The sequence below is a fragment of the Artemia sp. Qi Xiang Cuo genome, chromosome 10 (assembly GCF_049724085.1).
Source record: "Artemia sp. Qi Xiang Cuo chromosome 10, ASM4972408v1, whole genome shotgun sequence".
Lineage (NCBI taxonomy): Eukaryota > Metazoa > Arthropoda > Branchiopoda > Anostraca > Artemiidae > Artemia > Artemia sp. Qi Xiang Cuo.
Genome location: NC_142803.1, coordinates 76,737,894 through 76,802,735, shown reverse-complemented (window position 1 = coordinate 76,802,735; position 64,842 = coordinate 76,737,894). Strand labels below are relative to the sequence as shown.

At 34.6% G+C, this 64,842-nt stretch overlaps 1 protein-coding gene across 1 annotated transcript; it reads right to left on the bottom strand.

Moving 5' to 3' along the window:
• Positions 1–4,633: 4,633 nt before the first annotated feature.
• Positions 4,634–27,643, bottom strand: LOC148948190 (uncharacterized). Its single transcript, XM_089096128.1, is given in 3 exon segments — positions 4,634–4,880; positions 7,867–8,026; positions 26,299–27,643. Coding segments are annotated over 3 exon segments (1,752 nt in total).
• Between the last annotated feature and the right edge of the window lie 37,199 nt (positions 27,644–64,842).

Sequence of the window (64,842 nt, the reverse complement as noted above, 5' to 3'; positions counted from 1 at the left end):
TTAATAATCACGTTCTAAGGGAATTGAAAATTCAAAGCTAATGAAACTCGAGAAATTTAAAAAGTATTTCAAGAAAGATAATTGTTAAGTATTCCAAAATCCACAAAAATGTAACCACATTAATATAGAAGGATTTTTAGAAATCATTCAATTGTTTAGGTTAAATATGTAAGATAATATTTCAGGGATCCACATATGAAAAGGGATCAATATGCCTTAAACTCCTCTTTTTTTCATTTAAATGCTGATTCAGCATCTATTCCAATGTTATTATTAAACGAATATTACCTTTTTACCATAACTCTTTAATTACACTTTAAAACAATATACTGATGTAAAAAACAACAGAAAATATCCTTATTTAATATATTTTCTATGTACCATGGTTGCAGTGACAGCTGAAACCTAAGACGGAGTGCATAAATATTGAAAGTGCCTAAACAGTGCCTATTGACAGTTCCTGCTATATTTACCATGGTGGTACAGAAATCACAAGATTATTTGTCATTTTTGACTTATCGACCCTCTACTGCTGCTTGACAACATCACTAAGGACCTGAAGACCAATACTCCCAGGAAGATAGGTGCCAGTGACCCCCTCGTTTATATTTTTCCAGATTAGAGATTTATAAATATTATTATGTTATTTATTTTTTGTTTTCTTATTATTTCCGTGTTGATAATATTATTTTGTCTTTTATTTTTTACTCCGCATTTATTTATATTTCGGGTTGTAAATAAACTTACTTACTTAAAACCCCTTAAAATGGCGTCAATTTGAAACAAAAATTCACCAGAAATTAGCCATCCAAGATTTTTAATGGCACCCTTCTAAGATTTTTAACAACCTACCAAATATAAACCAAACTACACTGTCACCAAATATTTAGAAACACATTTCGAAAAAAAATGTCCTGCAGTGTAATAAAATTTTAGAGTTTTAAAAATTTGTTAATAGCCTGGAAAAAGATTCCCGTGAGTAACCTAATATTTATGAGCACATTTTAAAACCATACATCATATTTATCTCAGTAGTGGTCTTATCATTTTTAGTGTTTTTAATGCAGGCAAAATTACACAAGAGCCATAGATAAGTATAAAATACAACGTATTATGGGTCTTTTTGCAAAAGGTATTTTATACAGTTTCATAATATTTAGAAGAGAAATGAATAACCTAGACCATGAAGAACATAGCAATCTACTATTATTATACTTGAAAAAATGAAAATTACAAGTCAAAATTGAAATTTTAAAAAAATATAAGGTTAAAATATAAATAACAACATGTACTATAAGCGACAGCAAGAATCTGTGCTGGTCAAAAATATTTTGGAAAATTGGTATCCCAGGATTTTTTGGCCTGCAAAAACGATATCAATGGATCAAGAGCGTGTGGAAATTTTTTTTGCTCTAATCCCAAAAATAAACAGAGAATTGCTGCTACATTGTAGGATGGCTGATGTACACTACAACTCTTCCATTTTCCAACTTTCTCATAATTTGCTTTAAATGTATGTACACCATGATAGCTTTCAGCCCTTTTTCATTCTTTCATTTAAGAAATAAACAGTTTTGAGAGAATTTGGCCTTTTTGTGCATGGTTTCGACAATAAAACTTTCAGCGAGTGTTGAAGGGCATGTTAAAGAAACCATAGGTCTTATGGACATACTGCTACTAATGCTGCTACAACTATTGTTACTGCCTGAACTAAGGATATTGAGGTGAACTTTTAAAGAAATATTAAGGCGGATGTAGAACTAAATAAAAAAAAAACCTTGAGCATGTTGACTTTCAAAAAGGTGACTATGAAATGTCTGAAAAACAAAAATATTCTTAATATAGACCGTTAAAGGTAAGTTATGGGGGATTTTGAATGTGCAAGAAGGCACTATATGTATATTTTAATACTGCCATTACAATTAATATAAATCAGGACGGTAAGGGTATTAGGATGAAATTTATGTATTCAGGTTTTCAAATTGGGCATATAAGGAATATAATAGACAGCACCACTCTATGATAGCTAGAAATATCATTGAAACTTTTCAAAAAGTTATTTCAATTCAAAATTAAAAGTTCTAGTGTCCTTTTGATGAGTAAAACAGATTGGAGGGCAAGCAGCCCTTCTGTCAGGCTCACTCCTTTTCAAAACGCATCAAGTCAAAATATTGAGGCAGTTATTTTGTTCTGACTAGTAAGGTTGTCCAGTAGCTATGTCTTTAGGTATTTTTGGTCTTTTAACCCCCCCCCCCCCCCCGATGCAATCGGTCTCGTATGCTTTAAAACTAAATGTAACTGTGAAATAAATCAAAAGGTATTGGGTTTATGCTTACCAATAAGAAAAATCAGTAATATACCGAGAATATGTAGAAGTATGAAATTGAAACTCTTTGGGATAGTATGATTACTACATCTGCTATTACACTTTAAATGAAAACAAAATCAGTATAAGTGTAGTATCCAGGATATCAGGAAGCCTAGAATAAATCTTCTGGGAATGATTTTAAGTTTTGTTTTTCCTCTCAAATTAAAAATATAAAAAATACAAAAACATTGTTTATATAAGGATTAAAAATTGCTGAAAAAATTTCTCCAGCATAATAAAAGTAGACCATGCTATGGATTCCTATAGAAAAAAAACGGAAAAGATAAAAAACTTGATTTTTTAGATTAAAAAAAATAAGCCAATAAAAACGAAGATGAATAAATTTTTAGAGGCTTTTTCCACAAAACAAGTTTTTCAAAGAAAAGTAAAGAGCTCTATTCCAAAAATGAGCAAAAACTAAGTCAAATAATCTTCCGAGCGTAAAACTGCCACAAATCACTATCAATAAATAAGTGAAACTCAAAACCAACCGAAATTACAATAATTAGCCGAATCAAACTCAAAAGGAGCAACAATTAACATGAGTAGGGCTAATAACCACCATGATTCCTCAAGACCAGAACAAAATTTGCGATTTACTGAAAACAAAATACGTTTAAAATGTTTCCACTTTTATTATTTTCATAAATAAAAAAATTTCAAAATTTTAAGGAATTATCAGTATAAGTCAATGAAACCGACAATTCGTGTTTATTGATTTTTTATTGTTGTTTTTTTTTCAATAAAGCGGAAACTTTGGGGGAGAATTTTCTCAAATAAATTATTTTCTGAAACGTTCAGCTGTGATGAACAAAATTGTTATCTCCAAATTTTGATTGGAGGTGATAAGGGAAATGATAAGCATTAGGGGAAAGGGGAGGGGGGGGGGCTGGCTGCTCTGAAATCACTTTGACTCATAAAAAGGGCACCATAACTTTAAAATCAAATTCTATCTGAATTCGATACGACCACTCATTTCATAAAAACCTTATATGACCCCAGAATATGACTTAAAACCCTATCCCCACGGCACTGGGGGAGGATCGCTGTCTCAAAATTTTGATGAGATTCGTTTGGAGAAGACGGATAGTCTGGAGGGGTAGGGGGGACTAGCTGCCCTCATCACTTTTGAGTCTTAAAAGATAACTAGAAATTTTAATTTTGAACCAAATGAGTCTCCTTTAAGGTTTATACAACCATATCTTCGATGAAAAGCTTTAATACCCCCTGGGCATAATTTACAGCCCTTGCCCCTAGACTTTAGGGCGTGTTTCAACCCCAATAGCCTTGTTATATGATATTTCGACTATTATGAATAAAATGGCTATCTCAAAATTTCTATTATAAATATCTATTATTTCTATTTCTATTATTAATATCGGGTCAATATGTCGTGCGTGTGTGTGTGGGGGGGTGGGGGGGGAATAACTCCCCTGTGATAAATTTGACTTTTAAAAAGAGCACTAGAGCTGCTAATTACGAATGCATTTAGCCGCTTCCAAAATTTATGTGACTACGCTTTCTATTAAATAATATATACACCAAGGGCGTAATCTACAAACCTTGCCCTGAGAGCTGGGGGATTTTTATCGTCAAAGACATAATTTCTGGACCTTTCAAATACGTTGAACAGAATAGCTTACTCAAAATTTTAATTGGAAGTGCTTAGGGAAATGATGGGTGTGTGTGTGGGGGGAAAGGGGGGGGGGTTCATTAGCCCTCTGATAGCTTTCAAATAATAAAAAGGTTACCAGTACTCTCAATTTCCATTCGAATAAGCCCTTTTGAAAGTTTTTACGACAACACTTTCTATAAAAGCCTTATAAGCCCCACGGAAATGATTTACAACCCTTATCCTGAAGGCTGTGGGCCGTAGGGGGGGAATTGTAATCCTCAAAGACATAATTTCCAGTCCTATTAACTACATCGAAAAAAAGAGATGGATAAAAATGTTGATCGGAAATGTTTGAGAAAATGATGGCCGTGGAGGGGGGACATTCACCCTTTGATCACTTTCAACTATTAAAAAAAAAACAGCCCTCTCAATTTCTTATTGAATGATCCCATTTTGAAGTTTCTACGACAAGGTTTTCTATAAAAACTTTATGTGCCCCCAGGACATAGCTTACAACTTTTGCCCTGGGGGCTGTGGGGGAGGGGTTTTCATCCTCAAAGACATTATTTCTGGACCTTTTAACTGCGTTGAACAAAATGTTACTTACTTACTTACTTAATCCTTATGTCGGGTTGTTGTTTAGAGCCTCGTTAGCCTTCTTCACGTGGGGCAGTCTGCAGCAAGGGCCTCTGTATGAGACAGCGAAATTCAAGGTTGTTCCAGGATATTCCCAATGCTAACACTCCACTAGAACTTGGATCTTCCTCATGGACACTTGCAGCCACGACTAGTTGCTTCAAAGTCGTAAAGAATCCCAGCCAGAGTTTTGGTGGGCAGTCATAAAATATATCGAAACCAACGAAGTGTCCACTCGGGAACCAAGTGTGACAAGGGTGACTGGAAAGTCATACTACGTAGGCGGTTGTTGCTGACAAAGTCAGTCCATCTGATTCCCTCAAGTATTCGAAGCCCCTTAGATTGAATAGGGTTGAGACGGTGCTATACAGCTGCAGTTGTGGGCAAAGTTTCATCTCTGTATAGCAGGAGCGATTAGAGTGACCATCCAAGGATCTTCATTTTGGTGTATCATTTGATCATTGGCTTCTTCCAAATTTGGCTCAATCGAGCAAAGACGGCAGAGGCCTTGGTTGAATGGGCAGCAGCTTTAAGGTTGATGCAGCCATCCGATCATATAATGGAACCAAGATAAGTGAAGCGTGATAACCTGGATTTTTATGTCCCCTCCTCCTTTTTGCAAACGAAAAAATCAATATGCAAACAAAAGCCAAGTTTACAAAGTTGGGCCGACCCAGCTGTTACCAATAAGATTCCACACTCGAAAACTCCATTGTTTAGGAAGTGCTACGGTTACAATTCCTTTCTTATTAAATACCCCTCGTTAAATACCTCCTTATCCGAAACACAGCAATATGTCCCAGGTATCTTCTCCTCGAAAGACACCCCTCCAACCCAGAAATTTACTCACGACCAATCAAGTCACCATCGCACACATTACTGCATCCAAAACGTCCCACAATCCCCTTTTACTCATATCCCTTTCAGTCGCAAGCCCCTTTGCATACCCAATGCACCCAAAATGTTGTTGACTGGCTCAGGTCTCCATCCGTCATTTACTAAAGTAAATCCGAGCCATAGGTACCCAACCAATGGCACTCTGGTTCGACAGTTCATACATGTAAAACTTATCCGTTAATAAATAGTCTGCCCCAAAAATTCCCAGCACCATCCCACAGTCAAAATTTAAAACCAACCCCAAGAATTACTTAAACTCAACGACAGTCACGTTTTCCCAGTGGATTTAAATATCCAAAACTATTAAACACTAACGCCGAAAGCATTAATTTTGACAAACTTAATGAACTCAATGTGCTATCAGAATTAAGTCAAATTGACTTTATAGCTGTTATAGAAGAACAATCTCATGACCAAAGTTCTCTTCGTTTGTCAGATTATTCAGAATTTATTAAGCTTGGTCCTTTGATCACTAACTTGGAAAAAAAGGAGGTGGTGTCATGTTTTTTTACTAGATGAAATCCTTTCCCAAAAATTATTCCTGTTCCTAATTTATCTGAGCACAGTAAGATCCTTTGACTAAGCATTAGAACCAAAGTACTCCCCCGTCCCTAAAATATTGCAATCACTGCCTTCTTTTACTCGCCACCCCAAAATATCGCTGCAAGACGCAATTTTCTCCAGTAGTTACAGACCAGCTCTGACTTCGTTAACTCTAAGTACCCAAATGCATGACTTTTTCTGGTTGGTGACGCCTGACTTCAACCTACCTGAATCCCCGGAAGTTACAGCAAATAATCTTAACCAGTTCCTTGCTTCCATCGGCCAGGGCCTTCCATCATATTCTTATCAATTACCTGCTGATGTTCTCCCACCTGTTTTCCCCTCCATATTTCCGTCTGAGATCAAAAGACGAATTCGCAAACTATGAAAAACAAGTGTCTACCCTTTAGATATCCTGTTTCCTCTTATTAGTACTTTCAGTGACTTTCTCTCAAAGTCTTTGTCAGTTATTTTCAATGAGATTGTTTGGTCTGGCAAATATCCACAAATTTGAAAACAGGGTTTCATAACCCCCTTGAAAAAGAAAGACAGAAAACCTTGTTTTGAAGTTGCTAGTTCTATTTCACTCACTCCTATTTCTCTAAGCTATATGACGGATTTCTCGCAGATTGGCTAAAGGAGAAAATCCTACCTCTTACTGACCTGAGACAATTTTGGAGCATCAAATCCACCTCTACTTCCCATTACCTTATTTTTCTTATTGACTCATTTGGGAAAATTCTTGAAAAACCTAATTGCTGGCTAAATTTAATTTCCATTGACCTTAAAAAAGTATTTGACCTTGTTAACCACAATAGTTTAGTTGAGAAACTTGTAACGGATTTCAATATTAATAATTTCCTGGTTGCCTCCTTTTTATCAAATAGACCAAAGGCAGTCAAATATCAGAATCATAATTCCAGTCCCCTCCCTGTACATAATGAAGTACCCCAAGGTACTCTCCTAGTTCTCCTCCTTTTTTCTGTCATGATAAATAGCACGGCTAACCAATGTCCTAACAGATTAAAATTTGTGGATAACCTAACGGTGGTTGAAACCTGCTACCAAATCTGAGTAAGTAGCCCTATGAGTATTCTCAGTGATATGGCAGATGACGCGGCGAAGTTGGACATGAGATTAAACCCCTCTAAGTCTACAATAATGCTAATTCGTTTCCTTAAAACCTCACTCCTATCCCCCCCGATATTTACGTGTCTTTGGGCAGACGGAACTCGTTCGCAATCTCAAGGATTTTTCTTAGAGAGAGTATCTGTTCTATCATTGATCGGCTAGGCATAAAACCAGTATTCTCTACTCTACGCTTTCGTCGGAGGTGAGCAAAACATCGCAGCAAAAAAACCATAGAAAAAAGCTTGCCTGGTACAGAGAGAAACATTATCCCTCTATAGTTCATGCAATCTCTCCTACAAACTTTTAGATTCCCAAGTGGTTTGAATACTCCCATACGCGAGAGTTTTGGCATTTTCTTTGTGTCTTGTATTGCATTGAGCATCACTTGGAGCTATAAAAGGATAGTGCCACCGTCGTTTTTAAGCAGATCCACCGAGATTCCACAGATGCCAGAAGTTTTGCGGTTTTTCAAATCGTTCACAAAATTTTTAATTTATAACACAGAGCTTGATTTTAAAAAAAACTACCAACAGCTTAATGTCAACATTAACGAGGTTATTATAAATTAAAGCATGGGAAATGACAGGAGTAACTACAGATAGAGAGAGAGGGGACGTATTAAGCAGAGATGATAAGTGTTCGTTCACCATGAAAGCTTGGACACTAAAAAGCTCACTTTGAAACCTTTGGCATGCCGTTCACAGGTTGTAAGTTTTCTTTTTGTTGAGCACACTCAGCTACGAGCTCAGGTAAGTGTTTGTACACAGCTCCAACGTCCTTCCTTGTTGCAACTTCTTGTAGCTCATCAGCTTTGGCGTCAACGAAAGACTTGAGATCTATATGTGTCGGTTTATTTTCAACGCAATTCAGATGTCAATATGTCTTCATATCCCCAGCAGTCTAACCAGCCTTCGTATTGTAATAACATCCACCGCCTCCTGTGAAAACCAGGTCTTTTTACCTAAACTTGGAAGCAAAGGTTTTTTATATATGCGTTGGTGGCTTTAGTTTCACACGACTACCATATGGCTTCAACATCCGAAAGTTCGGACAGCTTTCCAAAAAGATTTTGAATCTCAAGTGCGCACCACTCTTTGATCGCAGAAGTATCAAGACTGCGGAGATTTAGCGTTGTAACGCGCTTGTTAACCTCCTGAATTTTCAACTTAAGATGAATTGTTGTACCTACAAGTCAGTGATCAGTTTATAAAAGTAACTATATCTGAGAATAAAAGCTATTACTGTTGGTTTAAATATTCTAATTTTATTTCGAAGCCCAAATCGGTTGTTTCTCATAGTGTTAATAATTACAGAGTGACAGCATTTTCTTCGGATTACAGGTTTACTGGGTGCAACTTATAGTTTCCAAATAAATAAAACAAGATTTATAAGGATTTATTGGAGCTTGAGTAATTTCACGTCTTTAGCCTAATGGAGTCATTCTAAATAAACAAAGTTTAGAATTAATTGGTAACTTCTCATAATTGGTACCAGCAGAATTTCCACCCCCACTCTCTCCCACTAATTGAGATGCTACGGTTGTTTCTAAAAATATTGCTTTATAGGATTTTCTTAGACTGGCATCAAAATTAACTGCATCGTAATAACTTGAGATAAGAGGAGAGCAGCCTCTTAAATCCAGGCAAATTTCATAGGATCTGAATAGTTAGCAACTAGACTTCATAAAAACAAACAAAAGGCTCGCCTCAGTTTTTTCCACATTGACTTCCTCTTCAAACAAGATTCACGAGCAATGCATAAAATTTAAAAGCCAATTTTAGACACAAATCTTTTATTCTTTTAGGTCTTCGTGACAAAAAAAACCCCAGAGGATCCTTTCAAACAGCTCAGAATGCTGATTTTGGTCAATATTCTAGGGGGGACAAGGATACCCTAAAGTAGGGGTTCCCAACCTTTTTTTTTACTCTAGAGCACATTCTAAAATATCGGTAGGGTGGCGGGCATCACCTATTTTAAATCAACAAACTCCTTCCATAACTTGTTATTTTCCCATAATTTATTTTCTTATAGTCATAATGTATTAATAAACAATAAACAAAATGTTTCAAAATAAAAAAATTATTTGGCATTTTTTTCAAATTGCATACACAGAGAGAAATGTATTTACAAGATGTAAAGAAAGTAAACAAAACACCAATTCAAAGAAAACATTTAAATAAAAAATATAATAAAGTCAATTTGATCTATGGCATTTCGTTTTATTGGCCAAAGCTTCATAATTAAAAGTGTATGGCAATAATCCAGTTAGCAGACAATCATAAAGATGCTCATCGGTGAGTTGAGATCTATATCTTAATTTTATTATGTTCATGCTTGAAAACAATGATTTGCATAAATATGTTGTACCAAAAATATTTCAATTTTAAATGCTTCTTTATCTTAACAATTAGAACTTTTCTCTATTCAGTACATTCCAAAAGTCCTCTAATATTAACGATTTTAGCAAAATATCATTCTTAAGGTCCAAAATTTCTAACTCTAGTTCTTCTGTCTTACCTTGAATAAAATCTGCAATACATGCAGCTATTTCTATAACATTTATCTGACAAGTAAAAGAACTGATACAGAAGGGAACTATTGGTTCAATTTGTTTAAACTGCTAAAATCTCTCTCGAAACTGTTTTTTTTAACTCTTGAAGATGCTTAATAAATAGTGTCCCATCAGTTTATTGTCACCTAGCATTTTCTTCGGGTGTGGGACATGCATGAGAGAATTTATCTGCAGATATGATATCAACAAATCCAATTTAGCTTTGAATGACTCTACAGTAGTTATCATTTCAGCTATGCTTTTGTCTTTACCCTACAATTCCAAGTTTAAAGAATTAAATTTTTCCATGATGTCTGTGAGAAATCCCAAATCAGTCATACAGCCAGAGTCAGCTAGTTCATCATAATATTCCTTTCTATTGTTTATAAATATTTTTATTTCTTCAATTAAACTCAGAAATCTTGTAAGAACCTTTCCTTGGCTGAGCCAACTTCAGGATGCAACATAAGATCACGTTCTTTATCTTCAGTATCTTCCAACAGGTCCTGGAAAAGTCAGTGTTGCAAAGGAGCTTTAATAGAATTGATTATTTTTGTAACTATTTTCATGACGTTTTCAAATGGCATAATTTTATAACACAGAGCTTCTTGGTGGATAATACAATGGTAGGACAAGAAGTTTGAAAATGAATCATCCTTCATGCAGAGGGTAATAAATCCTATGTTTTTACCCATCATTGCTGTTGCCCCATCAGTGGTTATTGCAGACAGCGTGTGCAAAGACATTGACTAGACATATGTTTTATTATCACACAACAAACAAACACATTTATTTTTCAAATTAATAAAACAGCATTATTCCTCCCAGTCAGTGTTAAAATTTTAAGTTTGTTGTTTTTTATTTGGTCCACTCATTTTGGCGTTAAAATAAATAATAATTGAAGTACTATATAATATCAATTTTATAGCACAAGTCTGTTCTGCATTATATGCATAATTATATTATAGAAAGAACTGTAACTATCTCATTAACGAAATAGTTGATTCAAGATCATGGCTTATGAATACAATAAATAACGCACCTAGCTTTTAGTCAGTTAATTCTTTTTTTTATAGAAAGCTCCTAATCCGTGTTTTGTCTGACGAACAAGTCTCTTATCTTACTTTGTCAACCCGAACAGGGCTGCACCGCAACGATTACAATGACAATAACGGGATTCCAGGCGGGGAATTCCTTTTGCACATCGCTCCATGTACACACAGAAAACCCGAAGTGAGCCAATGATCATCGAAGTAATGAAAGTAATCTGCCATGTGAATTAGCGCCTTCGGCGTTTATTAGATGAGTTTGTGGCGTTCCTTCCATTCGTTCATTTCGGGTTTTCTGCCTGCACAGAGGGTGATGTGCAAATGGCACTAGACTTTCAAGGCTAGCGTAAATAGTGCAGTATGGCTTGCCGCTAGATAAGTTAGGACATGTATCGAATGTATTTAATAAACCTAGGCAGTAAAAAAAAACTCTAACCATTGAATAAAAATAAATCTTTTTTTAAAATAATATTTATGAAAAAAAAATATTTTCATGTTAAACAGAGAGAGGCAGGCACAAACAAATCATTCCACAGGTGCCAGGGCACCCGCGGGAACAGGGTTGGGAACCTCTGCCCTCGAGCATCTCCAGTAAAGGAACTTGCAACAGTAAGTATCGGTTAAATCAGCTTTTGGACTGTTCACCAAACAAATGACAACTGACATTAAACAAATAACAGATAACAACAGCTCATTTAATGCTTTTTTCAGTACATAAGAGCCCTCTTACAGAGCAAATTTATCGGTATAAGTTCAGAACATATAACTTCTAAGGTTTTGTCATTTGGGTTCCTCCTCCAATGCCAATTAAATCAAATATGGGTTCTAGTTTGAATCTAGTCTTGAGGGCAGCACCAACACAAATAGTCGGAAAAAGAGACAAGTCTTTAAGTTTTTTAAAATTCCAGTTACCTTGATCAAGGGTTGTGAGTTACCGTAACTTCAATCATTTTCAGGCCCTCTCCCTTTCAAATAAATCTTATGGTCTACTTAGGCAAGTAAACAAAATCGTAATTCATCAATTCTGAAAATTTTAAACTAATTCAGAAAGTAAAATTTTTAACACAGGTTAATCTCAGAACGCATTGAAATATTGTATAGTAGATAATAATTTTTTTTATTTTTCAATAAACAAAACATTTCTCAGGAACTGAAAAATATATTTTCCCAGCAATTCAAAAACGAAACTTTTGGGTCTTTTCGAAGATTATATACTGACAAAACAATGCTTTTAGGGAGACACATAATTCTGCCCAATACAAAACAAAATGGTATACATGTGGCAGAAATTTATCTTAGGGTTCTTTTATTTTCTTCTTTTAATCGAAACCAAAGTAATTCAGTGATTATCATTTATAACGAAGAAAAGAGACACATGAGCCACAAATCTGTTATTGAAAATTGATCCATGGTTCCCAATTCTTTGGCCTTGATTATTTTCATCCTTTTTGGAACTAAATTAAACAATTGACAACTAAGTAAATCTTACTTTCTGGTTTAAGCTTTTGGCTGCTTAAAAATGCAAATTATTATGCATTTTAGTTTTGAAAAATATAAACTTCTGTTTCTTTTGAGATTATTTTTAGGAAAATAGGGATTTGCCTTTTTCGGCTCGTATGGCTCCACATTGGTCATTGGATGAAAAGAGAAGCTTAGCTTGCCCGAAAAAATACAGAAAACTATATAAATATCCAAAGTGCAAATTTAAATGTGAGAGTTATCAAACGTGGAAAAGCTTTAATTCTTCATCAGGTTTTCATTTTTAAATAAATATCTATATTCTTCCAAAAGTCTTGTTGCAGTTTATGCACCAAGAGGCTTTTTATAGAATATGTTTTTAGATACTAGTTCAGCGCTGACATAAATGAAAATACCCTTTTGCAAAAGTCACATTTAAATGTTGTCAGGTGTATAAACTTTTGAGCGTGTTCAAATAGTCCAGCCACAGTAAAACTTTCCTGCATAAATAATCTTTTAAACAGTTTCTGACCTGTGTAACATCTATGGATACCATTCAAAAACCTTGATGTAAACGAACATTTCTTACAATCAGTACACTGGTAACTATCGAAAAAGTTCGTGTTACTTAAGAAACTAAAATTACTAAATAAAGTATACACATACAACAACATCGAAAAAAACTAATTTGATGTAATAATTGGATATGAGAATAAATAACAGGAACCACTGAGTACACAACAATCTTCCTATACCTCTTTATACACTTTTTAATTCCAAGAAAATCACTTAATTCAGAAAAGTTTCTTCTACACACATCACACAGGAAAAAGTTTCTCACCTGTAGGTAATCTTTGATATGTACTCAAACCGTATTTGATATGTAATGGCAAACTTGCAAAAAACACTCCTTAAATATATAACAGGTGACAGTCTACTCACTCATATGCCCTCTTCTGTGTATGGTCAAATTTCTTGCTCAAAAAAAAGGTTTGATATTACATTTACACAGTTTCTCAGCCGTATGCATTCTTTGATGGGTGTTTAAATTTTGTGCTAAAGAAAAGGTTTTGTCACAAACAGTACACTTAAACGGTTTCTCACACGTCTGCACTTTTTTTGGGTGTTCAAATGTCCTGCTTGAGAAAAGCTTTTATCACAAACGTCACACTTAAGCGGCTTCTCACCCGTGTGTATTCTTTGGTGTCAGTTCAAATCACCCATTATAGAAAAGGCCATGTCACATATTTCACACTTATGTCTTTTTATTTCTATTAATTGTTTGTTCTCTTTGCAATTTTTATACCTTTTTACTTTGAAGGCAACTTTTCAAACCGGTTCTCTACTATTCTAAGCTCTTACCTTCTGATTCTGGTGCACATGAAATTAAGAAACTGCTTGTGGATGGATTCTTTCAAATAACTAGAGACGTATTTTCCTGTAAGTGAATTTCAGACACGTGTGGTGAAAAGTTACCTAAAAGTTAAAAAGTATATAGACTAAACCAACTAACACAAAAAATTAAAATTCTTAACACCGAAAACAAAGACAACTCTTTCAAAATATTTTGAAATTCTTATATTAGTATAATATTAAATCATTTAAAATTAAATCATTTTAATAGACAATCAAAAACAAAATAACAAATTGCGGAGATTTTGGTCGCACATAGTGGCACTGCCCTCAGCAATTGAGCTCTTTTAAATAGTTTGAAAAAATTCTTTGCAACAAACAGTCAGGCTGGAGTACCTTGCAAGTAGATTTCTTTGCTGTACTATACTTTTTTTTATAGAGATATACACTTATATCAGGTTCAAAATTTCTATCGCACTGTAAAGAATAAATACATTGTTCTAGTTCACTATTAAGCGCCTATAAGCGAATTGTTCAATAAAACACTATTTAGTCTGTGACTGATAAATGTTCACAGGCGACTGATCACTGGCGATTGAAAGCGGAACTTTTAAGAGTTCATCATCGTGTATTTATTTACATGCAAAAAACACATTTAATTTGTATATAATTTCACTAGGTTCTGATTTTTTAATTCGATTTTTTTTTTCATCGTTTTTGACTCTGTATGAAAAGGGGTCATCGCTCTTAGTAAATAATACTTTCGTTTATTTAACCCAGTTAGAATCTCTATGTTCTTAACTCTTAATTTTTAAAACAAAATAAAACAACCAACTAGAAAACTCCGAGACAAAAAACTCCATGAATGTCACAAACCCCCTAATTTTCCTAAAGACAAAAAAAACGGTTGACTCCATCTCCACAATATGAATTCAGTACTTTCATTTGAATCCAATGTTTCAGTGAATTACTGATCTACACTAACAAATTATGGTTGGGAATTCAGATAATATCAGCCAATTTCTTGCTTCTTTTGATTCTAAGATTCTTTTTCTTGTCATTGTTTTTAAATACTTATTAAATTTATTTGTCCCTCTTATACAAACTAGACTTTCGTTTTTTTAATCCGATGTGAATCGGTATGTTCTCATGGCTATATATTAAAAACAACAGACAAAAGAACTAAAAAACCTAAACAAACTTAAAAGAAAACAACTCTCTGTGAAGAAAAATATATTTTTACTTCATATGCAAAAAATTAATTAAGTATTTTTGTTTGAATCTAGTTTTTTCATTAAACTGATATTATAAGCTAAGAATTTACCTAGGAATCAAATTAATGGACAAATTTATTTCTTTGTCTCTCGATTTGAAAAGAAATATACAATATATATATGGTCTACAAAATTTAAACAGTTTTATAGTTTTTAAGGCTTATTATCAAGCCTTACGGAAATAACAAAACCTGCAAAACTACTTCTAAGCGAAAATTTAAAAATAATCATAAAAGACACCGAAAGCGGTTTGGCAAACACCTGTAAATTTGAAAAAGATAAAACTAACGGTCCATCTTAAGGTTAAGTCTCTTTGTCCTGTTTTTAGTCAATAAAAAATATCCAATACATTTCAATCAACAAAAATACAATGTTTCCGATATACGTTCATTGTTAGAACATTTGGGTTGCAATTCCTGGGTTTTGTCTTCAAATTTACATGATCCTGAAATGCTCGGTATATTTAAGGAGCATCTTCACGTTTTGGTGACAAAGGATGGTTCGGAAAATGAAAGGATTTGTCAAGCTCACATGGTAAAGCGAATTCAAATTTTAAAACAAATTCTAAATTAAACAGATACATAAAAATTTTAACAGTAAAGATTACTAAACAAATGCAACTGCCTATTCTTTTTAGTTACGTGTAAAAATGTAAATTTACAGATATTATATAAATACATAAAATTAAATATATACATTCATTCAACAAAATTAATTAACATAGAACAAACAAAAACCTGAAATTCTATTAAAAAAAAGTACATAACATAGAACTGAAAGCTTGATAAGTATAAATTTAGGATATTTTGGCCAATAAAAAAAATTGATAAAATATATAAGCAAAAAATAAAGATTCTACAACTTAACAGTCAAAAAGAATCCCAACCAATCAATTGGAGGGTTTCTGCATTAGTTGCAGAACTATTACTAACTACTAACAACTCAACGCAGCATCAAGCCGCCTGAGGCCAACACAGCTACGCACGCTCCTCCTCCACCCCGATCTATTCAAAGCCTCCCTTTATACACCCACCCACGAACTTCCCAGTTCCTTTAAATCTTTCTTTATGACGTCCTCCCACCCCAGACGGGGACGACCTGCTTTCTGTTTAGCCCTAGATGGTTGGTCGAAAAGAACAATCTTCGGCAATCTGTCATCCTTCATCCGCAAAACGTGCCCTAACCACCTATACCTTTCTTTCATTATAGTCCTAAAGAGCGGTATTGAACCACATTTTTCGTATTGCCTATTGTTTGAAATACGGTCAGTCAGCCGGGTACCCAGAACAATCCTTAAGCAATTTTTTTGGAAAACATCTAGCAAATCTTCATCCGCTTTTAGGAGCGTCCACGCTTCAGAGCCATATTTGACCACTGTCATCACTGTAGCTTCTAATATTCTAATCTTGGTTTGCAGACTTATCTTCCTATTCTTCCAGAATTTTTTTTAACTGTGAAAAAACACCCTGAGCCTTGACTATTCTATTTTTAACGTCTTCACTGCTCCCACCATCTTTACTAATAATACTACCAAGGTAAATGAAACTGCCCACTTATTTCTAGCCTCAGTGACTTAGTCTTCCTAACATTAATTTTCAAACCAATTCTAGAACCTTGAACTCGCAAAACCTCTAAAACGTCATTCATTTTGCTCACACTTTCATCTAGGATGCTTAAATCATCAGCATAATCCAAGTCCAGAAGATTTTTTCCTCCCCATTTGATTGTGTGGTCTCCCATTGCCCTTCCTGTGCTCCTTAAAATAAAGTCCATCAAAATAATCCACATAAAGGGGGATAGAACACAACCCTGGTTAACTCCTGATTTATTACAAAACCAGCTGCTAACCTCATTTCCTTCCTGAACAGCAGCAGTGTTATTCTCGTACATGGCACTAATCGCTTTAATGTATTTGTCTGGTATACCATACAAGGATAAAACCTTTACCAAAGCTCTTGAAAACCAAAGCTCTTGGACCAAAGGTGTTTGAAAACTCAGGCACTTCTCAATTATCAGCCTAAGAGTGAAAATTTGGTCGACACATCCTCTACCTTTTCTAAAACCGCACTGCTCTTCTCTTAAAACTTTGTCTACGGCATCTCTCAGTCTAAAAAATATCATATTACTAAGTAATTTACTACCTACAGAAACCAGACTAATGCCTCGATGATTACCACACTCACTTTTATCACCTTTCTTATAAAGTGGCTTAATTAATGTTTTCCTAAAATCGTTAGGTACTTCCCCTTTTTCAAAAATCATATTCATAATCTTCAGTAACTTATTTCTAACCTCAGAGCCACCATATTTAAGAAACTCATTTACCACCCTATCAGCACCTGGAGCCTTATTATTCTTTAATCCTGTTAGTAATTTTGCTAATCCCCCCTCATAAAACAAATCTTCCTTCACATCCAAGGTATCACAAAAGTTTTTCATTTTCCTCTATATTTTTTCCTGCAACTCTATCACGGTTAAGAAAATTCTCAAAATGTTCGGCCCATCTCTCTTTAGTTTTTTCCTTATCGCTAATTGCAACCCCATTCCTATCTTTAACTGGGCCAAGTCCCGATTGACTACTCCCTCTCAATTTGTTAACGTGCCAGTACATTATTTGACTATTATGTCGTGTAGCTGCATCTTCCAGATCCTCGGCAATTTTATCCATGGTCTCCACTTCACACCTCTTTAGCTCATATTTTAATGCGTTTTCCACTTTCTTTACATTTCTTTTGTTTTCAAACGATCTATCACTCAGATAATTCTTGCACAAGTCTTTTCTCCTTTCTATTAAACATAAAGCCTTTTCACTAATATTCTTAGCTGCAGTACTAGCTTTCTTCCCTAATACACCTTCAGCAATTTCAAAAATTATTTTTCTAAAATTATTCCAACCATCTTCCACATTATCAAATTTAAAACTCTGAAGTTTAGTATTCAACTGTTCCTGGAAAGTTTCTCTCACATTCTCATCCTTGAGCCTACCAACATCATAACTTCCCGGGAGGTAGTTACTCTTCCGATATTTAAGCTTTAAATTAACCCTTGACACTACTAGATGGTGATCTTTACTTTTAACATCAATAACAACACTCCTAAACACTCTAATATCTCGTATTGATCCTTCCATCCTTCAGTTTATTATACCATAATCAATAAGGTTTGTGGTCTTACCATCGCGTGAAAACAATGTTAACTTATGAGCCATTTTATGACCAAACACCGTATTGGTTATAACTAGATTGTTATACCTACAAAATTGCAAAAGTCTGTATCTATTACTATTTTCTTTTCCTACACCAAATTTACCTCGGCTGGCATACAATCTATCCCTATTTTTACCAACCTGGGCGTTGAAATCTCCGAGTAATAACATCATATTTCTACCTGGGACCCTGTCTATTTGCTCCTGTAACTGTAAGTAAAATTCATCTGAGTCACTAGTATCTCTGTCAGTCGGTTCTACGGGGGCATATACTACTATAGCTGATACCCTGAACTTTCTAGTCATGAAATGAGCAATTAGTATTCTATTATTAATACAATCGCAGCCTAATCAAGACTTAGAAGCTTCCTTATTCATAATGAGCCCTATTCCTTGTCTATGTGCCCCATCCTTCCTGTCTGAGTAAACAAATTCTATATCACCTAATATCATGCTTCCTACCCCTGGAATATGAATTTCTGAATTTTCTAATAAATCCAGTTCGAATCGTCTGAATTCGTCGGTCAAAATTTCGATACGATAGTCATTTTTTAATGTCGTTACATTCCAAGTTCCAATTTTCATGTTTTTTAAATCATTGAAATAATTTTTTGTCTCGGGAAAAGCAATGATCCCGGATACCAGTGCAGGACAGGGATCACATATCTTCTCAAGTCTACACAGATGTTTTTAAGCCGGCTTATAACCGGACAGCAAAAAGTCCCTGGGACCTCCATGAATGGAGGCTTTGTGCAGTCCTGGGCCCATATTGGTCACAACATGGTGTTCAGCACTTGGCGATGCTCTTCTATCAACAAGAGTCGAAACCCTGCACAGACAGTCTCAAGCCTATTACCTCCGAATCATTATATATTCATGCTTACAAATATTATGCTACTACGGGGAGGCAACCCATAATAGATAAATTAGCTAGGATGAGGTTTTTCAGCCCAAAGACGCACGTCAAAACATTCCAAGCCCAGAAAAATTGTCCATCAGTCAGAATCCCGTGCGAATGTTGTGTCGTTTACTTGGCTATAATTTCCTCAAGGGACGGCACTCCTCAAGTGGGAATAGAGTTGACCGCAAGGTCCCCAGTCTTGCAGCTACCCCGAAAAGGTCGAGGCAGCCCTTTGCAGAGGCCGTTGTCCATAGATCTGGATCTAGGATAGAGGATCCTCCCGCAATGGTGTTCTGCATCACCACGCAATTTAACCCATTACTGGGAGAAGGTTTGCAACTCATTGGACTTGTGGAAAAATCATTGGGCCCTTTTGACCGTACATTTGCGGGGCCTTTTTCCCCCTCCGCCTGTATATATAAACCTGGGCGAAGGTGCCCCAGTTTCTATTATGGACCACAGAGACAAGGTCCCCCCTTGGTCCGTGCCTCCTATGGAGGTACCCTACATATCTGGAAAGCGTTCCCCTATCGCCACCTCGGGACATGCTGAATGGCCTGGGGGAGGCCAATCATTTTAAGGCTAACTTAAAATGATAAGAAATTGACTTCAAAATGAACTATATAAAAAAAACTATAAATAATGTGTAATAATAGTATATTACATATATCGGAATATTACACTATATTATAATTGTATTATATTGTAATGCTACATTATATATAACTTATAAAATAAGGTATAAGACATCTATACTAAAACATAGAACATAAGCAATTTACAGAGCTCCTTACCAACATAAACATGGACAGCAATGAAAAGGCTGATGGTAAATTCAGGTTTTGCAAAACGTGAACATCCAAAACATTTAGCACAGTATATTCTACACTACTGGTTATAAGCAATGGAAGGACCTAAGTGTTGTTAATTCAATGCATATATTGTAAATATATATTACAGATATACCACGTTTTCATGTTGTAATTTTAGCCCTAGATCCATTCCTAAAAGTTTTGTTTGCCTAGATTTATTTTGTTTGGGCTCTACAAGCACTGCTTTGCTTGTACTCTTTTACTGGGCATAACACATTCATGCCTGAAATTTCTTTACAGATTAATTTAATTTGACTACAAAGCTGGTCTGTATTCCAACCTATTATCAGGGTATATTATCTATATATAGCACCATTAAATTTGATGTAAACACTGAAATATACCAAAAATTGCATAAAAAATATATAATTATTAAATATATTAATCAAACACAAATAACTAATTTAATATCTTAAAATGTTTCCCCTTAACCCCTCCTCTACTGTGCAGTTGAGGATATGAAATTAGATTTTTACTTCGTACTTAAAACCTTCTCACAGTAATAGCTGAAAAGCCAAACAAAAGACAATCTGTAACCCTTCAATGCCCTAGATCTCCTTCCCAACACAAATAAAGTCAGATAAAAATTGATAGACAGTCATTCTAATCAATACAGTAGAAAGGCCCATAAATGCAAAGGAAGCCAACATTATATGACGAAAATGTATCATTTAAGTACCAGGTAAAAACTATAAGTAAAATACTGTCGTGGAACTTAGAGATTATCCGTAAATTAAAACATGATTTTCCTTCATATGTTTTCAGACAGAAAAAGCAACCAGCTGGAGCAAAATTTTTTAGTTTTTACTGGTTTTTAATTTAACAATGGAATACGAGAAAGACAATCATCAGGATTGCCCCCTTGGGGGCAGCCTAGTGAAAAACGAAAACAGACACATAACAACCAAAAAGCTAAACGCAATTTAATTTAATACTTGAATCTGATACCTTTGCATCCTTCAACATTCCTAGGGCACAAGTGATTGGAGAATTATGACTTATTAATTATATTATATTATATATATATTATATTATACTATATATATTTTATTATATTATATTATACTTAATATAGTTACTTCCAATGCATTCCCCATAAGAAGACATCTGCTCATGAGCAACAAGAAAAAGGTGAATTTTTTGCGTGAATATTTAAGACCAATGCCAACCCGTACCCAATGGCTTTGGGTGGACATAGGCTCGAGCCTTATATGGGATAGAGATCCGGAAGATTTGTCCTAGGAGGAGGAAGTGGCCAAAACAAGCCAATTAAACATCTTTAGCCCACTACTTTTGACTTTTCCAGGAATACATATAAGTGAAGGGAAGAGGGATGCAGGTATTTTCAGGAGGTAAGGGGGTCATTAATAGTCACCCAAAATTTAACAGCTGAATTCAACTAACTTTATTCCTCTCTTACACGCCTTATAACTTGATAGTCCATTCTGAAGCCCCAGGAATACCCCTGCTTTGATAGTAATATATCGTTCATTATACCTGCACAGGGAAAAGATTAACAGAAAAATTCTCTACAGGGTGATTACTTGACTCACCAAAATTAAAAATAAAGGAGAAAAAAAGAAAAAATTGTTTTCTAGTGTAAAGTAGGTTTTCTTTTATGCTGTAATAGGAGTTTTAAATGTATAGAATAACTTGGTCTCCCAGGGCATAACTTACAATGTCTGCCCCCAGGCCCTGGGGGGTTGTGACGACACCTGAGTTTAGTTATCTGACTTTTGAGAAATTTTTAACTTAATGCCTATCTCAAGATTTTTTTAGATGCATTTGGGGAAAAATGGACATGGGAAACTAGTTGCCCTCCAATCTCCTTTGACTCGAAAAAACGTAACTAAAACTTTCAATTTCCAATCAAATGCCAGCTGTCTCTTAATTTTTTACGAGCATCCTTTCAATGAGAACCATATATTCCCCTAGGGTATTACTTACAAAACCTGCCCTTAGGACCTGGGAGGCTGTTCTGACCCCCAAGTTTTCATTATATGGTCTTTGAACTATTTTGAAAAAAGCTATCTCAAAGTTCTTATCGGATAGGTTTGAGGAAAAAGGGCGTGGTGGAAGGGGGGGGGGCTAGATGTCCTCCAATCTTTTTTGACAATTAAAAAGTGAACTACAACTTTCAGTTTCCAATCAAATGATCCATCTTTGAAGTTCATACAAGCATCGCTTCCATAAGACCCATATATGCCCCCGGGGCATAACTTACGACGCCTGCCCAGGGCCCTGGTGGGCTGTGTCAACGCCGGAATTTTCGTTATATGATCTTTTAACTATTTTTAACAAAATAGCTATTTTAAAATTTTTATTGAATGCATTTTGAAAAAAAGGATTTTGGGAGACCTTGTTACCCTCCAATATATTTTGACGCTTAAAAAGTGAACTAGAGCTATCAATTTACAATCAAATGAGCCCTCTCTGAAGTTTATCCGAACATTCCTTCCATAAGAACCATATATGCCCCCAGGGCATAACTTATAACCTCTAATGGGGGGGTTTTTCTTATAAGATTCAAAGGCTGAACTTGGTTAGTTAAAACCAATTCTATGGGGGGTTTCTCTTAAAAAATATGGTTGTGGGGGTTTCTTTTAAAAGTATAATTGTACTTATATCTCCTGATGTTTCCTAATGCGGAGATTCCAGTTAATTAATTCAATGGGGGAATATCCACGCCCTTGGCTGACGGTTCGCGTGTGGCCTTCCTGAGTGGAGGCGGGGTTTCTAGAGTGGGGAGCTTAATCTAGGAGTACATGTAGGGAGCTTATATTAACGGCTATACTGAGTCAAAATCAGACTGATAAGTTTCAGTTTCCCTTAGGAGCGAGTGGAGCCATAAGGACTAACAAACACGAGAAATATTAACATAGAGAGAATAAAATAAGAAAGTAATGTATTTATTGTTACTCACATAGTTGTCACAGAGCTTCGGTATATCAGTACACTTGTAGTAAAAGACACTAATACAAGATTATCATCTGGGATAATGCGACACAAAAGTTAATTCACAGATAATAAGTTTCCTCAAAAGTCTATCAGAAATTCATAGCAGTCTCGGGTAAGATTGAAAAAGACTGCTACAAGACTCAAACAAAACTGAAAAAAGACTGGCGCAAAAACTGCTAAGTTCTAGCTATCTACTTTTCCCAATTTCGCCGGAGGTTACGTTCGGGCGTTACTAACAAGTATATTTTACAGTCCCTATTGGCTGCACTATTTGTCCTACATCACTATTGGGCAGTGCTGTACCAATCAGCTATTTGATTTTAAGTAGATTTTGATACGATTTATTACTCTCTAAGACTTCACTTTGGAATTTTTTTTAGCTGAACAAAGTTTGTACTCTATAATTAAAGCAAGCTACAAAGTCTTACATTGTATTTCAAGAAAATGTTTTTAAAGCTTTACCTTATAATTATAGCGGAATATTTAATTTTACTTTTGTATCTCGAGAAAATGTTTTTAAAGCTTATACCTTTTAATTATAGCGGAATATTTAGTTTTATTTCTTATCTCAAGAGACCATCTGTCGATCGTTTGGAATTTCCATCTCAAGATTTAGATTACATGGTTGTTGCATATCAAGTAAAATTGGTTATTCTGCATATTTATTGCTGTTATCTTCTTTTGTGGGAACGATTTTTTTCGTAGTTACAATTGTAACACAATGTTTCGCTACTTTTTAAATTTGACAATTAATTGTTACTTAAATTGTTTGGGTTTATGTTCTTGGCATTTTTACTTGGAAAATTTCGGAGTCTTGGAAATTGATCCCATTACATATCATCATTCCCATTTTTAACGATGTCCTAATTGTTGTTTTAAGCTACTCTCTCTGTACTTTCAAATTTTGATTTTTTTTTTTTTAATAACTTGTATTATTGCTAATTAATTTAATTTGTTATGATATGGAAAAATTTATATATTTATTTACTATTTTCGATTGCTCTATTAGGCTATATATATGACAAAGTTAATTTAAGTTCCATCACCCACTCACTCTATTTGGCGAAAGAGCCAAAGAGTCACTATTGACTAACATATAAGATTATATGATTAAATCATAATTATTATTCCTCCACCTAATATTAAAATTCCTCCACCTGATATGATTATCTTATCTCAGTAAATTGTACATATTTGCCCCTCTTTTTTTTTTTTTTACGCTTGACTATACTTCTACCTGACGTTATATAGGTACGATTATATTATTATTCCTTCACCTAATATTAGAATTCCTTCACCTGATGTGCTAATACTTATACATGGCTTCAATTAGTTAAGTTCCGCTTTTTTAATTACTTCATTATTTAACGTGGTACATATTCGCTACTTCTAATGCTATTTATACTTCCACCTGACATTATATTGGTACGATAGTTATTTGACATCAAAAACATCTAACTACATCTAAAACATCTAACAATAATACACTGATATGTATGAATTAAAAATAGTTTGGAGGAGAAAAAAAAATTCACACGTTAACATTCTTAACTTAATGTTTGATGGCAACACTGGGATAAGGTAGCTTGCACTGATTTTCATCTGTTTTATGATAAGTTTAACAATATTCATAAAGTTACTAGTTCGATACATAAGACTTCACACTTACTTCATCATTCTACGTGTCTATAATACTCACATACGTTATCACTCTTACTTTGGGCTTCCATTCGATTAATTACTAGGTTGGCTAATTGTTTATGGTTTGTCTTCTTGGTGTTTCGCTTTTTGTCACTTGTTGCTTGGGATGAGGGTTTGCATTGTTCATAAGTATGACTATTGCATAAAATTGTCCGTGCATGGTTGGTCTTGTGAAATACGCGGGTTTGATCTCACAGGGATGTTGGAATGTCTATTGGGTACATATTCCTTGGGGAATTGATTACATGAAATGGGTATCTTGATCGCTGGCTTGGTAGTTCTTCTTGGACACTTTTTTTTTTGGGAAAATCTAATACTCGTACAGTCTGTGTTTCCCGTAAATTGCTCACATTTAGTCCATATCTTGGACTATGGGCTGTGTTACAACATTTAACGTTAACTATGGCAGGATCAAAACTTGATCTTATGTCCTTGGCTCGACGCATTGTCTTTGACTTCTGGTTAAATGATACACAATTATTGAGGGCTTAATATGGAGATTAAAACAATAATAACTGGTTGGTTCTCTTCTTTGAACACTTCGTTTTGGGAAAAATTTAAGCACGTACAGTTTATATTTCCCATTAAATTGATTATGTTTGGTTCTTCTTCTCATAGAGGATGGTTTGGTTTTGCGACATCTAATAATGATTGGATAGAGTCAAAACTTTAGACCTTTGATGGTTAACATATTGTCTCTAATATGGGGCTTAAGATATATAGTCTTTGTGGGTCTGACTCTAGGGTTACTCTTGGTGTTTCAAACATTAAATCTTAAGGCCGCTGCCGTCTAAGGATAGTGATCGACGGTCTCTACGTAGTTTTACGACGTTGCGGTCGAGGTGGTTCTATAGGTAATTATTAATTCAGATATATACGTATATGTGGGGTTCTTGGTTTGCCAATATTGTTTGAGATAATGTTACCTGGTACTAGGCTTGGGTGACTTGGAATGTCATCAGAATATTTTCTTCAGGGACTTTCTTGGTGAGTAGTTATCGGTGGTTGACGAATGATGAGAGTAGATGCTACTGGGTTGTATCCGTGTTGCTTGCTGGTAAACCAATAATTAATTTGCACTGTTTACTCTGCTTCCTAGAATATAAATATCTGTGCAGAATCATATGCTCTTTACAATTACACAAGTTACAAAACATACAGTAATACTATACAACTTACATAATACCATGCGGGGACTATTTTATAAATAATAGTCGTGATTAGACGTATGAATAATATCAATTTTAGTATGGGTACGATTAAACTCGACGATAGAGCAATTAAGGGCAACTCTCGTGCTTTTACATGTATGTTGCAGCAATCACTAGATTACTGTGATATAAGCAAAGTTATTATAGGACAAATGATTATGTTTACAAAAAATAACACTACAAGATTTTCAAGATTTGGTGACTATATGTATACATGTACACATGTGCATTTGGCACATGTTCTATATTCAATGCATTTTAAATGTTATTCAACACTCATCTACCTTAGCATTTAATTTCCTATTCTGCCACTACTTGCGAGATGGATTACATGGTTTTTATTAGAGGTCTCGATTTACTATAAATTTTTCAAATCTTTACTGTTTATGCGCGTCCACGCTGCCCAAGAAATATATCTTTGCAGCTGCATGGGCTTGCACAAAAAAATCAAGTGAGAATTTGGGAATGGACATGGCACGAATGAGGACCTCTACTCTCATTCGCTCGATTATGTCCTCCCTTATTTTTTTCTTAAGGGTTATCAGGGAGTTCTGAGTTTAGGTTTTGCATCTCACTCGGCTCGATGTGATCTGACTTTGCTTTTTTTCTACATGTCATTCTCAACACTCTTCCGTAATTTAGGTTTAATAGCATTCTTACAGTTAGAGAGATCATGAACACGAGTCCTACCGTTAGGAGGATATTCCACCAAAAATTTGTTGAGAATAGTCCATATCTACTTTCTACATATGTCAATCTTTGGTTTTCATTGGTGAAGAGGGGAATCTGAGAGTCTAAGGCTTCTCTTATTTTTGTTAGTGGTAAGGTTCCTTTGACATTCTCCATTTTTGACCATATTCTGGTTTTTACTTCTTCATTTTCAATGTTAGGAATTGTATATGATAAATTCACTGCTTTAAAATTGACCACTTTGGGGCTTATTATATTCGTGCTGGTGGTTATCAGAGGTGTTTGTACTGTGGCTTCTTTAGTTACCAGTCAGCATCCTTGCTTTATGGTTATCGTACCTACATCTTGTAGTAGTAATTCGGTTCTGTAGCTTGGATCGATTCTTTCTGTGTTATTATAACAAGAGATAGTCCCGACTGTTTCTATTGGAACAGAAAATAGCCATAGATCATTTCTAAGATGAATAAATATTTCTCGTTTAGTACTACCTATTAGTGCTTCGCATGAATTTGGAATTTCCTCTTGTTGAGTCTCTTTTAAGAATATATCCAACATACATGATCCGGGTTTTACATTATAAATGGGCAGTGTTAGTTGACATACTAGGTTTTTGAATGCTACACATTCCTTGAGGTCCTGTGGATTTGCTAAGGCATATTTCCTCCTATCTTGATCGACTAGCAGGAAATCCGCTTCGGGGGTAATAGTCATGAACGAATTAGTTCTACCTATGTTGGCTGGAAACGTAGAAATCTTATATAAGTCATATATTGATTGTTGATTTATTAACGGGATTGTTATTACTGCAAATAATTGTTCATTTATTTCTGTGATGTGAACCTTCAGCTTGGTGTAATAGTGGAATACGTTTGCTACTTCCGGTTCTGTTGGTAGATGTAGTCCGAACGTTAAATGCGTTTTTATTTCCTCCAAGATACTTTTTAGGTTCGAAGGATCCACTAGGTCATACGACAAGGTTCCTCCGGTAAGGGCAAATAATGCAAATTCAAATTTGCTAACATCAGTTACCAGGTTAAGTAAAGACATTGTCACTATGTCCAGTGATACCATGGTGATGCTTGAATCGGTAATCACACGATCTACTTCATTTTTTAAATAATTCATTATGTTTACTGTCTTTGATATTTTCTTCGAGATTGCCTCAATTTTGTCTCTTTGGTAATTGGCTATATTGGCTTGTATTTTTTGGACATGTAAGGTCACGTTCATGGCGTTATTTAGTTTTCCTACGTTTTCCCTTAGGATATTTAGGTCTTCTTCAGTCGAAAGCCCAAACAAGCATGAGGCTAATTCTCCCACGATAGGTATTAGACCATATTATCTGCTGTGTTTGTTTATTAGAAAAAATTACTTAAAGATTACCCTTTTACTTTCTTTTAATTTTAGTATTTATGTATTTAAAAATAAGTACTATGCTTGCAGTAGCTGCATCTAAGAGACTAGAAAGGACTGTTGTCTTGATACTTTTAGGGCGTTTTTCTCGTTTAGTCCAGGTAATGATTCGATATTTTCCTTTGCTGACTCATCGGCCATTGATAATCTAGCACACGTACGTTTACCGTCTATTGTTTAACATTTTTTGTGTGGGTAATCGTCTTCTTCTTCTTTCTTAGTTTTATTTTTCCTTTCCCCTGGTTGAATCGCTTGTACTTTTATCGTTTGTTTTTCGGTTTGCCTTGCCGGGTGTCTTGCTACAAAGCATATATTAAATACTCAAATCGACTGGGTGCTGTAATGCATGGGTCCTGTTGACCATGTCTATTTTGTAAGTATCGTTGGTCTTAGATAAGTTAATGTGGTCAAATATCTAGGTGCTTTCTTGCTAAGTGCGCTCATTTCGGTGATTGTGCCCGTCGTAGATTCTGACATTGAAGATTGTATATCTCTCACTGGGGTCTCATATGTAGGCGCGGTTGTCTTGGTGTCTTTTCCTTTTCTTTCTGTAGGATTTTACTCTTATCATCTCGTTGTGTGTTTGAGAATTTTAATTCCTTTAGGTTAATAATTTGTCTGTAGTCTTTTTCCTTCGTGAGTTTTGATAATATTTGTTTTGTAATATTCTGTTCGGCATGATTTTGCCATAATTCCTTGAGGAAGGTCCATAGGCTCGGTAATTCATTTAGCATAGCGTAATTCCCATCATAGAGTTTTTTTTTCTTAGAAGTTGCCAAGAGGGAATCGGTAGTATATTTTGCTGTGGTATATTCGTCTATAGATCGGTCCATACTGCTTAATTCTCTTTTTCTCCTGTTTCCTATATTGTTAGTTCCCAGAGCTTTGTCGATTTCTGCCATTTTCTTGTCAAAATCGTCCACTATGAATTTTGACTTTAGTTTGGGAAGAATGGGAGGTAAATTTCCTGTATTTTCCTTGTGGTGCATATCCTTCGTGGCCTGCAAGCTTTTATCCGATTTTAAGAATTGGAATATGAAATCCTTTAATTCATTGGTGTTTTTCTCCAGTCTCATTACTTGTTGAAAGAGAGTTTCAAACGGTTTGGGATCTAGTTTCAAAAATATTTCCTAAGCAGTGGGGCTTGCTAGTAGTGAATTCTCATGTTTCACGACTAGCAAATGTTTTAAGACATCCTGTGTTATAGTTTTAGACACGAAGATTGTTATGACATTTGTTATCAACATAATGTTTGCTTTTTCTGGAATTAATACTTCATTAGACATAATATAGAAAGACTTCTTATAATAGATAATTGAACGAGAATTTATATTCTTATTATTTGTCCTCTTTCTTTTTCATTAGAGATGAAGACAAGGTACTAATGATATTGTATTTATGTTTTTTTTTTTTAATAATTTTCGTCGTCCAACGGAAACAATATGAGATTTAGGTTCATGGTCGTACAATTCGTCACTACAAATTGTATGGTTATCATACTGTTGATTCTTAGGCTGGGGGGGATAGGTATTTTCATTACTTTCACGTAAGAATTTGATTGTTTTCACATAAGAGTGATTGGGTTAACTTTAATTATTTTGATTGTTTAAGCTGTTTTGTTTTCTTGGTTACTTTTGATTTTTATTGAGAAGTTTTAATTCGTTTGAACACAATTTCATTTATTCTCGCTCTATATAGTACACACTTTGGATTATATAGGTACTGTTTGTAATATTTTATTTCTTGTAGGGGGTCATCTTTTCCTTGATATTTTACACAGTTTGGATTTCCTTCAATTTTGTAAACTAATTTTTGCTTTTTACATTTGTCGAGGAGTAGTAAATCTGTCTGACAAGGACCTTTAACATACCAGTACCGGATTTTATATTGTTTTTGTAATTTCCTAATTTCATGTTGAATAAAATGGAGGTATTTTCCCTTTCTACCATTATATTTGATTCCTAATTTGCCTCTCGCTGGCCGATATTTTGGGGTGTTTGCGAGATTTAGACCGAACTCATAAGATTTTACGTCAAATTTTCTTAAATCATACTTAACGTCCCATTTTTTCGCGAAGACTTCCTCCCCTGACTTATTCACGACAATCATTGCAGCCGAGTATATGACGTTTTCTTTGGCATGTTTGATACATATGTACTCTGTATCGATAATTGCTTTGGCCATTCCTTTATTTTGTCCTTTCAGAACATTTCAGAATAATAACCAAAAGGAGGTAGTTTCTATTTATTTTTGTCTAATTAACTTTTTCCAGATTGTTTATAGTTATGCTACACTCTCGTTTGAAGTCAAACTACTTTTTCACAGGCATTTCTTCAATACATCGGATACTTATTCGTTCGACCGTAATTCGAGTCATCTGAAGCTTCATATTAACCAATTTTGAGTGAAAAACAAGGTAACTTCAGGTTGAGGTTGAACTACTTTTTCACCGGTGCCTCCTTGCACCTGGCTATTTGTGTGTTCGAACATAATTACTTCCCTAAAGTTCCGTACTCTAGTTTAACGACTTTGCGGTCGCGTTATAGTCTTAAAAGTATAGAGACTTTTAAGAAACTACCTTCTTGCCAATATACTGATAATGTATTTAGACTTTGTGATATTTACTCTAATTCATAGTTCCCTAAATATTAATACAATACTGTTTTATAATACATTTTTTTTTAATTATGATAATAATCGATTTTCATAGTTATAACACTTCAGGTAATATTATGGGGTTCTTTCGTCCTTCATTTCAACGAGATTATTTATATATACAGTTTCTCCCACTGAGGTTGGGTTTTAATTTCAATATGGGTGCATCATTCGGCAGTGCCGCCTTTGAATTTGGAGATGCAAGCATATCCAGAAGTCGATAATTTTCCCATGATGAAACATTTGGGCTGAGAAATTGGAGTTCAAAAATTATATCATTTTTACCGTTTTCAGGTATATTTAGGTACATTAAATACACTAAAAGTTGGTTTGGAAGGTGCAGGCCTTCCGCAGGGGTGGTTCTATCCTTTTGCTGCATATTGTGTCCAATGACTTTCCGTTAAGACTGAGACAATTATTCGAGGTCAGGTATTACATTGACCACGGAAAAACCTAAGTTTATGTGTGATTGTCAACAACATAGTTCCTCACTTATGATAACTTATAATACAGGGACACTTTTCCTTCCAAGGTTTTCATATTCTTGGAAGAAATTCAGGGTTATTTTCTTTATGTCTTTATATTCTCTTGGGGTAACTTGAAAAATTGCGGCTCCCATTGAAGGGTTTATCGGATTCAGATACGTGTTATTTACACAATTGACGTATAGGATCTTAAGAAAGCTTTCACCTTTTAACATATGTCCTTGGTCTATTAATATGGAGAGAAATTTAATGGGCCAAATTGTAGTTATGTTATTATCATCTTGATCGTACCACATATTATTGGCGATATATTCAGACAACGAGCTATACATTGTTGATGGGATATATTGTACTAAAGTTCGGAAGGCCAGATTGGCACTTCGTCTAGTGTGCTCTAGTGTTTTTGTCATCTCACGTGCACTAAAATTATAAAACACTAGGCTTGCCGTTAATCTAAGGACCACTCTTTGTTCCAACCTTGTCTTTCGAGTTTTCAGAAGACAATATAATCTTGGACAATCAAGATTTTCTACTGCTTTAATAAGTTCCTCTTCTTCCATTAAATTGTCAACAAGTCCCCATTCCCTTAGCGGAGCATTGATATTGTCTACGCTATGTCTTATCATAAGATTCCAAAGGATTGCATTTTCTCGTCTAAGATTATTTAATTGTTGATTGCTTGGGTGTCTCATCATGTTTACGTTTTTTTTTGATTATTTACTAGATTTTATGCTGATATAAGCAACATACCGTATGGTTGCTTCTTTCGACGTTTCCCTTAGACAGAGGTTGAAGGTCTTCACGTACAGTTTTGTAAACGTGCTCGTATATAAAATTTATCAATAAGTGAGCGATTACTTAGTAGTAATTTATTTTCAAAATGGTTATAGTATTTTAAGGTATAATAATGATTATGAAATAATTAAGATAATTAAAATTAGGCTACACGGCGCGTCGCTTAGCGCTATCAATTTGATGGTTAGTTGTAATGTGTGCTGTTTACTTGGCCTTTTTAATCTCATGTTATTTAATTTTCACTAGTGCTTTTGCATTCCCCTTGGTACAAGTTGTTCTTCGCAGAGGAAATTACTGCTCCAAGAATAGATCCTAAGAGTAACAAGATGTCAGGACTGAAAGTAATTTCTGAAGATTATTTCCGGAGCCAGTCCTCCAGGACCAACTCCAGAACTAAGCTTCAAAAACTAATTCTAAAATCATCCACTCTCCGGACACAACTTCTCATGTATGAGGCTTGTTTGCTTGTTTTCTTCGTAGATTCTTTTACGTGGTTACTTTTGTTATAGTAAATGTTCTAGTAGTAAAATCAATGAAGGGTAATTCTTGAGGAACCCATTTTATAGAAAGATTAGTTGATTTTCCTCATGAGAGTCCCATAGCCAAGTGTCATGACCAATGGAATAAAACACACCACAGGTCACAACAGTTGACCAACGGGTCCCCATATTTCAGGGTAGTTTTGTCCAACTTCAAAACCGTAGTTTCTTATTATGTGATGATCACTTTTTGTAACTGCATGGTGGTTCCTCATAAGAGAACTAACAACTTCCATAGTTGTTAATCATAGAGAGCTAGGACCAAATGGGAATGGCAACGGAAAGACAATGACACCATTGCCATTCCCCTGTGGCCACCGCTACCTATGACTGAAGGTCTATCTGTTTAAGGAGTTTGGTGGCTAGGCCGTTGTAGTGCTCGCCAAGCAACGTCTTATTGTGCAATCAAGTCTCGTATCTCCGTAACCTTTCCTCAACGGAGGGTGAAAGTCACACACCATGCTCATCCCCGGCTCTAACCTCCTATGCCTGGGGGTCCATCCGTTTTCACTATTATACGTCGTGTGGATATTTGAGTCATTTTTCCTCTATTATTTTAAGGTATTTTATGGTGTTGTCCGCTGACGGTTATTTTATTTTGTTTTTTTGAATTAGAATTGCCATGTATACTGTGCTTTTATTAATTCTTGAGGGAAGAAAAAAATTTTATTGTCACCTTGGAAGCGTATAAGGTATTAGTACTGACTTTTAGCTGAAAGTATCCTTTACCTGGTTAAAGTGGGGTTTTGGGCTTAAGTAGTTATGTAAAGCGTCGTATTATATTGTTCGTTAGTATGTTCTAGTTAATGCTATATATCGAGTTGAGGGAAACTTTGTAGTTTTCTGTTATAACCTTAATGTGGCATCCAATTTCCATACTTATTGAATCCTTATTTGCAACAAAAAAAATTTCCTAAGTAATCTATAGTTAACTAGGCAAATTTTTCTTTTTAAACAAACTTTTTTTTAAAATATCCACAGTTTCAATCAATTTCGTCAAGGCCTTTTTTTGAAAATAGTCTTATTTTTTTTTAATGCGTTCAAAATTCAGCTACTAGGCTGTAATGTTTTTTCTTTTCATTTATTTTGATATTTCATTTAGCCGTGACGCGACTAAAGTATTACTTTCATCGGCTTTGTATAAATGGGAGTTAAGTGAGTTGAAGTGTAACTTTACTTTCAAGGTGTCAAATCATCCTTCTCCTGTGGCGGAGTTAACGCCACGTGGTAGAGATATTTATTATCCAGCGCGGTATTACTTAAAAGTCTCATAGCTAATCATAAGCCATATGAATTTAATTCTTTTATATTTCCCAAATGAAAATTAAAATATATTCGTTGATGCCACTAAGCTGCATCACGACTCAGGGGGGGGGGTCATAAGTTTGATTAGAACATTATTTATAGTATCTGTAATTCTTTTTTTTTGTATTTTATAGCTATAATATTTAGTAGGTTTTCCTTCTGTAAGAGCTTGATTAAGGGAGAAAGTTTTATAATTTATCCTTGTTAATTTGGGGTCTTCGAAACGTATGTCCGACAAAGGGCTAAATTACCTTTCGGGTGTTGTAATCTATTTTATGGCTTCTGCTTTCACTTGATTGCATTAGAAATTACCCTTCAGTTATTCGTGCTTCGTATAAATGTTCGTTTTGTTCTATCAATTTTAGTTAAGTATATGCTCGCTAGTGAGTGTACATTCTTTGAACTCTTAAATACTGTGCTTTTCACGGGGCTTGAATTTTGTGAATAACATGTGGTTTACCATGTTATATTACTTATTGGGGGAATTAAGGAAAAGCAGAGACCTGGGGTTGTAACTGGCTTATAAGGTTAGTAAAATTATTAAATACTGTCTTGTGATATGAGTATTTGTGACTAACGTCAATTTTTGGAAGGATTCTCTTCTTATGCATTAATTGGTTATTTCTTGCGTTACTTGATTTATGAATTATTTTGGTTATTAGTCGGTATTTTGACAGGCCCATGTTGGTTTAATTTAGTCCTACTCGTCCTTAGCGGCGTGTTGCGCGGTTTGCGTCAATTTTGAGAACTCGCAGAAATTGAACTACATTTCTGAAGCAGAATATATTTGCTACTGTTAAAAAGCCATTAGCTTAACTGCAAGTTGCCATTTTTTTTTTATATAGCATCGCAGTGAATTTATGGGTCACTTTTACGATATACGCTATGTGATTGTAGTTTAAATATTTTGGAAATTACAATATTTTAGGAATTAACTGACTTGGTTTTTTTTTTCCCCTGCTGGCAGGCTATTTTAGTAAAATTTTTATCATATATATATATAATATATGACTGATTGCAAAATCGTAAGCGAATAATTTTATTTAATATTAGCTTGGCGTTTTGGTCTTTTATGGTCGTGATTATCTTCCAAACACAGTTCTAAAACTTTCTAAGATTGAGAAACTGTCTGGCCTAGAAAAAGTTTTTTTTTGTTAATTTTTTGTTACATGTTATTTATTATACCTTGATTGCGCGGTTCTTTTGTAGGGTTTGACTCGCCTTAAGGTAACATTGTTTGAATTTAGTGCTGCAATTTTTAGGGTTTTTGATGATTGTTTATCCTTTGCTTCTCGGCTGTGAGCATTTTACTGCTTTGCTAACTGATGTGTTATTAGCTATTGGTTAGTTACAATTTTGATTTATGGTACAACAATTATCTATTAGGAAAACATACTCTCTATAGTTGGCAATCAAGAATAGAAATAAATCGCCATGCGGTTTTTTTGTCTTAATTCTATTTTGAATTTGACTCCTTGGTACGATATTTTGGAATTTTGATAATAATTTCACGTATTTCGGCTTCATGAAAGGTTTTTTTTTTTTTTTTGTCGCTCTTGACTTAGAGGATATGTGAATTAATATTTAATTATGCCATTCAAGAAATTCATTCAACCGAATAGGCTAGAGCACAATTCTAGGCTGGGCCACAGACAATACTTTTTCTTTTTAGGTTTTTTTTTTCACAGATTTATTGGGCTTGTTTTGTGGCTCCCGGATAACACTGCCTTGGTGGTTTTATTCGTATTTGTGGATATATTTCTTATTAAGGATTATATCGCGTTTCTGTAAGTTGAAATGTATGCGTCAAAATTAATATTTTAAGTTTTGCAATTTTAACTTATTTTTACGTTTTATAGAGATTTTATATAGGACTTATTTTTACATTTTTCTTGCAAACTATTTTTACGTGACAACTGACTTTTATTTGGAAGAATACTTCTAATTGCTACTTGCACTAAACCCTTTTTGAGTTTTATTGTGAAATTTTGGGAAATTGGTTTGTGAATTATTTAAATATAAGAAAGGATTTGAAGGAATAGTAAGGACTGCTTTTGTTGTTCTGATTGATTAATAACTCTTTGTCTATAATAATGAAAATTTGCATTAATATTTAAGGGAAAATTAGTATATTTCCTACTCTTTAGGTTTGAGCGGAGGCCGACTAGTACGCATGGTGCGCATTAGGGTAAATAAATTTTTTGTATTAATTTGTCGGTACGTACATTTTTGAGTTAAAACAAACGAAAACGCATGGGTGTAAAGGGGGGTGTGACCAAATTTCGCCGTTTTAGTTTCTGTAATTTTTGGAATGCATTGGAGTTCGTGGTTTTGGTCGGAGGAACGCGTAATCAAGTCTATCAATTTACCATTATTGTTTTTTTTTATGAATTTCCAGAACGCACAGCGTAATTACTGGCGTGACATAGTTCCCAAGGATTAGCATTTTGCGTAGGACCTTATGATTTGCATAGATAATTTTAACGCTAAAAGAAATGGTATTAGTTCAGTAAAAGTTGGGAAAATATAATTTTTTGGATTTTGAAGGGTTTCTTTGGATAATTGAATTTATTCAAGGACTGAGATGAACCCTTTTTATTTTGCTGGTTGAGGATGGCCTCGTCTTGATAACCTAATCCTCACACCACCACGGATCTTATACGCGGAATAAATATTCACTATTTTATCAAGAAGAGGTACAATTTTACTTGTAATTATTTTTGATTAATTAATTTTTTGGCAACATTTTTAGTTCATATAATGACTGAGGCCTGCTTCTGTTATTTAGATTGACAGAGGCCCTATATCTACAATTCGGTTAATTATTGTATGCTTATTTGCAGGTAAATCATGCCTCGCATTGTTACTCTCTTGCATACATATATATATATGTACACATTTGACTAACTAGTAACCATGATAAGCCTGCTTATTATGTTGCCGCTAATTACCTGTTTTCCTAATTGTTTCTTAGCTGGGTGATTAATACGATAATAACTCGCGTGTATACTTTTTTGACTGAATATTTTAAGTTGTTTGGTATTTTATAGCCTTTACGGCAAGTTTGGGTGGTTGTTATTTCCGGTCATCTTTTCTTTTGATTAAATGTAGTACCTTTTGAAATTCCGTATTTGATTAGATTTCGTATTATTTGATTCCGTATTAGAGATTTTTTTTGAGAGAAAGAAAAAAAAATATCCCACAAAATTGATCTCTGAAAGGGTAGAATCTATCCTGAGGAACTCTCAGCTTATCGAACATCTAAATACAGACAGCCAAGCCGTTGGGGGAAACACATACCGAAGGTTCCCCGTATCGATTGCCAAGTTGAGTATTCAAGCGCCGATCCGTACACTTTATTAAACTTAAAAGTAAATCTTGCATTATAGTGGTTTGAGGTTATAAATTTCTCCCTTATGAGTGAATTTGTGATGTATTTATTTGTTTTATTTATTTTTTTTTATTAGGGAAACACTATATTCTTGGCTAGCGGAAATATAGAATTTTTTACCTCGTAGAAATATAGATTTTTACCTCTTTCTTTTGAGTTCGACTAATTCCCGCGCTTGATATTCCCTAGTTTTCCGTATCTTCTGGTAATAGTTGTGTATTGGGTATTCCTTGTGGTGCAGAGACTTCCGAGGAATCTTGGCCCGTAGTAACATTCTCTTGGGTGTCAGGGCGCTGTGTGCTCATAATTATGTTATTATTCGTTGGGGGGTCCTGTTGATTAGTTTCTATTTGGGGTTTTATGGGGTGATGACGAGCTTGATTTGGAATCGCAAAGTATGCAGGGTTGGATCGTCCTTCGTTGTAGCTATTAGTAAGAAGATTTTCAAAATGGGGACTGAGGGGTAGGTCAATTTCGACAGTAAAATATGTTGCAACCATTTTTTCTAGGTTTGAGCAGAAATCTCTTTGTTTCTGAAGTTCTTCGGTAATTTTGGCATGGTTCTTCTTTAGTTGTTTCTCTAAGCTGTCCTGTTGCAGCTGAATTATTTCTTTCTGTGCCTTTAAGTGATCGTATTTATGCTGCAAGTCTAGGATCTTTGCTCGTTGGGGTGCCAGGGCTTCTTGTACTGCAATCGTCGCGGATAGAACAGTACTGTTTCTATAATCTTGTACTTTTTTACCAATTTCCTGCATTTTATTGTATAATATTTGTAATTTTAGGATCTGGTCGGGATAATTATATCCCTCGAAAACTGTGGTGTCGCTTATTGATTCTAATTCATTTTGAATTTCGGCGGTCTGTTCTCTAAAATCCATAAACTGGGTTTAAACAAACATATCCATTTGTTTATTTACTAAAATATACTTTATTATCTTGTTAATTATTTATTGGGAAGCCTTCACTTCACTCAGGGATTTAAGTGTGGCTTTAATCATATTGTCGATTTTCAATCTTTCTGCTACTAATTGTGCCGAGTCGTCGAGAAGTTTTGATCGTATTTGAAATAGTTGATCCATATTTGTTCTGTCAGTAACGGGGTTGCACTAGGTAATTTTCTCTTCGAGGAAGGTTTGAACAATCCTTGTTTTTCTTCTATCTTTGGGGTTCTTTACCAAGCCGGGATATAGTTTGTCTGGAAAAATTGACTATTAACTTCTTTCGACCTTTCATGGATATCTTTCATTGTAATATTTTACTCATACACCCTTGTTTTAAGTTTTTTTTTTTCAAATTGTTCATTTCGATTTAATATTGCTTTATAAGTTTTTTTTTGGGGGGGTATTTTATTCCTAAATGTATGTCCATTTGTCTGGCCTTTTGCTTATTCTGCCAGATTTCGTTGTAACTTCTTGTTCAGTTTCTGGCGTTTTACTCTTTTTTGACTTTACCATGGAGATTAGGTCAAATTTCTTATATTGTTTCAAAAGGAATTTCCGGCCTTTTGCCTTAGCCTGTTTTGCATGGGCAGTAGCCGAAGTCGGTTTTTGTTTTGGTGCTTCATGGGGCTCATCATCGGATCCTGTAAAACTGGTTCCTGAGGATTCATTATTAGGGCTTTCTGGGGTTGTCCTTTGAGGTTTTGTAATATCACCTGCTGTTGCTTCATATATCTCATCTCCTCTTGAGGTTGAGGGTTTATTTTCCAGTTCCTCATGCTGAGGTCCTGCTTTGGGGGAGTTAAAGGATTCTTGGGAACTCTGGGAGGAGTCAAATACTTTTGTAGAATGTCTCCACTGCTTGAATGCCATATCTTCCGGGGGGTGAGGTGTATTTCGTAGCATGGTCTGTTTCCAGGAGTGAGATTCTTTGGGTTTTACTTTAGACACCGTTATGTAATGGTATTGTCCCAAGTTTTCCTCTTCAGGGTGTTCCTGTGTCCATGGCAAGGTACTTTGCCTAGTTTTTATCGGATAGTTTATAATATCCATGGCCTCTCTCAAGTTTTTTGTATTTGTATCTCTAGGAGGAGTCTTCCTCCTTTTTGTACCTGAGGTTTCCACGGCTCTGTTTAATTCCTCCTGTAGCGACAGGGGTCTTTCTATGGGGGTTGATGGGGATACCATGTCATCAGGAAATCTTTTGGGGGGACATGGGGTCGAAATTCTATCGGGGAAAAATTGAGTTTTTGGTGACAACGTATAATCCAATTCTTGCTCCGAGCTTTCTGTGGATGAACTCTCTGGACTCTTTGGGGTTCTTGCAGGCATGGGTATTAGGGGTTTTCTTTTAGGGATGACTAAGTTTTTCATGGCCAAAAATTCTTCAAAATCTTCCTCTTCGCTATTGTTTTCAAAATAGTTTTGTTTGAAATTAAAGGGTTTTAGTTCGGATAGCCTGGACTTAGGAAATTGATTTTCCGCGTTTGATGAATCTGAAGATGAGGGTTCGGGTGTCCACTTAACGGGGTATTTGGCACCTTTCATACGGCTTACATGTGCTTTTTACGTTCTCCCGTTTTCTGGATTTATCATTTTAAAAGTAAAATCGTTGTCATATTTTTTGATTATTCTGTAGGGTCCTGAATATTTATTGGAAAGTTTTTTGCCTTCCAGTTTAGCTTCATTTTTCAGATAGGCACAGTCGCCTACCTTAAAATTTATATTCCCTTTGATTTTGGACTCACTTCTCCACTCTTGGTTCACTTTACATTTTTCTAACTCTTGTCTAACTATTTTATAGGTTTTTCTCATCTTATTTATAAAGTCTTGCTTATAGTCCTCTGTACTATTGTAATAATGTCTTGATTCTATAATTTCTTGATAAGGTATTTTAAAATCGCGTCCGAACAAAAGAAAAAGGTTTTCTTGAGTCGCGTTCAAATGTACAGTATTAACTACATGAGTCAAATAAGGTAGACATTGGTCACAATAGTTTTGAGTGTCCCTTGTATAGCTGCTCAAGACGTTAGAGAATATCTTATCACTATTTTTGATTTGTACAGGCGCTCGGTCACGGTCGTGAGAGTTTAACCGTATTTCTATTTTATTGGACTTCACTAGGTACTTCGTTACCATAGAAAAGAAGTTACTTCCATTGTCACTAATAACATGTTGAGGAACACCAAACTCCAAAAATATTTTTGCCAAGGCTTTACTTGTGGCATATACGCCCTGATTTTTCAATGCTTTGGCAAAAGTGAAGCCGGTAAAATGGTCTATTACTGAGAGAACGCAAGTGTGACCTCTATTAGAAACAGGTAATCCTCCACTTGTACCAAATAGGTCAAATGAAACGATATCGAAAGGGAACCTTGCTACCGGCACTCTTCCTAAGGGGGGATTTGGGTACGTCTGGGGATTTTTTCTTAAGTTACAAGCTTCACATGTACTTATAAAATCTTTGAGTTTTGTCAATGCCGACGGAACATAAAAGTATTGTTTTAACTTGTGAAATGTTTTGGTTATTCCTAAGTGTCCGCCTATCTCCGAATGGAAGTACTCAAAGGCAGGTATTATTAAGTTTTGGGGGAGCACTGGGATTATTAAGGTTTGATTCCTACTCGTTTCGCCCGTCACTATCCTGCAAAGGATTTCTTCGTCAAAGTCATAATAAAAATTGTCTATGTCCCGTTTTAGGGCTTTGAACTTATTGGGGAGAGTTTTGGAATTCACAAAATAAATAACGAGAGTTACACACATTTCATCTACCACGTGGTTCCTAATAATTTTCGCTAAGGATAAAGGGCTTACTTGTAGTCCTTTTTGCTCTGTAAGTATGTTTGGCTTATTCTTATTATGTCTTCGTTTACAGGGATTAATGGCATTTATTTGATTAGTTTCATTATCTGAAGGGTTATTCTCAGGGTATCTGCTCAGGTAATCAAAAGGGGCATTCTGTTTACCGGTCACGTGTTCAAATTCGTAATCCAGATCTTGGATTTTCATTATCCATCGCGCTAAAATTCCGGTAGGATTCTTGAATGTGCTTAGGTACTGTAAGCTTTTATGGTCCGAACGCAACTTAAATTTTCGACCTACTAAATAATGTCTAAATTTGTCTAAGTGGTAAATTATAGATAGTAACTCCAATTGCGTTGCTGAATAACTTCCTTCGCCTTTCGTTAGAGTTCTGCTTGGATAGCATATGACTTTCTCTATATATTGAGGGGGGTCTTGTTGAGTTTCAGAGTTGTTTTCCACGGGGACTATTTGGGAAAGGATTGCACCGATACCTAGAGCTGAAGCATCGGTGGTAACCACAAATGTTCCTTTTTCAAAGTCTGGTAACGCTAATATTGGTTCAGAAGTAATAGTTCTCTTGAGAGTGTCTAAAGAAGTTTGGGCTTCCTGCGACCAGGTCATAATTTTGGAATTCTTTTTGGTTAGATCTGTTAGGAGTTTCGCGATTTGGGCATAGTTACGTATAAATTTTCTAGGATACCTGGTTAAACCACTAATACCTCTTAATTGTTTCATAGTTTTTGGCGGCTTAAGATTCTCTACGCATTTTATCTTCTCAGGGTCCGGTGATATCTGACCTTGGGTCACTATCATTCCTAAGAATTTTATTTCGGATTGAAACAAATTTACCTTTTCCGGTCTACATTTCAGATTACCCTCTCTGAATTTTTCGAAAACTTTGGTTAATGTGTTTAAATGGTCCTCTGGTGTTTCTCCCACACAAATAACATCATCCACAAAATGGATAATATTTTCTATACCTCGTAATAAGTGTAACAGAGGTCTACATAATGCGCTTGAACTAGTTTTGAGTCCGAAGGGTACTCTCAAATATTCATAAGAACCGCATTCCGTCGTTGAAAAAGCCGTTTTATAAACGTCATTATCTGCTATCTTAACCTGATGATAACCTTGCGTGAGGTCAAGAGATGTAAAAATTTTGTTCTTGGTTGAAATGGAGTCTAGGATTTTATCAATTCGGGGCAGGGGAAATTTGTCACTAACTACCTGCTTATTTAAGGCTCTATAATCTACTACAAGCCTAAGGTCCTTGTTCTTTTTTGGTACTAGTATAGCGGGGGCTGAATACGGGCTTATACTCGGTCGTATAATATTGTTTCTTTCTAATTCGCGGATTTTATTTTTTAACCAGCCTTTATAGGGATGGGAGATGCGATAGGGCTGTTTAGCTACAGGCAATCCTGTGGTTTGGATAGAATGTTCATAGAAAGGTATCAACCCGATATCTTCCTAACATGTGGAAAAAATATCTCTAAAGTTCCAGAGCAATTCACATAATTTTTCTTTTAATTGCGTCTCCTAGATGTGATTTAGTTTAAATTTTTCCAAAATTGGGGTTTCATTAGGGGGTATCTATTCTATGGATCGCTAGTTCCGACGTTATTAAGTAAGCTTTCCTTGGAGTCTCTACACTCGTTTAGCTAGTACTCAGAAATACATTTTATTTCAACGAGACATTTCCCTTTTTTCAATTTAATCATATTGTTTTCATGTGTGTTGGTTAACCAAATAAAAACTTCGCCTTTTTCGTATAAAATGATCTGTTCTTCACAAAACAGGTTTTTTGGACTTTCTTTACACGTTGATGCGAACCAGATTTCAGAATTGTAATTCACAGGGGTGAGCATATGAGAGACTTGCACTCTTTGCAGGGGGTTCGTGTGGATTTTTGTTTTACATACCGTGAACCCGTCATATTTTTTTTCCATGTTGTTTTCTCTTACATTGAGATTGGCACTTGGTTTCGTCAAGTCTTCCGATTTTGGGGTTGGTTGTAGGGGTAAATCCAAGTCCTGTCCCCTTACAATAGTACTTAGATTTATTATTTTATTCCATAATTCAGCTACTTTCTTTATTTCTATTTGTCTATACTCCTGCATTTGCCCCATTGTGACTTTTATTGAATCGATCAATGTGCTGCTTGAATTTCTCACACCAGATGATAGATAGTGCAAAAAAGATTTTAGTCTGTTTACTTTTGCTTCCCCTCTCTCCACGCGTTGGAGACTTGGGTCGTGGGGATACACGAGTCTGTTATTTGCTATATCTAATAAAACCTTATTAGATTTTAACAAATTAGCACCAATTATAGCCTCATATGAGAAATTTTTGCTGATTATGAAGTTTGTAGGAAAGATTTTATTATCTTTTGTTACATCTAAACGTAAGGAGCCTATAGCCTCCAGCCTATGACCTGTGACACTAGTTAAACTTGGAATACTTAAATTTTTCCGTCGATTAATATATATTGGGAGTTTATTAAATATCTTCGAATTTATTATATTAACTGATGAACCTGAATCTATTAACGCTTAACAATTAATGCTCGCAACACTAAAATTGTTTAATATAGGTAACATATCATCATCATTACTTAAGGAAGGTACAATTACTGGATGAGACCTATAAAAAACGCTGGCCTCCAGGGTGCTGGTGAATTCTCTTGGGGGCCTAATTCGTTTTCCTGTGCGCTTATTTGGTACGTGGGGGTGTGAGGTTGGGGGTCGATGGGACATTCACTTGTTAGGGAGTTTCGAAGTTGATTGACATTTGATTGTTGTGGTTGCCACGTATTATTGCGTGGGTTAAAGTTTCTTATGCTGACGTCTCGCGGCATTTGTTCGTTTTGTATCGACGGAAAATTTTTTCCGTGTCCCGTCGGAAAAAAATATCTTCTGTTATCAGTTGTATTCCCGATGAGTCTAGTTGGAAATACCGTTCGCGAATTAACTAGGTCCATGTTTTGTCGCGTGTTTGAGTTGGGGAACCGACAATTATTTTGTCAGTTGGGTGAGGGATTAGAATAGGGTTGTTGAGGCGTATATTGGGAAGGATTCGAATATGCAAATCCTTGTTGGTATGGGTTGCGGAACGATGGGAGACGTGGGGGGTTATTTCTATAGTTTCCTGCCCCATTGGCATTTGAGTTTGTTCTCCCGAACAAACTATTATTGAAATTTGGGGTTGCTGGTGTATATTTGTTTTTAGTACGGCATTCCCTGGCGATATGTCCTTGTTTATTACATGCATAGCATATGATTGGGGGGTTTTGTACGTAGTTTGTCGTATGTGTGGGTACGAAACGTAATGTCTTTTGCCTCGTAGTGGTTGGAGATCTATTTCGGTTCGGTTTGGGTGAATTATCTCTCGAAAAAAATCCTGGGGAAATCCCTCATGATCGTCCCGGAGTCGAACTTTCTACATTATTTATTCTTGACTTATTGTGATTTGCCACAATCGAGTCAATTTCAATCATTCTCTCTACTTCCTGAACTGCTAGCTCTAATGTTTGAATATTTTTTTATATAAACATTTGGTATAGTTTGGGGTTTAATCCTTGAATGAAAACATTAAGTACGATTTTATCGTATAAAGGGCCCGATTCTTATCCATATTTTGCCTCAATGGATACGATTACCTTGTGTAGGTACTCCCTAACATTTTGTGTTTCATCGAAACATACCGTACCATGCTTTAGTTTGTGTGTTGAACTAGTTTCAACAAATCTTTCTTGGAACGCTCTTAGCAATTTTTCTATTGGGCTTATTGGAAGGTTGTTATCTTCCCCTATTGTTGGTTCTATTTGTTTTAGGAATGTTAATGCCTGTCACTTAAGTCTCATTAACAACATGCCTACTAATGATTTTAAGTCTGTTTGAGTTACTTCTACGAATTGGTTTAATTGAATAATAAATTCGTCTACGTCTTCATCGCCGTTATATGTCGGAAGTGATTTTTAAATTTCCGCTGTTTTGGCAATGAGTTTTTTCTTTAATAATTGTTCGTTTTGATCCAACGACATTTTGTTTTTTTTTTCAAAATAAATAAAAATTCGGCACTGGTTTTTTTTTATATAACTTATATTTGGCACGTCTAAATTATATTTTTGTTATTATTTTAAGGGGACTTAGGCTTAATAAAATGTTGCACTACAAAGCCTACGCAATAAATGGCACTTTCAAGGCATGCACGAGTAAATTATAAGTCTACAAGATATCACACTTTTTCCTATCCTTAATATTTCTCGATTATCTTTTTTTTTTGTAGAAAATTTTGTCCTTGTGTTTTGCTCCTTTAAACAGGCCGCGCCATTTCTAATGGGGGGGTTTTTCTTATAAGATTCAAAGGCTGAACTTGGTTAGTTAAAACCAATTCTATGGGGGGTTTCTCTTAAAAAATATGGTTGTGGGGGTTTCTTTTAAAAGTATAATTGTACTTATATCTCCTGATGTTTCCTAATGCGGAGATTCCAGTTAATTAATTCAATGGGGGAATATCCACGCCCTTGGCTGACGGTTCGCGTGTGGCCTTCCTGAGTGGAGGCAGGGTTTCTAGAGTGGGGAGCTTAATCTAGGAGTACATGTAGGGAGCTTATATTAACGGCTATACTGAGTCAAAATCAGACTGATAAGTTTCAGTTTCCCTTAGGAGCGAGTGGAGCCATAAGGACTAACAAACACGAGAAATATTAACATAGAGAGAATAAAATAAGAAAGTAATGTATTTATTGTTACTCACATAGTTGTCACAGAGCTTCGGTATATCAGTACACTTGTAGTAAAAGACACTAATACAAGATTATCATCTGGGATAATGCGACACAAAAGTTAATTCACAGATAATAAGTTTCCTCAAAAGTCTATCAGAAATTCATAGCAGTCTCGGGTAAGATTGAAAAAGACTGCTACAAGACTCAAACAAAACTGAAAAAAGACTGGCGCAAAAACTGCTAAGTTCTAGCTATCTACTTTTCCCAATTTCGCCGGAGGTTACGTTCGGGCGTTACTAACAAGTATATTTTACAGTCCCTATTGGCTGCACTATTTGTCCTACATCACTATTGGGCAGTGCTGTACCAATCAGCTATTTGAATTTAACTAGATTTTGATACGATTTATTACTCTCTAAGACTTCACTTTGGAATTTTTCTTAGCTGAACAAAGTTTGTACTCTATAATTAAAGCAAGCTACATAGTCTTAGATTGTATCTCAAGAAAAATGTTTTTAAGGTTTATACCTTGTAATTATAGCGGAATATTTAATTTTACTTTTGTATCTCAAGAAATTGTTTTTAAAGCTTATACCTTTTAATTATAGCGGAATATATAGTTTTATTTCTTATCTCCAGAGACCATCTGTCGATGGTTTGGAATTTCTATCTCAAGATTTAGATTACATGGTTGTTACATGTCAAGTGAAATTGGTTATTCTGCAAATTTATTGCTGTTATCTTCTTTTGTGGGACCGATTTTTTTTTCATAGTTACAATTGTAACACAATGTTTCGCTACTTTTTAAATTTGACAATTAATTGTTACTTAAATTGTTTGGGTTTATGTTCTTGGCATTTTTAGTTGGAAAATTTCGGAGTCTTGGAAATTGATTCCATTACAAACCCTTGACCCTGAAGACCGTGGGAGGAGTGTCCTGCTCAAACATATAATTTCCAGAACTTTAAACTACATTGAAAAAAATGGCTATACCCGAAATTTTGATTGGATGTGTTTATGGAAATGGTGAGCGTGGAGGTGGTGTCAGTTGCCTTAGAATCACTTTCGACTATTCAAAAGGGAACTAGCCATTTAAATTTCCAATTGAAAGAGCCCTTTCTGAAGTTTTTACGACAACGTTGTTGATACAAAACCTTATATACCCCATATGAATAACTTACAACCCTTGCCCTGAGGGCTGTGGGAGAGTTGTCCTCTTCAAAGACCTAGTTTTGGGAACTTAAAACTAAGTTTAATAAAATGGATGTCTCAAAATTTTGATTCGATGTATTTGGAGAAACGGTGGGTGTGAGAGGGGGTGTTTTGCCCTCAAATCACTTTCGACTATTAAAAAGGGCACTAGCCCTTTCAATTTTGAATCGAATGGGCTTTGTTTTTGAAGTTTCTACGACAACGGCTTCTATAAAAACCTTATATACCCCAGGGAATAAGTTAAAGCCCTTGCTTTGAGGGTTGTGGGGGAGTGTCCTCCTCAAAAACATATTTTCTATATAGATATCAACTACACTGAACAATCTGGCTATCTTAAAATTTTGATTGGGTGTGTTTGGGGATTGATGGCGCGGGGGAGGTAGTTGCCCTCCAATCACTTTCGACTATTAAAAGGGCACCAGCCCTTTGAATTTCCAATCGAATGATTCTTTTTGAAGTTTCTACGACAACAACTTCTATAAAAACCTTACGTGCCCCAGGGCATAACTTAAAAACCTTGTCTTGAGGTTTGTGGGGGACTGACCTTCTCAAAAACATATTTTCTATCTGGAGACCACTCCGCTTAACAACAGCGCTACCACCCCCGTGTGAGGGGTGGGGTTCGGGGGAATGATTGGAGTGGGGGGAGGGCTGGTTGCCCTCCAATAACTTTCAACTATTAAAATGGACACTAGCCCTTTGAATTTTCAATCGAATGAGCCTTTATTGAAGTTTTTAGAACAATGCTTTCTATAAGAATAGTATATGACCACCGGGCATACCTGACAACACTAGCCCTGAGGGTTGTGGGGGAGTGTCCTCCTCAAAAACATATTTTCTATGTGGAATTGAACTAAGCTGGAAAAATGGCTATCTCAAAATTTTGATTGGATGTGTTTGGTGGAATGATTGGCATGGGGGAGGGCTAGTTGCCCTCAAATAACTTTCAGCTATTAAAAGAGCACTAGCCCTTTGAATTTCTAATTCAATGAGCCTTATTTGAAGTTTCCACGACTATAGTTTCTATAAAAACATTATGTGCCCCCAGGGTATAACTGAAAACTCTGGTACCACCGGTTCTTAGAGAGTATCCACCTTAAAAACATATTTTCTATCCGGAATTGAACTAAACTGGACAAAATGAATATCTGAAATTTTTGATTGGATGTGTTGGGGGATTGATGGGCACAGAGGGGGGAGGGCTAGTTATCCTCCAATCACTTTGACTATTAGAAAGTTCACTATCCCTTTGAATTTTCAATCGAATAGGCATTTTTTGAAGTTTCTACGACAATGCCTTCTATAAAAGCCTTATAAGCCTCCAGGGCATAACTTAAAACCCTTGTCTAAAGGGTTTTGGGGGAGTGTTCTCCTCAAAAACACATTTTCTATGCAGAAATCAACTACGCTGAACAAAATGGCTATCTTAAAATTTTGATCACCCATTAGAGAAAAGGTCTTGTCACATACTTCACACTTATATGTCTTTTTATTTCTATTAATTGTTTGATCTCTTTTCAATTTTTCTACCTTTTTACTTTGAAGGCAACTTTTCAAACCTGTTTTCTACTATTCTAAGCTTTTTCCTTCAGATTCTGGTGCAAACGAAATTGAGAAACTGCATGTGGATGGATTCTTCGAAACAAATAGTGACGTATTTCCCTGTAAGTGAAGTCCAGACAAGTGTGGTGAAAAGCTACCTAAAAGTTTAAAAGTCTACAGAGTTAACCAAATAAAAGAAAAAATCAAAATTCTTAACACCGAAAACAAAGAAAACTCTTTCAAAATTTTTTCAAAGTTTTATATTAGTATAATATTAAATCATTTTAAATTAAATCATTTTAATACACAATTAAAAACAATAAAACAAATTGCGGAAATTTCGGTCGCACATAGTGAAACTGCCATCAGCATTTGAGTTCTTATTAGTTTAAAACAATTTCCTTTGTAAAAAAACAGTCAAGCTCGAGTACCTTGCAAGCAGATTTATTTGCTGTGCTATACTTTTTTTATAGAGAAATACACATTCTTCAGGTTCAAAATTTCTATTGAACTGTGAACAATCAATACGTTGTTTTAGTTCACTGTTCATCGGCTATAGGCAGATTGTTCAATAAAACAATATTTAGGCTGTGGTCACTGATAAACTGTCACAAGCGACTGATAAATGCTTATTGAAAGCGGGACTTTTAAGAGTTCATAATCGTATATTCATATGGCAGAAAACACGTTTGTTTGGTTCAACATTTCACTAGGCTCTGATATTTTAATTCGATTTTTTTTTTCATCGTTTGTCACTTTGTATTGTAAGGATTCATCCCTCTGAAAAGTGACTTTCGTTTTTTTTTAATCCAGTGAGACTCGCTATGTTCTTCAAGCTTAATATTTAAAACAACAGACAAAAAACTAAAAAACTTCCACAAACTTCCAGACAAAAAAACTTCCTAAACATCACAAACTCCCTAAACTCCCTAAAGACACAAAAACTGTTGACTTCATCTGCAGAAATTTAGTTTTGTACGGTTGTTTGAATATGATGTTTTTACTGAATTAATATTCTACATTAGAATTGTATGGTAGGCAGCTAAGATAGTAGCAGTCACTTTTATGCTTATTCTCATTTTCTGATTTTTTTTTGTAATATGTTATCAATCTTTATGTAAAGTATTAATCCTTTTGATGAAAATTTTAATTTCCTTTTTTTTTAATCAGATTTGACTCGGTATGCTATTTTATATAAATATACAAAACAACAGACAAAAAAAAACTAAAAAAACTTCCACAAACTTCCAGACAAAAAAACTCCCTATCCAGACAAAAAACTTTCGACTTCATCTGCAAAAAACGAATTAAATATTGTTGTTTGAATCTAGTGATTTCAGTAAATTAATATTCTAAACTAAAAATTTCTGGTAGGCAGTTCAGACAATAACAGCTAATTTTCTACTTCTTTCAAATTCACCTAGGAATCAAAATAATAGACAGATTTATTTCTTTATCTCTTAATTTGAAGAGAAATACCTTAATTGAAGAGATACTTAATTATTTTATTTAATACATAATTACTTAATTACAATAATTTACTTAATTACAACACTTAATTACAATATTACATAATTAAACACTTGATTAACTTAATGACATATACTTATTTAATGCTTAATTACCATACTTAATTGAAGAGAAATACTTAATTTGAAGAAAAATACTCACCCGTGTGCACTCTTTGTTGCCGGTTTAAATTTGATTCTTGGGAAAAGTTTTTATCACAAACATCACACTTAAACGGTTTTTCACCCGTATGGCATCTCTTATGGGTATCCAATTATGATGCTTGCGAAAAGGTTGGGTCGCAAACATCACAATTATACGGTTTCTCACCTGTATGCACTCTTTTGTGTACATTCGAATTCTGCATTCGAGAAAAGGTCTTGTCACATACATCACATTTATATGTCTTTTTCTTTTTACGAGTTCTTTGATATATTTTCCATTTTTCATACTTTTTACATTGAATGTGACTTTTAAGCATGTTTTCTGATATTCTAATCCCTTTCCTTCAGATTATGATCCAGCAAAAAAGAAGAACCTGCTTTGTAGATGGTTTCTTTGAAAAATCTAGCGAAGCATTTTCATGTCGGTGAAGTCCATACACATTTCGTGAAAATCGACATAAAATTTTAGAAGTCTAAAGAGTTAACAGACTCACACATAACATAAAAACTGTTAATACTGAAAAAAAATATACAACTTTAAAAACTTTTTTAAAGTCTAAAGAGTTAAAAACAGAAAAAAACAGTAGGCTATATCATTCAGTAGATTTCAATAGTACAGTTAATTCCATTTCCAATTCCTCTTATATCTCTCATTGTGATACTTATGTTAGACTTTAAAACTGGTTATTCTTATACAACAAAACAGCGAAAATGACACCTTTAACGATCAAAAAGTATGCCTTTGTGCAAGTAAAATGTTAATTAACGGAGAGGAAATATTTCCGCAAATATCAGTAATTATTGTTACAAAAAGAGAGAGACAGAGAGCTGAAAGACTGTGCATAATATTTCAAATTTTTAAATTTTTGGGTAGCCAACAAGCATTGGATAAAAAAAAAACGGAAGTCAAGGTTTCCTCGTGTCTTACAAATAACTATTAAAATAGGTATAACTCATTTGAAAAGGCAATAAAAAATAATAACAAAACCTCCAGATACTTTGGTTACAAATACTGAAATTGTCATCATCATGAGTTCTTTTAAATAGTTTAAAAAAATTTCCTTTGTAACAAACAGTCAGGCTGGAGTACCTTGCGAGCAGATTTATTTGCTGTTTAGTGCTATTTTTTATAGAGGCATAAAATATTTCAGGTTCAAAATTTCTATTGAACTGTGAACAATAAAACTGTTGTTTTAGTTCACTGTTCAGCGGCTATAAGCGAATTGTTCAATAAAACAATATTTTGGCTGTGGTCACATAGATTGTCTCAAGCGACTGATAACGGGTTATTTAAAGCGAAACTTTTAAGAGTTCATCATCGTGTATTTACACGCAGAAAACACTTTTGTTTGGTATATAATTTCACTAGGCTCTGATTGTTTAATTCGATTTTTTTTTGTCATCGTTTTTCACTTTGTATTAAAAGGATTCATCCCTCTGAGTAAAATGTGACTTTCGTTTATTTAATCAACTGAAACTCTGTATATTTTTCTATATAAATTTTCAAAACAAAAGAAAAAAAACCTAAAAACTTCCACAACTTCCAGACAAAAATCTTACTGAATGTCAGAAACCCCCTACTTTTCCTAAAGACAAAAAAAACGGTTGACTTTAGCTGCACAAAATGTTTTCAGTACTGTCATTTAAATCGAATTTTTCAGTGATTTATAGTTAAAAATTTCTGGTTGGGCTTTCAGAAAGTATCCGCCAATTTTCCGCTTTTTTTGATTTTCTGATTTTTTTTTCTTATAATTTTTTTTAACTTCGTATGAAAATTATTCATCATTTTGAGGACAAACTTAACTTTCGTTTTTTTTTTAATATGACGAAAATTGGTATGTTCTTCTGGCTATATATTCAAAACAACAGACAAAAGAATTAAAAAACTTCCACAAACTTCCACACAAAAAACTCTAAGCAGACAAAAAACTTTTGACTTCATCTGCAAAAAATGAATTAAGTATTTTTGTTTGAATCTAGTATTTTCATTAAATTAATATTCTAAACTAAGAATTCACCTAGGAATCAAAATAATAGACAAATTTATTTCTTTCTCTCTCAATTTGAAGAGAAATATACACTATAAATATGGTTTACAAAATTTATACAGAGATATAGTTCTAATGCTTATTATCATGAATTTTGAAAATAACAAAACCTGCAAAACTACTTTCAAGCGAAAATTTAAAATAATCATAAAAGACATAAAAAGCGGTTTGGCGAACACCTGTAAATTGGAAAAAGATAAAACTAACGTTCCATCTTAAGATTAAGTATCTTTGTCCTGTTTTTGTCCAATAAAAATATGCAATGCATTTCAATCAACAAAAATAAAGTTTTTTAGATACACATTCATTGTTAGAATATTTGGGTTGCGATTCATGGATTTTGTCTTCAAATTTACATGGTCCTGAAATATTATGTATATTGAGCAAAGGAGCATCTTCACGTTTTGGTGACAAAGAAAGGTTCGTAAACTGAAAGGGCTTGACAAGGTCACATGGTAAAGCGTCTTCAAATTCTTAAACAATTTCTAAATTAAACAGATACATAAAAATTTTAACAGTAAAGATAACTAAACAAATGCAACTGCCTTTTCTTTTTAGTTACGTTCAAAAGTGTAAATATGTCGACATTATATACAAACACAAAATTAATAGTATTGGCTATACAGGTTTTTTTCTCAAATCATGTTTGAAATATGCTTTTTCTAAATCAATATAAAGTCTGAAACATAAAACGAAATTAATGAAAATAGAACAAACAAACACTTGAAATTCTATTTAAAAAAATACATAAAATAGAACTAATAAGTGTAAGCTTAATTAGTGTAAATATAGGATATTGTATCCAATAGAAAAAATTAATAAAAATATAAAAGCAAAAATTAAGATTCTATCACTTATCATTCAAAAAGAATCCCAACACATCAAGTTGGTGGCTTTTGCATTAGTTGCAAAACTTCTACTAACTACTAACAACTTACCGTAGCATCAAGCCGCCTGAGGCCAACACAACTCCTCCTCCATAGCAATCTATTCAGAGAATCCTTTTATACATCCACCCACGAAGTTCCCATGTCCTTTAAATCTTTCTTTATGACGTCCTCCCACCCCAGACAGGGAGGACCTCCTGTGTGAATAGACCAAGATGGTTGGCCAAAAGGAACCTTCTTCGGCACTCGGTTATCTTTCATATGCAGAACGTGCCCTAACCACTTCATCCTTTTTTTTAATATAGCCTTAGAGTGGTATTGCACCACTCTTTTCGTAGAGCCAATTATTTAAAATATGGTCAGTCAGCTGAGTACCCAGAACAGTCCTAAAGCAATATTTCTGAACAACATCTAGCAAATATTCATCCGCTTTTTGGATTGTCCATGCTTCAGACCGACAGTTGACCCCTGTCATCACGGTAGCTTCTAATATTCTAATCTTGGTTTTCAGACTTATCTCCCTATTCTTCCAGACTTTTTTTTAATTGTGAAAAAACACCCTGAGCCTTGGCTATTCTATTTTTAACATCTTCACTGCTCCCACCATATTTGCTCAAAATACTACCAAGATAAGTGAAGCTGCCCATCAGATCAATCTTTTAATCAACCAACTTTACTAGCATAAGTAACTTAGTCTTTCTGACATTACTTTTCAAACCAATTTTAGAGCCTTGAACTCACAGAATCTCTAAAACGTCATTCGCTTTGCTCAAACTTTTATCTAGGATTCATTAATTATCAGCAAAATTCATGTCCTGAGGACTTTTTCATCTCCGTTTGAGTCCATGGACTCCCATTGCTTTTACTGTGCTCCTTAAACCAAAGTCCATCTAAATAATCCACATAACTGGGCATAGAACAAAACCCTGCTTAATTCCTCATTTATTTCAAAACTAGTTCTTAACCTCAATTCCTTCCTTAACCAGGGCAGTGTTATTGTCGTACATAACACTAATCACTTTAATGGATTTGTCACGTATACCATACAAGGATAAAAACCTTTACCAAAGCTCATCTATAAACAAAATCAAACGCCTGCTCATAATCTATAAAATTGAGGGCCAAAGATGTTTCAAAACTCAGGCACTTCTTAATTATGATCCTAACAGGAAAAATTTGGTCGACACATCCTCTACCTCTTTGTAAACCGCCTTGCTTTTGTCTTAAAACTTTGTCTATGATATATCTTAGTCTATAAAGTATCATATTACTAAGTAATTTACCACCTACAGAAACTTTACTAATGCCTTGATAATTACCACCCTCACTTTTATCACCTTTCTTATAAAGTGGCTTAATTAATGTTTTTCTAAAATCGTTAGGTACTTCCCCTTTTTCAAAAATCATAATTATAATCTTCAGTAACTTATTTCTAACCTCAGAGCAACCATATTTGAGAAACTCATTTACCACCCTATCAGCACCTGGAACCTTATTATTCTTTATTAATCCTGTTAGTACTGTTGCTAATTCCCCTTCACAAAACAAATCTTCCTTCACATCCAAGGTATCACAAACTTTTTCATTTTCCTCTGTAATTTTTTCCTGCAACACTATCTCGGTTAAGCAAATTCTCAAAATGTTCGGCCCATCTCTCTTTAGTTTTTTCCTTATCACTAATTATGGCCCAATTCCTGTCTTTAACTGGGCCAAGTCTGGAGTGACTGCTCCCTTTGGATTTGTTAACATACCAGTACAATATTTTACTATTATGTCGTCTAGCTGCATCTTCCCGATCCTCGGCAATTTTATCCATGGCCTCCACTTCACACCTCCTCAGTTCATATTTTAATGCTTTCTCAACTTTATTTACATGTATTTTGTTTTCATACTATCTATCACTCAGATTATTCTTGATCAAGTACTTTCTTCTTTCTATTAACCATAAAGTTGTTCATTATTAGTACTTTCTTACGTGTATTATGACTTGACATTCCATTCTGAAACCCAAGGACTAACACTGATTTAATAGTTATATATTGTCCCCCTCATCTAAACAGGTAAAAGTTTAAAAGAAAAGTTCTCTACACGGTGATTACTTGACTCGCCGATATTAGAAATAAAGGAGAAAAAAGATGGTAAAAAGAAAAAAAAGGGTCGATTATTTTAATTTGTAAAGTAGCTTTTATTTTATGTTATACTATTGGATTAGAATATAAATAATTACAATTTTTAATGATTAATTAAAAAAAAACTATCAGATAAATCCTTTCTTAAAATAAAATCAAATGAAATTTAAAACTTAAGCTCATAATATAAGAATAATTTATAAAATTAAATCTCAAAACAAACCAGAAATTACTATTAAACAATAAATTAAATCTAAAACAAACAGAAATTAAATAAACAATCATAGCAAAAACATTCAACAAGTAATAATATAAATGAATAAATAAATCTTAAAGCGAGTAATGCTTAGATTGAATATGAATATCAAGCTTAAAACGAAAAAAATATTTTGCTATTGAAGTGGAAATGAAACTTAAAAAGAACAGATATTAAATAAACAATCAATGGGAACAAACATACAAGATTCCTGTAAATTAATAAATAATCCTTAAAACGAATGAAACTTACATTGAATATAAAAATCAAGTTTGAAACGAACAAAAATAACCACAAACAAGAGTTTGGGTCTAACCTCCTTCTCTCATTGTAAATATCTTAAAACTACTGCGTCATTGGCGCTTTACTGAAAACCAGTTTTATACCAAATGTATTCTTTTGTACTTAATATTGAGAATAAACATTAAAATCATAGTAAAATTTTTGAGCTTGTGAGCTTCGAGCAATTAATATCATTTTAAATACAATATTCATTTTAATTCATTATCCCTTTTTAAAGTTGTTAAAGACGAATAGAGTTTCACTACGGACAATCGTTTGGATATTGCTTCCTTTCCTAGCTGTAGATAAAAACCAACAGCCTACTTTGTCATTGGTGTTTAACTGAAGACATATTATATTACAAATATTTTCTTTTCCAGTTCTTACAGCATTGATAATAAAAATACAATTAAAGTGGAATGAATTCTTGAACTGATGGATCTTTCAACAATTAATATCATTATTCATAAAATATTCAATTTGATGTTGTTTATACTTTCCAATCCTGTTCAAGACGCATATAGATTTCAGTACAGCGCCAATGACGCAGTAGGTTTTATAATTTTACAGTGAGAGAAGGAGGGTATACCCAATCTCTTGTTTGTGGTGATTTTTGTTCTTTTCAAGATTGATTTGCATATTCAATTTAAGTTTCATTCGTTTTTATATTTATTTATTAATTTACATTAATATCTTTTGTATGTTTGTTTGCATTGATTGTTTACTTAATTTCTGTTCGTTTTAAGTTTCATTTATACTTCAATAGGAAAATACTTTCTTTCATTTTAAGATTGATATTCATATTCAATCTAAGCATTACTCGCTTGAAGATCTATTTATTCCTTTATATTATTACTTGTTGAAAGTTTCTCCTAATATTAATTATTTAATTTCTGTTAGTTTTGAGTTTCGTGTATTCCTTATTAGTAATTTCTGGTCGTCTTTTAATTTAATTTTAAAATATATTTTTATATTCTGTGCATAATTTTAAAATTACCTTTAATTTTATTTGAAAAAATTATTTTTAAGCAAATTTTCCTTTAATTAATTTTTGTTCGTTTTTCATTGTAAAAAATTTCAAGTTTTTAAAAATTCCTTATTTCAAAATCAAACTTTAAAAAATCAAATATATTGATTAAGGTATCAGAACTGATATCAAAGCAACAATATCAAAGTGAAAAAATGAGTTTTTGTCAACATCGGACCAACCTTTTTATTATCTGATGTTCGAACTATTTTTGACAAAATTCCTACTTAAAAATTTTTATCAGATGGGTCTAGGGAAAAAAGGCTTAGGTAACCTAGATTAAGCTTTGGGTCTCTTTTGACTTTAAAAGTGTACTGAAACTTTTTTTTAATTAAATGACCCCTCTCTAAAGTTTACACAAGTATCTCTTCTATAAGAAACATATTTTTCCGCAAATTATAACTTACAAAACCTATCCCTGAATCCTGGGGGGTTAAGTCGACCCTAAAGTTTTAATGACTGATGATTGAACTATTTTCAACCGAACAGTCATCTGAAATTTTTATCGGATCTGTTTATCCATCCGATACGCCCAAAGGCGTGGAGGGAGGGAGGGGCTAGTTGCCCTCGGATATCTTTTGACTCTTAAAAATTGAACTAGAATTTTCAATTTCAATTAAATGAGACCCCTCTGAAGTTTATATGAGCATCCCTTTCATAAGAACCATACACGCCCCCAGGACAACACTTACAACGCCCCGGGCTCTGGGAAGTGTTTTTTTTTATCTAATTTTCGAACAACTTCCAAAACGCTGGCTATTTTTAAATTTGTAGGGGACGGGTTTGGGAAAAAAGAGTGTGGGGGGCTAGTTTAAGTCTCTTAACTCATAAAAAATGAACTAGAACTTTCAACTTCCAATCAAATGAGCCCTCTATGAAGTTTATATGAGCGTCCCTTTCATAAGAACCATACATACCCTTAGGGCATAACTTAGAACGCCTCCTCAAAATTTAGATCCCAAACTTAGATCTCAAAATTTTCATTAGATGGGTTGGGGGATAGCTGCCCAGGGATCTCTTTTGACTAATGAAAAGTGAGCTAGAACTTTCAATATCCAATCAAATAAGCCCTCTCTGAAGTTTATACAAGCATCCCTTTCATATGAACAATATGTGCCCCAAGGCATAACTTACAATGTCTACCCCAGGCCCTGGGTGGTTGTGACGACACCTGAGTTTTGTTATCTGACTTTTGGGAAATTTTTAACTTAATGCCTATCTCAAATTTTTGGGGAAATACATTTGGGGAAAAATGGGCGTGGGAAACTAGTTGCCCTCCAATCTCTTTTGACTAGAAAAAATTTAACTAGAACTTTCAATTTCCACGAAAATGCCAGCCATCTCTTAATTTGTTTCGAGCATCCTTTAAATGAAAACAATATATTCCTATAGGGTATTATTTACAAAACCTGCCTTCAGGACCTTGGAGGCTTTTCTGACCCCCAAGTTTAAATTATATGAGTTTTGCACCATTTTTAAAAAATCTCTCACTAATTTATTCTTGGTGGGGAGTGAGGAAAAAGGGCGTGGTGGAGGGGGGGGGGCTAGATGTCCTCCAATCTCTTTTGACAATGTTAAAGTGAACTTCAACTTTTAGTTTCCAATCAAATGATCCCTCTTTGAAGTTCATACAAGCATCGCTTCCATAAGACCAGTATGTGCCCCCAGGGCATAACTTAAAAGGCTTGCCCTGGGCTCTGGTGGGCTGTGTCAACGCCTGAATTTTGGTATATTATCTGTTAATTATTTTAAAAAATAGCAATCTTAAAATTTTTATGGGATGCATTTTGAAAAAAAGGGTTTGGGGGGGACTTCGTTAACCTCCAATATATTTTGACGCTTAAAAAGTGAACTAGAACTTTCAATTTCCATTCAAATGAGCCCACTCTGAAGTTTATCCGAACATTCCTTCCATAAGAACCATATATGCCCCCAGGGCATAACTTATAAACCTTGCCCCCGAAGACCGCGGGGGATTGTCCTGCTCAAACATATAATTTCCAGAACTTTAAACTACATTGAAAAAAATGCATATACCGAAATTTTGATTGGATGTGTTTGGGGAAATGGTGAGCGTGGAGGTGGTGTCAGTTGCCTTAGAATCACTTTAGACTATTAAAAAGGGAACTAGCAATTTAAATTTCCAATTAAAAGAGCCCTTTCAGAAGTTTCTGCGACAACGTTATCTATACAAAGCGTTTGATAACACTGACATAATTTAAGTATCAATTGAATAAATTCTTTACTAAAATTCTTTATCGATATCATTTGTCAGGTACATCAGATAACATTGACAAAATCTATCTATTAGAATGAATAAATTCTGTATCATCAGCCGTTGCCGGATTTGTCATTATGAAAAAATTGTAAGTAAGTAAGTAACACACTCTTTCTTGAATTCACCTCTTGGATTCACAATACAGAAATTATTAAAAAATAATTGTAATTTCCAGACTTCATTTGCATGCACTCGATACCGAGAGTTCTATGACTCCTCCCCACAATACATTCTAAGGGTTTTATGACTCCTCTCCACAATGAATTCAGATAGTTTTAGGACTCATCCCCCTAACCATAACTCCATTCAACCTTGAGCGAAGGCATAAAAGCATGATGAAGTACTTCTCTACGTAACAACAACATTAATAGCTTCCAATATGATAGGACTGTATGACACAGAATTTATTGGTTTGAAAAAATCCTCTTGTGGTGTTATATTTGAATGTGCATTTTTATTATTGTCTATGGAACTCAAAGAGCTTGACTGTTATAATTTAATAGCGATATATAATATGTTTAAGCATGATAAAAACTTATGGAGTTCAACATTATATTACACGAACAGACTGGTATTCTACGAGAGAGTGATTAGGCCACTTAATGAGAGTAGTTAGGAACTGAAAAATCTTCAGAAGGAAGTCTGGAAAATTTCAGCATTTTTGGGGTTGACGCACCCTATGGATAGGGTAATGTACCTACAGAAACAGCTTCAATTCAAAAGTTTAACCCTAGAACTCCACTTTTCAATCTAAAAGATTTGAAGTCCTAAATTTGAAGGGGGTTATCACCATCCTTAAGAAGAGGTAAGTTTCTTTGCACGGTGGATTCCTAACGACGTACCTGATCGCGATAAATTCGTATGACTAAGTACTATTTTTATGTAAATATCTGTTTTTGCTCAAAAAATCAATTAAATTGTTCAAGTAATCTATTAATAAATATCTTTAAGCTTAACCCTTCTTCATTCTTTTGTATAGTTAAGTTCATTTCATTAGATTATAATAAAATTCCAAGTAATCTACAAACTTTCATGAAATCACCGTTTTGATAAACAATACAGAAATTCTATTCGAGAAATTATGAAAAAATTGTAAGTAAGTAGCAAATTCTTTCTTGAATCCCACAGGCATTGAGATAGACAAACATCCACCCAGACACATAGGCAAGAAGAGTGAGTGACAAAAATACATATAAATATATAGATTCTGACATGCAAAGCAACAAAACTTCCGCCCAGTCACATAAGCAGAGGAAATGAAGGAGACAAAAATACATATAAATATATGCATTCTGACATACAAACCGACAAAGACAGGCATTGAGACAGTCAAACACCTGCCCAGCCACATAAGCAGAAGACGTGAAGGAGATGCAAACACACATAAATGTAAGGATTTTAACACACAAATCGACAAAGAAAGGCATTGAGATAGGCAAACACCTGCCCATACACATAAGAAGAGAAAGTTAGGAAGACAAAAACACATATAAATATATGGATTCAGGCATACAAACCGACTGAGACAGGTACTGAGATAAGAAAACACCCGCCCAGTCATATAAGCAGAGGAAGTGAAAGAGACAAAAACACATATAAATATATAGATTCTGACATACAAATCGACACAGACAGTCACTGAGATAAACAAACACCCGCCAAAACACATAAGCAGAGGAAGTGAGAGAGACAAAAACACATGCAAATATATTGATTCAGGCATACAAAGCAACAATCACAGGCATTGAGATAGGCAAACATCCGCCCTGACACATAGGCAAGGAGAGTGAAAGTGACAAAAACACAAATAAATATATAGATTCAGACATACAAAGAAACACTCACAGGCATTGAGATACTTAATGAACAGCCAATACACATAAGCAAAGTAAGTTACACAGACAAAAACAAATATAAATATACAGATTCTGACATACAAATCGACAAAGACAGTCACTGAGATAAGCCAATATCCACAAAGACAGGCATTGAGATAGGCAAACATCCGCCCAGACACATAAGCAGAAAAAGTGAGAGAGACAAAAACACATATACATGAAAAGATTCTGACAAACAAACCAACAAAAACATGCATCGAGATAGGCAAACACCTGCCCAAATATACAGGCAGAGGAAGTGAGGGAGACAAAAACACATATAAATATATGTATTCAGGCATACAAACCGACAGAGACAGGTACTGAGATAAGCAAACATAAAGCTACTTCCTGGCCATGGTCGATCCCTCACTGAATATACACCAGACGTGATGCTGTCCTACCGAGGGAATCCTGTGGTCCCAGTAAAAAAGGGCGCTCGACAAGGATCAGTCACGTCTCCTTGTCAGTTTAATAATTTTGTTATTGAACCACAGGCTACTATCAAGACAACATTCATAGCTCGTGGCATAGACGTTACAATGCTGGCTAACGCCGATGACATTCTGAACCCCAGCCGCACAGTTGTAGGCACAGAGACCACCTTCTCCACACTACAATCAAATTAAAGCTGCATTGGTCTTCAATTTAACCAACAGAAGTCGGATATTCTTCGGTTCAACTGGCGCCAAGAAGAGGTCTCGTCTCTGAGGCTGGGAGAACAGTCTGTAGCCCCTGCCTCGAAAATTATTTACCTTGGTTTACCAATTGGAAAGGATATAAGAACCACCCGCTCCCTTCTTATTGATCATCTCCGTAAACGTCTGGCTTTTGCTTACAGTAGAGTAGTCTCATTTAAAATTTGTTTCAACCATTTAATTCTGGCTCGACTTTATAACGCAGTGTCCCTTTCCAATATCTTGTATTTAAGCCCGCTTTGGAGAATTTTTCCCGAGCCAGAGAAAAGAAAGCTCAGATCCACATTTTTTAAGTATTCGAAGTTCTTGTTGCGGCTCCCGCCGTGGACAAGAAATTCGCGCCTCGTTAAAAATTTTTAAATTGCGGACCCAACGATAGCTATAGTTGAACAAATTAAACGGTACAACGAGAAAGTCTCTTCCCACCCTTGGTACCGTTTGCTAAGGCAGTAAATCTATGTCCATTTAATTTTGTTTCCAAATCTCTTGTCATATTTAGTCTTTTTACCGCCTTGTATCGCATTTAGACTAGTTGATTGAGTCCGTTGATTATGAATTGAAGTTGTCAAATATTTTGCTGTAGGTAAGGTTAGTTGAATTGAAGTTATCAACCATATTTCTTATGTTTCTTCAGTACTTGGGAGTTTGAAAAGTAAAATTTTTTACGTACCTGCAGTGCAGTGTATAATGTAGTTTTCGTTTCTAGTCTTTGTAATTTTTCCGATTATGTGTAATGTGTTGTAATTTATTTTTTGTGTACGTTTTTTCTTTTTTAGTGATACTCCGTCTTTTGTACCTTTTTTTGACGGGTAATAAATAGATAAATAAAAAATAAATAAGCAGAGGAAGTGAAAGAGACAAAAACACATATAAATATATAGATTCTGACATATAAATCGACAAAGACAGTCACTGAGATAAGCAAACATCCGCCCAGACAAATAGGCAAGGAGAGTGAGAGAGACAAAAACAAATGTAAATATATTGATTCAGGCATACAAACCGACAGAGACTGGCCATTTGTTGATGCAGAAAGAACAGCATCGTTTTCATTAGACCATTTTCCTGATTTTTTATGACCCAATAATTTACTAGTTATCGCGAATCAGTATCTAGTTATTAAAGAGTGAACTCCTATAATCGGATTACTTTTTCAAGTTAAAAGGATTAAATTTGATGTTGTTTTGGACTTTGCCATTCCGTAATTTGATGCAAGTGTAGACTTCTTCGTGTGGATTATAGCATTTATTATGACTGTCACTCAACCATAATTTGATGAAGGAATGAAGCGGCTTCAGGTGTTGCGGGATAAAATATTAGCAGAACAGAAAAGTTTTTCTGTCTCAATAATTTCCCGTTAAGATGAAGTAAGGCAAATATCAGCTGAAATTGCGAATCCACAAGAGGAATCAAAAAGCTTTGAAATGATCTGGATCAAGAAAAATTGTGGAGTAACAGTTTGAAGAGTAGGCTTTTGGACATCGAAGTAACAGAAAAAAAGTTAAATTTGATTTTTCAGAGTCTTCCAACCGAAGAGCATAATCAATCAGTGACTAGCAACTTAAAGTTTCTTCTATCTGACAAATTGCAAGTTACATTTCTTGCGTTACATTTGCGAGGACATTTCTCTTACCAAGTGCAATTGCACTGCGAGAAATAGCAGTTCAAACATCAGTAGTAGGAAAACTAGTGTTTAGCTGACGTCTGTTTTTATATCGCTAGACAGAGATCATAGAATTCAGGCAATTCTCAGTTAGGTGAATAAGTTTAATGGTAGTGGAATTTGCATTTGCACTGATCTCTCACCTAAGCCAAATTTCCAGCAGAATGAGCTATTTTCTTAGGGAAAGAACAATCGTGACTCGGGTTTGATTCATCTTAAACAGATTAGACAAAAATGGAGTAAAGTATGGGTCAAGTGTAAAAAGTCTCTATTTTCACTGTAGGCTAAAATTGACTAGCTACTGTGATTAATAATTACATTCATTTGATGAGATTATTTTGATTACATTATGTAATTTTCCTCGGTTCATAGGATCTATTATTTCTATTTCTTGCGTAGTATCTTGTATCTCTTTAGAATTATATTTAGTTAATTTTCTATGTTGTTAGTAGATATCTGTGTTTTTTATTTATTGTGAGGTTTTTTGTCCCTCTGTAAATCATTATAAGTTTATTTTGTGTGTGTCTTTTTCATGTGTTTCTATTCATATGAATTAATTGAGTTCAATATTTTTTTCTGGATCAGTATTTCATGTTACAATGAATAAGTTCAGTGTCTTTCTCTTGTTTCTATTTATTTTCAAGCAGTTTCTTTTTTTTCATCATTATTTTCGAGTACTCACTGGTTCAGTTGTTTTTGCTACGTTAAGACTCAGACGGTGTGCATTTTGCGTAAGTTTCTGCTAGTCCTGATCATAATTCTGATTATTTACATTGGATGATAATTGTATTGGGGATAGACTGAGAGACCTAGAATCTAACCCTTTTGACTTTTCCATTTTCCAGAGCCATGATAAATTTTTTGGAAATGAGATATATGATGGTGGGCTAATTAATTTTCCAAAATGTAAATATAAATTACCTTCCAAAGTTTCTGACCTTCCCAGGACCAGTGTTGTAAGAACAAGATTTTTAAATTGTAGAGTTTTTTTAGTTCACAGGATGATCTTGTCGATATAGTTCATAAGTTATCTTGTCATGTCGTTGGATTGTATGAGACTTTTCTTATAGTCACGGCTCCTCATTGCTTTTCCAGGATATCAATTTACTTTCAAAACCAACTTAAAAGACGCCAACGTGGTTGAGGAGTTTTAGTTAAAGAAGGTATCTCTTTTCGACGCCTTGCAAATCTAGAAGGTTCTGATGATGAAATGCTTTTTTAAGTAAACGAAGCTGAAAATATTCTTGGAAAAAAAGATGTAGTTTTTTTGCGTAGTATACCGACCTCCTTCTTCTCCAGCCAAGTCTTTCCTCTCTAAACTCCATGATTTTTTGCACCAACCTCATTTTCAAAACAAAGATGTTATCATCTCCGGATATTTCAACATTGACCTTCTGGAGGCTTCAAATGAAGCTTCTGTCGATTTGTTGTCTTCTTGCTTTTCTGCATAACTGCTTCCTACTTGCCTGATACCTACAAGAAATTTACCTAGTTCTGCTTTTCTCATTGATAATATTTTTACATCCCTACCAATTAAAGCAAATTTTGTAGTTTTAATTGATATATCTGATCATTTCCTGATGGTTTCAGATTTAACTTTTACTTATAAAATACGGCAGGTAAGTAAGGAACGTCCAGTACGGTTAATAAATAAAATAAAATTAAACAAAATGAATGAAAGCCTTGATCTATTGGATTGGCAGGATGTAATATCCACGGAGGATACAGATGTGGCAACTGATACTTTCTTAAGAAATTTCAATTACTGCCTTGATTCTAGTTGCACATTTGTTACGAATAAA